The sequence below is a fragment of the Phascolarctos cinereus genome, unplaced genomic scaffold (assembly GCF_003287225.1).
Source record: "Phascolarctos cinereus isolate Bilbo 61053 unplaced genomic scaffold, phaCin_HiC Scaffold_726;HRSCAF=1367, whole genome shotgun sequence".
Classification (NCBI taxonomy): domain Eukaryota; kingdom Metazoa; phylum Chordata; class Mammalia; order Diprotodontia; family Phascolarctidae; genus Phascolarctos; species Phascolarctos cinereus.
Window position 1 is genome coordinate 96,271,542 of NW_027556098.1, and position 72,089 is coordinate 96,343,630.

The window sequence follows — 72,089 nt, forward strand, 5'->3', positions numbered from 1 at the left end:
GAATCTAGGGGTGTCAGCAAAGGCCTGGTAGAGGAAACAGAGTTTGTGTGAGCTTTGAAGGAACCTGGGGTTCCTGTTACTTAGTATAAAAAAAAAGTATTTTTCTACAATAACTCACTTTATTCCATATTTCTGAGAAAATAAATATTAGTAATAATTCCCAACACTTCCCTTACCAATTGAATTTATTGATGTGTTAATTATTGTTCTCATACAAAGAAAAGAATGTCAAAGAAGTTCTTAATGATCCTCACCACCGTTGCCTTTCCCCATTGAGTTTGTCATTTAAAAGGAAGTATTACTGAGTTGCTAAAGCCATGATACTGCGTACTGGCTCCAGCTTGACCATTAGCATTCTGGGTCATCTTGGGCAGTTATTTAATTTTTCTGTGTCTCATTTCCTTTATGTGTGAAATGGAGATAACAGGGCTCAGCACTTACCTCATAAGAGTGTAACAGGGATTAATGAAAGAGTGTTGGGTCAAGCACATTATTCCTTTGATGAAATACACACAGAATATCATTAATATAATTTTTAATATTTTCTGGGGGACTGGACTTGTTACTTCATTGTTATAGGGAACTCCCAGGTAGAAAAGTCCCTCTACCAGTGCAAGTCAGCAATTGCCCTGTAACTTAAAGAGTAAGAGAGTTACCTGTGCCACTCACTGAGAAGTGAAGGGACTTGCCCAGGCTCAGTCAGTTTGTATGCAAGGTAGGACTGAACCTAGTTATTCCTGACTCCACAGTTAGCTTTCTCTCTGTTACAACATACCGTCTAATTTTTAATTTCATCAATTAAAATAGACACTGTGATTTTTTAAAACATTTTTATTTTACTTTTTAAAAATTGTAAGTAAAGCATCACATTTCCAAATACATTTTTTAAAGAATTGTTTTAAAATTTTAATGTAAAAACAAAACAATAAAACTTAAAAGAAAATGAAAAAATAACATACTTTTCTCTTTACATCTCCCACTTCAACCCTAATTTTACAGATGAAAAGAAAATCCAAGGAAATAGTCAACAATGGTCAATAAACATGTATTAAGCACCTACTAGGTGCCAGGCTAAGTTGAGAAATAAAATAATTTAAAAGTGATTTTATGTAATCATAATGAAAAGTTTTACTTAACTCTTAAGATTTGTCATTTGTTTTAGATATACATTTAGGCCATGAATTCATGCTACAACTTCAGTTTCTAAACTGTTTGGCATTAAAAAACAGTTCACTGAATCTCTAGATGTGGAAGAAACCAAAAATGATCATCTCTTCTAATCACCTCATTTTAAAGATGAGGGAAAGATATAACACTCATACAGGTTAAGTGACTTGACCAAGGTTATTAGTAGTAGGGACAAGACTAGGTAGACCCAAGTCTCCTGCCTCTCATTTCAGTCCTCTTTCTACTAAACTAGGTGACTATTTCATATGTACCTGTCAGTTTCAATTTGCCAAAGATAATTCTCCCCTCTTACCCAACTAACAAGTAGCCTAGAAAGAATTTATCTCTGGCATTTTTTTTTGGATAGATTGTGCCATCAAGGAGGCCAGCATTTATAAAGTCTAAAGAGCATTCAGGTGGTTAGCATCATTAATAAGTAAACTCAATTAAAAATCAATTTTAAAAATCATTAAAAGCAAATAATCATAAGAAAGGAAGAATCTCCAGAAAAAATAAAACAATTTCATCATCTACACAAATAACAAATCATAAATGAGATGTATGAAGGATATATAATGCATGCACTGGACTGACACTGACCTTTTAGGAAAGTTCAATAACCCAACTTCTAAATGACTTTCTCTACCTTGCACCTCTGTGTAGGCAAGCATACAGGGTTGTCTTAGCTGTCCAGACTGCTAGCTTTTATAGTGTATGACTATTCTAGTAAAAAGCATATCTTTATTGTTTCCTGTTTTTTAAATTGATTTTTAAGTGAAGGTACTTACTAATGAGGTACTAACAACCTGAATGCTCTGTGTTCTTTATAAACTTATTTTGCAACAATCTGGCCTCTTTGGTGGCACAAGTCATCCCCCCCAGCAAAAAAAAAAAAGGCTAAATGACAAATCCTTTCTTAGCTACTTGTTGGCTGGGTCATAGGGAGAAATCATAGCCTAATGCAGCCCCTCTTCAATGGGGCACTTCAGAGTAGTAATAAACCCCTCCACTTCCATATCCAGTGGAGTTGTATGTAGTTTATTACCATAGCCCTCCCAAGTCAAATGGACACCAGTTTCCAGCCTTGCAACTAGTGCAGCTGGGGTTTCCTCTGCTCCAACCCACTTGGCTGTGTCTTTCTACCTGTCCTTTCCCTGCTGTCTACAGGTCCTGAATGTTATAAAATAGAAAATGTGATGATCTTTGTGTAAGAGTGTGTGTCTGTGTAAAATGTGTGTATGTGTGCGTGTTTGGGTGTAACGGGCCCTCTGTATGGTTGGTTAGACTGTCCCTCAATGTCTTGGCCAATGGCAGGCTGCCTTATATAAAATTAGTGTTTTCAGTCTCTCCGGGTTGCATGTACTGTATGTGGAACAGTGTACAGTGAAAACGGAGGCAGAGCGGCTCTGAGAGCTCCTCTCTTCACTTTCCCATAGAGAAACACTGACTGGCCACTGAGAGAGACACACACACACATTTAACACACACAGGGAAAGAGGTAAGTGCCCACCATCCCCAGCCTCTCCTTTGCGAAACGAGCGAGAGAGGTCCCTTTCCCGACACTTTCTTTTTTTAATACTCACTTGAAAACAGCCGGGCTGCAGCCCCAAGGACTCTTCCAGCAGTAGCAGCAGCAGAAGCAGCAACAGAAGAAGGAGCAGCAGCAGCCGGTAGGGTAGGGTGGACTTGAGGAAGACCGAGGGGGAGAGAGGGAGAGAGAGAGAGAGAGAGGGAGAGAGAGAACGTTAACAAGTCCCGTGCTGCTGCTACCCCGGCCACAATTCCTAATCACTTTCCCCCCCCTACACGAAAACTTTGGATTGGGAGAGGTTCGGGGGAGATGTTCGCCTCTCTTCTGTTCCCCTTGGGGCAGGAGGGGGAGAGGTGAATGCAATGCAATGCATGGGGAGGGAGGGGGGGAATAGTAGGCCAGCCAGTGCCAGGCTGCGTTTGAAACCAGCACCTCTCACCACACAGGCAGCAGCAGTGGAGAGAGGGGCAAAGAGGGAGACCGAAGCAGACCCGGGAGGAGGAGGAGAGGGAGGAGGAAGAGGAGGAGGAGGACTAGGAGTAGGAGGACGAGGAGGAGGAGGACTAGGAGGAGGAGGAGGAAGAGGAGGAGGAAAAACAACAACAGAACCACCACACTGACTGGCAAATTGTGACGGCCGATGAAGCCCCCAAACTTCATTACGGGGGAAAGTGCGTTTATCTGAAGGTTGGTTCATGGCTTGGGAGGGGAGGGAACGGGAAGAGGAGGAAGGAGGGGGAGGGGGAGAGAGGGGTCAGAGGGAATTAGAAGAAGGTATTATTAACATGGGGGTGCCCCCCCCAGTTTATTTATTTATTTTTCTTGGTTTGGTGACCAGGAAAAAGCAGCTCAGTTGTTCGTTCATCTTGAGAGTTGGGGATTTGGGTTTTCCGGCTCCGCAGATCTAATGCCCTCTCACCCTCCACCCTTAAGCAAACGTGCAGTTAGTAGAGAAAGTGGTGTTTCAGTGCGAGAACAGCCGGGAGGAAGGAAAGAGGGAGAGAGAGAGAAGAGGGAGAGAGGAGGGGGGAAGAGGAGGAGAGAGGCTGTGTCAGGATTTTGCATGAATGTGGGATTATGTTGTGTCAATAAGTTTAAGGTGGAGAGAGCGAGGCTGGGGGTGGGGGTGGGGGGGAGGAGGAGGAAGGCCTTCGCTGTTTAAAGTCTTATTTCTGAAGGTAAGTTATGACATTGCATGGTCGCGATGACAGAAAACTTGGAGATCATTTACCCAGGGATGGGGCTGATGCCTTTAGCAAGGGTTTCTCAGCTCTCAGAGGCCACATTCGTGTTACACTGTTATTTGCTGTGATCCGGGTCGCTAGTAAATTACAGAAATCAGACTCGAGCTTTCTTTTCCTTATCCACCTCGTCTCCCTCGCTCGCTCTCAAAAAAAATGTTTTGGGGGGTTATTGTATGAAACTTACATGACTGAGAAAACCCAAGTCTTGTAATTTACAAAGATCATTAATTCGGGGATATGTGACACTTTTATGTGTGAAATATCTGTAATCGTTTTAGCTAAATGAGGAAGGTAAAAATGAAACGATGCAAAAAAAGCTAAGACACAACATGTACGACAGAGGAGGGGGGGTGGAGAGAGAGACGGAGAGAGAAGCTATTTTTTGCTTTCCTTTCTGTAGAAAAGGGAAAAAAATAAAGCGTGCATTCTCCTTCCCTCGCAGTGTGCAGGGTCTAGTCAATATTTTAAGTGTCTGAGGACAAATTAGTCCAGGCGGATCTAGTTTAAAAGTTTCGAGAGGTGGGGTGGAGGTTGGGTTGGGGGGGAGAGAAGTGAGGGAAGGTGGGTGGAGGGTGTGGGGGATGGGGACGAAACAAGCTTTGCTCCTGCTGATGGTCACTGGCCTGGGGCTTTGAAACCATTGCCTGTCCTACTAATGACACGTTCAGTTCACTTCTCCCAGATCCACACACGGGGTTACCTACCTTCCCCGATCTGAGCTAACGTAGACAAGGGTACTTCCCCCATCTGGATAATCGCACGGGGAGAGGCGTTTTCCCCTTCCCTTTAGATTAACCGAGTCTGGGAGTGGGGGGGAAGGAGGGAACTTGTCCTCCTCCTCCTCCCTCCACCAACAGCGCACCACTACCACCGCCTTCCCTGTCCCTACTTTTATGATAACCTCCCCAGGAGCATTCCTCCTGGTCTTTTAATTCTCACCAGTGAACAGCACCGCGCCCGCACACCCCACCCCCGCACTGTGGGGGCACTCCTCCCCCAGCCCCACATTATCACATGCGCTGTATAGGGATGGTCCAAGCAGGGAATGGTATCGCTCATGTGGTTCTAGCAGCAGCACCACCTCCCCGGTGGCAGTAGAGGCAGCAGCAGCAGCAGCAGCAGCAGCAGCGGGTGGCGGCGGGATCATCGCCGGGGCCCGCGGGGAGGAGGAGGAGGAGGAGGAGAAGGAGGAGGAAGAGGAGGAGGAGTAGTAGGAGGAGGTGTTTTCTGCCCAGATCACCGCCAGTTTGATTCCCGACATGTCGTTTGAGAAGGCGGAGAGAAGGGGGAGACCCCACTCGTTGCCTCTTCCTCATTGAAAGGTGTTTTGCAGACTTTTACGCCGGGAGTGAGATTTGCACTTCATTTTTTTCCTCTTCCCCAAAGCAAGATGGACTCTGTTCTGTTTCTCTTTCTGTCTCTGTCTTTGCCTCTGTCTTGTCAGCCTTTAAGATCGACATTTTGTACTAAGATGCAAACTTGATGGTGACCAGCAACAAAGCCTGGGTTAGATCTCTCTCCATTTTAATACTTCCCCTCAATCCCAACCTAGCAGACCCCGATGGCCCTGCACTTGCCACGATTTTGGCGAATGTGTTTTCCTTGCTCGATTCAGATCTCTAATCCGTGGATTGCGATGGGGGTGGGGGGGGAGAGTTGGCGTTTTGACGACTGTTGTAGCTGCTCAGGTCTGCTGGCAGTCGTTACCTGGAACAACTGTGAGGCACAACGTTGCAACCTACAGCTTCTGTGGACGGCGCAGTCTTGGGGCTAGCTATTGATTGCTATGATTTTGTTTCTAGTTTATTTATCCTCGGTGGTGGTGGTCACTTGGGCAAGTTGATGAATGATCGCGGGGAGGTTTTGCGTTGGCAAAATGGATCAACTTTCTGCTTTGTACATATGGGAAGTAGAGGAGTGGAGAGAAAGGGGGAGGGGAATAAGGGTGGTGGAAACCAGCTAGATACCAACAAACGATTGTTGGTCTTACACAGCCCCTGTGCCCTTTGGAGACGTTAGTGCATCTTTTCCCTTGCTGCCTATGATTTCTTTTTCCTGGAAAAGGAAGGTCGCTTGCTCTTTAATAAGAACTTCCTTTAAAAAGCAAGTCTTGAGTTTTGGGGGCTCCTTCATTGTTGATATTGTATCGATTTGGAAATATTGCAAAATGATGGTATACTGATGATCTGCCTTTATTTGATACTTTATAGGTCACTATCACATGACAAAGGCTTCGAGACAGCTTCTTCTTCCCCTGCCTGTAATTTCCATTTGCCTTCCTAGGTAAGTATGTAAACTGTTCATACAGGAAGAGAGAGTGATTATTAATAATAAAATGAGGGTTCTTATAGTTTCTTGTAGGAAGATGCTTTGTCAGATTTTAACATCCCCAAGAGGCATGTCTGTCCTACGTTCCCCCAGTGGATGTTAATTTATGATGCTTAAGGTTCAGCACTTTGGGGGTGGGATTTTTTAAAGATGGTGACTTTCAATGTTATGTTTTATTCTCCCCTCCCCGGAGCAAGTTTAAGAAAAAAATAAACACCTACTGAAACCTTGATTATATGCAAATAAGCAATTTAATTGAGATTGAACTTTTAGCACAGTAGGTGAATGAGTAGGCTATGGAAAGAACCCATCTTAAATTAAGTTCTTAAATTCAGAGAATACTTCTGAGAGACAGGAGTCTATCAGTTGAAACTGTTGGTAAAATTTATATTTGATGATTCTCCAGAACTCCCCCAAAACTCAAGTAATTTGTACAGGAACTCTGTTACTGTAGTGATTGACATTTGCACAGTGCATCATCCATCTCATCCCTCTTTCTAAGTAATCTATGTCATTTGTGAAAGTAACTATATTTATGAAGAATAGTTCATCTAGAGAGAACAGTGTATTGAAAAGCAAATGCAGATGACCATATTATTGGAACTTACCTCACATACTATGTGTTTGGAGAAGTTTCAAACTTTGGGCAATGTGTTAAAAAAACATTTCAACTTTGAGGTTATATGTATTTTTGAAGATCTGCCATCCCTGCTTTCTCACCAAAGAGAAGCAGTAGGTGGTTGGCTGCAAGTTTCTAGTGGCTGAATTACAGAAGTACAAGGTGAAAATTAAGGATTCATTGAATATTGTAAGTTAATATAGTCATCCCAGTTGCTAAAGAACTTGCTTATAAATCTATTCCTCCTCCAACTCATCCTAAATAATAGCACAGGAGACTATATTATCTTTAAGTTGTGGTTAAATGGAGATAAGTAGTTCCTCAAAACTGTAAGACAGAGGTTGGTAGTTTATAACCCCCTAGAGTGGAGAAAGAGGTGAGATTTTGTGAATCAAAAGGAGATTTTGAACTCAGTTCTTCAGGAAGGAAAAATCTGTGGCCTGTCTTTCTTCATTACTTAGCTTTCAGAACTTTGTATATGCCAGTGAAACTTTGTGTCTTAATGTTAAGAAAAATTGTTTTCAAAGATTGGGTTTTATCTAACAGCAAAATAATGGTGACATTATTGCCATTTTTTGTAGGTCATAAGGTCTGTGCAATGCAAACCCATGTTCACAATACAGTGAAATATTGTGGAATGACAAATGGTGAATTATTTAATATAATCAGTGGTGAAAGTTGGTTAAAAAATAAAACCCTAAAATGATGGTTTCTGCATCCTTGATTTTTAAAAGCCTATTTCAGAAGGCGGCAACTTTTGAACATAGGACAGAAGTATTGAGAGTGTATTCCTGGTTACTAAAAGACATCATATTTGTATATGTGAGACTTAGAATTTTTTTTTTCACTTTAGCTAACTTTTAATGTGAGCTCTTTTCTCAATAGAAGTATATTTGACCAACTCAGACGTGAATATGCAGATCATTAATTTGTAGAATAAAAACTATCTGGATGAAATATTCCATTTCTCTGGAATATCAAATAAGTAGCTCATCAGAAAAGATTTTAAAAGAACAATTATGGGCTTTGAATTCAGAAAAGCAGCACTTCTGATGAGATATAACAATGATCTAAAAAGGACTCAATGAATTATAGACTCAGAGAATCCAAGAACTGGAAGGAACCTATGAGGCCAACTAATCTAGTTTCATATATGAATAAGGATCCCCTCTATAGCATATACAAGTCATTCAGCTTTTTCTTGAAGACATGCAGTGAAAAGCAACCCAATAGCTCCTGAAGATACTTGTTCCACTTACTAGATAGCTCCAATTAGTAGGAAATTTTTCTTTACATTAAGGAAAAATCTGCCTCTATAATCTCTACCCATGTCACCTATTGGATATTGTTCCCTAAGTCTTCTCTTTTCCAGGTTTAAAATTGCTAGTTCCTTCAATTTCACTTCTTATGGCATGAACTTAAGGCCCTCTTCATTATGTTGATTGTATCTAAAATGCACTTATCCCAGTAATGATGAACCAATTTTAGTCTTTAGTAGAAGTTTAGTAAAGAAATTTTTGTTTAATTGCTTCTGCATAATGAAGAATTTTCCAAATTAATGACTGAACGATTGGTCAGAAAATATTCTGCATCTCTGTATTGATTACTAAAAGTATGATCTTTATATACATCTTAAGTTTAATTTTAATTTATGAAAAAAAAGATTTTGTATCTGATATCTCTTTGTGCAGTGTTTTTAAAGGTGTTCTGGCAATGTTAGAGAACCTTTCACCCAAGACTTCATTGCTATTTTTTTTAAATGATCAGATACTCTCCCTATATCATTAGTTTAGGGCCCTTTAAAAAAATTTTTTTAAAAATTTTTCTCTGTATAGTTGGCCCCTGTATAGCCTATAGGTAGTCTTCTTTCCTAAGATGACTTTCCATCTACTTGATATGTATTTTGTAAGTTCTAATTTATTTATGTGTTGTCTTCTAGATTCGTATATAAGCTCCTGGGATGGGGTGGGGGTGGGGGGAGGAATTGTTTTTGCCCTTTTTCTCTTCAGTATTTAGCACAGGGCCAGGTAAATCACCAGTACTTAGTAAATTTTTATTTGTTGATTGATTGCAGTTGGGGTGGGGGGAAAAACTCAAGTGAAAAGTATACGGATTCCAAAATATATCCTGGCTTTCACTCATGATTTAAAAAGTTACTTAGTACTTTTAATCTTGCTACCTTTCATCATTATTCAGAATTTTACCAAGATAGACGAGAGATTTCCTTAGATGTTGAAGTCAAAACTTGGGCTATATGAGAACTATCTTGTTAAAGTAATTTGGGGGGGGGGGAGTGTCATAAGTAACTATGTAATTGATTGTGTTTTCTAAAAAGAGTAACAAATAAAGGAAAACAACTTGAAATAGTGTTTCACAGTTTATAAAAACTTACCTGGCATCTAGAGTATTAATAAATGTTATTTATATAGAATTTGAAAATTAATTGCCAATGCCAATCACTAACCTAAGTCTTCTTAAAGTAGACTTTGTTCTTACACATGTTAGGGTGCTGATATCATGTTTTACAGTGGGTTAAATTATGAGCAGTAATTTCTGTCATGTTAGTCACTACAGTAGAATTTTAAAAGCTTCTAATCATTATCTCCATTAAAACATTCAGAAAATAAACTTCTCCCAAATATGAATATTCCTTAAAATATAAAAGAAGTCCCTTTCATGATGTTTGCTTCTAAAAGGAAGGAAAATGTAAGAGAATGTTGAAATTCTTAAATAACCGAAATCCATCAGCTTCATTTGGGCATTTACATTGCCATTCATGAGGAATAGCTACCTTTAAAGTTTTAAAATTACCTTCTTAACTTCAATAGATCCTGAACTTATGAAGTAGATTCTTTTTTTCTTGTATTGTAATGTTAATGACAAAACCATTCTTTGGCACTTCATTATTTAATATTTACTTTTAAAAGTCCTTGTTGAAGTTCACATGGCCTATAAGTACTTTCCAAATGTCTTAGCTAAAATCTTTCCTCTCATTTTCATTACCTTTCACTCCAAGCAAGGAGTTAGAGTCAGGTTCACTGTGTTTAAAAATAAACAAAAGGAAACCTGCTCCTAAAAAAATACCATTTTTTCCTCTGTTTTGTCAGTGAATGTTCATGTGTACTTCTTCATAAGTGTTGGACTTTTGAGGGTATCACTAAAAATTCCAGTGCAAAAATATATTCAGGAAAACTCCATGCATATACAGTAGTATATTTTCATTTGAATTTGAAGAAAAAAGCATCATAAGTACTGAAATAATAGCTATGAAGAAATATAAACAAATGCCTCTAGCAAAGAATTATATACATTCTTAACATGTTCATCAACAGAAGAAAAATTGGAGGGAAAGAATCAACATTGGCAATGAAACATATATATATACCTACATATGCAGATGATTCTTAGATATAAAATCACCATAAACAAATAAGCTATTAAAAAGTAAGAAAGATGAAATTTTTAAGTAGTTACATAGTATCAGCAAGTGAAAACTATATGGAAAGCCAAATGAAAATCTGAAAGTAAAAAGTGTAATCTTGTGAACATTTTATAAAACAAGAAACTTGGGAGCATATGTCAAATAATTTGTCAGGCAATCAAATGAGTAATTAAATACAGTAGTAACACATAGACCTAAAGTGAAGCTGTTAATAAGAGAATCAAAACAAAGAATTAAATGCATTTATTTTATCAGGCACATAGAAAAAACCACATTTTTCTTTTTTTGTATTGAGTATGAGATGCCTACAAATCATTTTGATATCTTGTAACTCTTGAATGTATTTTCATATAATTTTATATATTAAAGTTGTTGATTTTTGTCCCCTAAATAGACTGTAAAGCCCAATGATGGGAGATATTGTATCTTATTTTTTTATTCATTCATTCATTCGGCAATCATTAACTGTCTACCATGTATAATAAACTGTGCTAGGCGCTAGAACATAGAAACAAACACATGTGGCTTCCCTCAAGGAGCTTACATTTTACTGAGGAGAAAAAGTACATCCACAGATGGGTCAATACAAAAATACACAAAGTAAATACAAAATGATTTTAGGTGGTAAAATGAAATGATGGATCAGGAAGGCCTATGGTAGGAGACTATGCTTGAACTAAACATTGAAGAAAGCTAGACTTTCTAGGAGGCAAAGAAAGTGCATAAGAGGCATGGGTGAGGACTGTGCTCTACAGGAATGGAGGTAGGACATGGGATGCCAGGTACAGGGAGGAGTAAGTAAGCCAATTTGATTAACATGTAAACTTCATGAGGGGTAGTTGGAAAGATAGGTTGGAGTTAAGTGCATTCCATGTGCCATGTACACTGTGTTAAGTACTGGAGATTGAAAGAAAGGCAAACATGTGGTTTCCACCTTTCAAGAAGTCACATTCTAATGGAGGTGACCAGGTACATGTATACGTACAGTGTAAATGGAAGTTACTCTCAGTGGGAAATACGAGTGGAGGGGAGGTGGAAGAAAGTAGAACCAGGAAAGGTCTCTTGTAGAAACAGTAGGAACTTGAGTTAATTCTATAAGGAAGCCAGGGAAGCTAGGAGGGAGAGCATGCCAGGCATATGGGACAACCAGTGAAAAGCCATAGCACTGAGATGAAGTGTTGTGTGTGAGGAATGGCAGGTAGGCCCTCATCATGTGAAGAAAGCATGAGAATACTGGAAATTTAGGGAAGGACAAGGGTAGGGAGGGCTTTAAATGCCAAATAGAGGTGTTTCTATTTTATTCAGGAGACAGTAGTAGAGAACTGTCATGGTATGCCTTAGGTGTTAGTAATTTCAGGTTAGAAGTTGAATGGAGAAAGTTTGAAGGCGAGGAGATCAATTAGCAGACTATTTCAACATTAAAGGCAAGAGGTGATAAAAGTCTAGAATTAGGGTGGTAGCCTTGTGACTGGACAGAGGTGAATGGTTGTTAATATTCTAAAGGTATATTTGAAAAGACTTGGTAAGAGATGGAGTAATGCAGAGAGTTGAGGATGAGTGTAAGGTTGCAAACCTGAACAGGAAAGATGCTGGGACCCTTGACTAAAATAGGTTAGTTTGGAAGAAGGGTAGGTTTGGGGGGAAAGTTAAAAAATTTTGTTTTATATATTCAATGGTAGATATTCAGTAGGCAATTGGTAATGCAGAAGTACATTAGGGCAGCTAGGTGGTGCAGTGGATAGAGTGCTGGACCTGGAGTTAGGAAGACCTCAGTTCAAATGTGGCCTCGGAAACTTACTAGCTGTGTGACCCTGGGCAAGTCACTTATACCCGTTTGTCTCAGTTTCCTCATCTATAAAATGAGCTGGAGAAGGAAATGGCAAACCACTCCAGTATCTTAGCCAAGAAAAACCCAAATGGGGTGACAAAGAGTTGGACATGACTGAAATATCTCAACAACAACAAAAAACAACAACAAATGCAGAAATGAACTTCAGGAAAGGCAGAGACTAGGGCTGGGTGTATGGATTGGTATGGTGCGTAGAGATCAGAGGTGAACCCTTGGGAACTGATGAGATCACCAAGAAGGATGAGAGGGAGCCCAGAGTTAGGAGGTGGGACGTCAGTGATTATACAACAGCAATAGCAGCAGCAGCTGCAAGAGTAGCCAGTCAGCCAGCGGAAAAGAACCAAAAGAGAGGCGTGAATTCAGAGGATCTGTGACCTGTGTTCAAATCCTGGGTCTTACGGTCTTTCTGGGCTTCATTTTCCCTATATATAAAATGAGAGAGTTGGACTGAATGGCTTTCTGTCTTCACGTGCCCTTTTATATCCATGTGGAACCCAAAAAGGTGAGAATGTTTCCAGGAGGGCAAGAGGGGTCATGTTAAATGTTGCATAGCATGAAAGAAGTCTGATGGATTTGGCAATCTGAGTTTGTTGGTCATCTTGCAGAGAGCAGTTCAGTGAGTGATGAGTCCTGAAGCTAAGCTGGAATGGGTTCAGAAATAATACAAGAGGAAGGGAATAGAGGCAGTAAGTATATATGGCTTTTTTCCCCAAGGAGTTTGGCTGTAAGGCAGGGGGTGTTGATATAATAAATAATAATAATAAATATTTAGGTAGTACTTGAAGGTTTGCAAAGCATTTTAAAAACACCACATTTTATCCACATAACAACCCTGAGTGCTGTTATTATCCCTATTTTACAGATGAGGAAACTGAGGCAAACAGGTTAAATGACTTGCTCAAGGTCCTATATCCAGTAAGTGTCTGAGGCCAGATTTGACCTCAGGTCTTCTTAAATCCAACTCTTGTGCTCTATTCACAGTGCCACCTCTTTGTGTAGTATTTTGTGTCTTTCCTAGGATAGCAGGTGCTTAATAAGTGTTTGTTGGATAAAATGAATGAAGTAGAGAGGAAAGAAAGGAAGATGTGTGAGAGCTTAATCCTCAACAGGATATACAAGACTTGATTTAAAAAACAAACAAAAACAACAAACCCAAAACAGACAAACCTTAAGAATTGTAGATAATACCAGAGGACATGTAATTCATAAAGGAAATAAAAAGATCATATAGATGAAGTGAGGCAGTCAAGAGGGATAAGCTGGGTTTGAACACAATCCTATTTTTTCCCATTGTAGCAGTACATACTATCTTGTGTTACAGTTATTTGTTAATATTATATCATCCCTACTTATCCTACAAACTCCTTGAGGCCTGGGATTATAGCATATTCAGTCAACTCATCAAGCACTAATTAACTTCCTACCCTGCAAGGCATTGTGCTAGGCGCTAGAGATACCATGACAAAAATGGAAGCAATCCCTGCCCTCAAGTAATTTATATTTTACTACATCTCCCTTATTAATTAGCAAAAAGCCTTGATTAGAATGGGAACTCAATAAATTTTGGATATTATAATGACTAAAAAGGTAGATCCGGAGGTAAGATTCGGTTAAATTCAATTCAATTCTACATTTATTTACTATGTAGCTATTGAATTTAAGTAGAGTGGAATATGAAGAATGCTGAACAGATTATGAAGGATAGAAGAAGAAAAGCTAAAAGATGTCTTACGTGGAAAAGTAGAAAGCTTAAAAAGGCAAGGAATCCCAAAGTTAGGGTTCTTAATAGCACTGTCATAACTGTTCAAATAATGTTATCCAGTGCATCTGAATATTTCTCCTATTCCATCAGGAAATTAAGTATAAAAAATCACTCCAGCGGGCAGCTAGGTGGCTTGTGAATGGAGTACCGGCCCTGGAGTATGGAGGACCTGAGTTCAAATGCAGCCTCAGATACATAACACTTACTAGCTGTGTGACCGTGGGCAAGTCACTTAACCCCATTTGCCTCATCAAAAAACCAAAAAAAGTCACTCTATCTATAGGAACATCAGTATAGATTTAGTGTCTTTCTAGTTCATACTTTTTGGCTTTAATAATGTTTTCTCTGAAGGTTCTCATCACTTTTCTCTTTAAGAAAGTCATGTTGAATTGTCTGCTTAGAACTTCCCCTTTTGCCTTAATTCCTCAAAAGAAAATAGAAAAGAAGAATAAGTATGAATAAAAGAAAAAATAATTATATAGAAAATTTTAAAAAATTATAGATGATGTAAATTATGTTGCATATGGAATTTATTGAGATAGAATTATAGATGAGTATCTGGGCATTGTTATATTAAGAATTGATTCAAACTAGTTAATAGAGGGCAATTGTTAGATTATAGTTGAGCCGGTATGCAAAATTATTTCCTTTTCATTTCTGGTCAATGGGACTGTCTTTCAAAAACTTTAACACCTTTGATTGAGATTCTAATAGTACATTGAGTAGGTCATCAACTCTCATGTTAGCAGTATGGTTTCTTATGGCATTTTCAAAATGCTGAATCATTTCTAAATTTTCTTCCCATCTTCCAAAGCTATCTGCATGTGGATGAAATTCCTATTGACAACAAAGGGCACTTGGGAAATGAAACAAAATGAGAAAATAATTCTCCCTATCCAGTTGTCAAGCAAGCTTTGGTTGCTCTTGGAATTGTCTGCATAGTGAGCTAGTGATATACATCTAGGTTCACATGCATCCATATAAAATCTCTTGTTGTCTTGATGAATTTGCTCTTTTTATATGCCCTGTAAAAATTTGTGAGTGTTGCTATTTGTAGTTTACCTTTTCAATCTTAATTGATTTTTAGGAATAGATATATAGGTAACAACTAAAACATAAACTTAAATTCCAAAACATAACTTAGATGCTAAAATTGTTTTAATGTGAATTTGATTCTTGCAGAATTCATAGCAAGTGTGTTTTGCAGCTGGGATTTTAAGGCCAGAATGACTAAAGATGCCAGTAATCTTTATGAATTTTCCTGAATGGACTAAGATAAAAGCAGTATTTGTATAGTTTTGTTATTAGGATGATGGAAAGATTGAAAAATTTCTTAGGAGTTGTATCTAATGTGATTTGTTTAAAAATCTCCAAATAGAATTTCATGTTGAGAGTGTGTCTCTCCATACTTTTTAGGGAGGTCTGACAAAACACTCTTTTAGTGTTTTGGCTTTCTATACCAATAGATATTTCTCCAAATAATTCTCTCTCTTTTTTTTTTTTGGTAATAGAGATCCTTCTCATTTTGATATTGGGAATTTTACCAGAAAGAATTAATGGAGCTAGAAAGCTGGTAACATCCAGACCCTTTTCTAAGGAAAGTAATAGAGAAATTCTCCCATTAGTAAGACTTTCTTTTTTTGTTTGTTTGGTTTTTTTTAGTGAGGCAATGGGGGTTAAGTGACGTGCCCAAGGTCACATAGCTAGCATGGGTCAGGTGCTTGGTCTGAGGCCGGATTTGAACTCAGGTCCTCCTGACTTCAGGGCTGGTGCTCTATCCACTAGCTGCCCCTATTAGTAAGAATTTCTAAAGCCCCTTTTCTGTGGGTTATGAACTGAATTAGGTACCAAGTAGCAAGTGAGGTGCCCAACTCATCCTAGTTAGTACTATTAGATAGAAACGTCTCAATAATAATATATGGTCTTAACATTTATTGATTACACTGGCACACTATTATAAAAGAACCATTTTTTTTTGTGGAGTTATTTCCTAGCTAATGTTCTGTCATCTGTGTATGATAAAATTGATGAGCATGATTATCTGAGACTAGAATAATTGAACGATACGTGAATGTTGCTATAAAATAAATTTCTGCCGTACTTATTTGTAAAAGTAGTAAGTTATTGGAAATAAGAGAATATTAAGCTAATTTTTTTTTTTACTTCTCATTAGCTGTATATGTTCAAGCCAAAAGTTCATCAGTGCTGAAAATGGTTCGCAGGGATTTCTAAATCACTACATAGATGACATTCTCTACAACTATGTTTGGTAGATAATATTTTATGAAGTGTATTTTTGGACACAAGTACATAAATCATTTTAATAATACAAAGTAGCATGCCACTGTTTTGTACTGTTACTGAGGCCCCTAGTCAACCAAAATTAAATTTATTTTGTCTTTTCTGATTTGTCATCATGAGAATCAAGTGCAGATTTGGGAGACAAAAAAGTCCGTCTTCCTTGTGTATGATTTTTTTTTTCTTAATGCACTTTATTTCCCCCTTTCCTTCTTGCTGATTCATGGAAGAAGATACAGTTTTCCTTTACCTATTTTTGGAAAGTAGTTTTTATGAATGATGATTCTAAAATGAACATACTTTCAGAGCGATGCCATTGGACAAATAAAGATGTTTTGCAAAGATTAGTTCAGGATTGGGAGCTTAATTAGATTTGTGAGTATTTACCCCTCCCCCACTTTTACTTCATATTGTTCTCAGATAGTTTGAGACATTGAAACTCTTAACCTTTCTAATATATTCAAATTTCATCCTGCTCCATGGGTCACACGATGTGGAGAATATGCACTCTAATAAGTACTTCTGTAAATGTTGTTGAGGCGTAGAAATGCGTATAAGCTTTATTACATGGAATGTGGTCTGCTCTAGCTCTGGATTTACCCTGACTGCCACTGCACGGATCTCTAGGAAAGAGTTGGTCTGGACAATGGGATGATTTTGTTTTAAAAGTAGGCGTCTGTTCCTAACTTTATTTTTATTTAAACACTAGTGGCTGCCTGGTGGCTCTGTTTGACTTAGGGGATATATATGTGTGTGTGTGTGTGTGTATACATATATATATATGTGTGTGTGTGTGTGTGTGTATACATATATATGTATATATATATGTGTGTGTGTGTATACATATATGTGTGTATATATATGTGTGTGTGTATACATATATATGTGTATATATGTATGTATATGTATATATGTGTGTGTATACATATATATGTGTATATATATGTGTGTGTGTATACATATATATGTGTGTGTGTGTGTCTGTGTATATATATGTGTGTGTGTGTATACATATATATATGTATATATATATGTATATATGTGTGTGTATATATATGTGTGTGTGTATATATATATGTATATATATAGGTGTGTGTGTATACATATATATGTGTGTATATATATATATGTGTGTGTGTGTATACATATATATAGGTGTATGTGTATACATATATATGTATATGTGTGTGTGTATACATATATATGTATATATATGTGTGTGTGTGTATACGTGTATATGTGTATATATATGTGTGTGTGCATACATATATATGTATATATGTGTGTCTGTGTGTATACATATATATGTATATATATATGTGTGTGTATACATATATATGTATATATGTGTGTGTATACATATATATGTATATATATAATGTGTGTATACATATATATGTATATATATGTGTGTGTATACATATATATGTATATATATGCATATAAGTATTCTGTGCTATTTTCTGCTAGGATTTTAACAAAATTTTACAAGCATTTGTAAATGCTTTGCATAAAATTAGTTCTATCAACATGTGTGGCTTAATTTACATTTATTGTCACAAAAAGTCACACTTTACCTTGGTAATATGAATAAAGATGAAGAAAAAGTATTTTATTGCAGTTCTTTAAAGTGGATAACAAATCTGCTAAATAATGTTAAAAATGTATTTATATGACACCTCTGAACCAAATATTTGGGCCTACTTATCATGTGCCTATAAAATGACATATAATGTCTATTTATCCTATCACCTATAGGAAATGTAGTATAGTTAATTTATATAATAGAGGACTATAAGGAGGGGAGCAAAGGTTCTCCTCCAGTTACTTGAAGTTAATCAGTCGGTCAGTCATCAAGCACTTATTAAGTGCTTTCTGTGTCCTAGACAGTTGTTAGGCGCTGGGGATATAACCAGAAAGAATCCCTACTCAAAAGAATTTTACATTCTAAGGAGAGAGAGAGACAGAGAGGGACAGAGAGAGAGAAAGAAAGAGAGAGAGAGAGAGAGAGAGAGAGAGAGAGAGAGAGAGAGAGAGAGAAGTCTATATTTAAACATATGGCAGAAAGATAAAATTAACAAATACAAATACATAGAAGGCAGTTAAATGCAAGGTCACTAGCAAAAGGGTTATTAACATTTGGGGGGGTCAAGAAAGGCTTCATACAGATGATGATGCTTGAGCTATCGCTTCATGGAAGAGGATTGGGACTCTGAGGGGGAAGAGGTAAAGAGGGAGTACATTCCAGGCATGTGAGACATCCTGTACAAAGAAATAGAATTGACACATGGAGTGTCATGTGGGGAACGGAGACAAGGCCAGTTAGCATTGGGAGGAGTAACGGCCCTGGAACAAGGCTGAGTTAGGGCTAAGTTGTGAAGAGCTTTAAAAGCTAAATGGAGTTTGTAATTTTATCTTGGAGGTAATAGGAAGGCCAGCTATGGGTTTTTACTCTTATTGATGCATTCTATTTTTACATTACAAACATTTCCAGAAGACCCCTACCCCATGTATACTGTCTTTTAACAAATTAAAGCTATTAAGCAAAATTAAGAGTACAGTGACCTCATCTGAAAATGAATGAAACATTCACACCTGTAGCCCTCTCTACTTTTTTTTATTTTTTTAAATTATATTTCATTTTTTTGACAGCAAAAATCTGCCTTCCCTCCAAATTAATAGTACTGTCATGAGCCAGGTAGTTGTTAACGGTAGATAGAACACTGAACCTGGAAGCAGGAAGATGTGAGTTCATACGCAGCTTAGACATTTACTAACTCTGTGACCCTGTACAAGCCACTTGTATCAGCCTTAATTTCCTTATCTTTAAAACAGGAACAATTGTATCTATCTCCTAAGGTTGTTATGAGGACAGAATGTTATAATATTTATAAAAAACATTTGCAAATCATAAGGCACTGTATAAATGTTAGCTACTGTCATCATCATCGTCATCATTATCATTACTGAAGTTCTTTCCATGTGATCCTCTGTACTTTTACTTGTCTGGGTGTGGCTGAATTGATTTCCCTTTACTCTGAAGTGTAGCTACTATGAGGACTTCTTTAAAGTCATGGCTAATATTTTTATGTTTGGGTTATTGTATCTTGACATTTGTGCATTTTCCCCCGATTTTATTTGTAGCTCTTTTTTTGGCTGGTTATATCTGGATGCTAGCCCAGTTTGGATTCAAACTTTGTTTTAAAAATATTGTGTTCAGTGTCCCAGATACTGAGCCAGGGGGAGCTTTAATAACAAACAAATACATTCATGAATCCAATCATAAAGAAGTGCCCAATCTGGGAAAATATTTCTCCAAAAGCTAACATCATCTATACTGACCCTTTCATTTACATCAAAGGGGGAGGAGATGGAGAAATAAATTGTGAAACCCCTCTTTACTTTGTCCTTCATTTGGGTCATTTAGCATCAAGGGGCAAAAAAAAAATTCAAATCTAAACTTTTGATCAGCTCCATGAGCTTTATGAAATTTAAGTTCAATTCACATGTATTTATTTTGCACCTGCTATGTACAGGCCATGTGTTAGGTGCTGACAGGGATACAGAGTTTTAATAAGACATGGTCCATTTCCTAAAGGGACAGTCATGGGGAGGGGGTACTTGGGAGTGGAGGCAGTTTTTAGAAACTTTTCCTATGGATATTTGTCCTTGTAATTTCTTTAAACGGACTTTTACTATTCTCATAGAATAATATGGAGCAATAATTTTTGTTTTAAAAATGGTAACACTAGTTACTTTATCATCTGTATCAACTCAGAGATAATGGAAAAGGATGGAATGGTTCTCTTCACAGCTAAAAACTTTGTTAAGAGTGGGCACAGACAGGCTTTGGCCATTTGGTCAGTGAGGCATAGATATAAGCATGTGGATACATGGAGTGCTAGTAATTAATGATATGACAAATTGTGAAGATTGAGCAGCATGTCAGAAATTCAGTTGGGCTTTATTGTACCTTCATTATACTGCTTTCATAGGTGGGTCACACGAAATGAGGACAGACATCGTGTCGTTTTCATCTTTGCATTTTCACTGCCTGAGAAGCAGTGTGGTATAGTAGAGAGAGTGTTGGCCTTAGAGGCAGGGAGAGCTTGGTTGGAATCCCTTCTAGGATGCCTGCTTTGTAACTATTGGCAAGTCACTTAACCTCTCTCTAAGATCATCAACTAAATTAGAAAAGGGTTGTAATCTATATCAGTGGGAGGAGTTCCCACCCGATTGATCTATTGAAGTGTTAATTTAGATACAAAACACCTTGCTAGGCACTGAGTATATGTCAATACACCATTGGTGCAGATTGCCACCAATACCTGCTTTCTCATGTAATGCACCTTTTGGTACCGTTCCCCCCATAAATCCTCCACAGGAAGTCCTCACGGTACAATGGGATCTGTCCTCTTACGTCTTTTGACACGATCAATGTGGCATGCTGTCACACCTCACTCGTGATACAGATACACTCTTGCTACTTTGCTTCTCCAGTCACGCATTTCTTTGATGATTTCTTTTATGCTGCTTTTTGTCCACATTTCATTGTTGGTATTAAGCTCTAGCCTACTTACACCCACCATGCATTTCTCCATTGCACTTTGGGTGACCTGTAGTTTTGATGCTTCAGAGATTTCAGTATTCCATGATTCACAGTTACATAGCATCACCACAAGATTATCGATGCTAAAAGTATAGATAGGTTGCTGTATTAGAGAGAAATCTGGGTTCCTTGAAAGCACTGATCAGTTTCCCAGATGAAGTCCCACCCACTTTTTTCCCCTCCTATTCAATTCTGTGCCCAGCTTATTTTCCATTTGAAGGTGTCTGGCCATGTTGTACTAGCTCTATGTCCTGTTCATCCGGCTGCGCATCATAGTCTGGACAACTTGGGCAGAATAGTGCTTCTGGATATCATTTAGAAGCAGTTTGTAGTGTTGCAGGGACTGGATGTAATCAACACAATGCCATCCTCCAACAGGAACATCTGTAATACTCACCATCCATTGGGAATCCCTCCTCCATATGGACTCTACCATGGACATCCGCTATGACAGTAGCAAAAACCTTTAGCAAGCATATGCTTTCCTGTTTTATTCCTCAATTGATGTAAATATTTAGAATATTGCCAAACAAAAAATAATTTCTCTTATGTTTATCAAGGAGTTTTTTATGATCTTAACATATGCATGGGAGACCCATATGCCTACTTTCCTATCTCTGTAAAATTCCTATAAGAATCATTTGAACACGTCATGGGCATTTTAAATGAATATAGAAGGGAACAGGCAAGTTTCTCCACATCATCTTCTGCAATGGACTACATAATTATAGTCGCACAGTTGCCCAAAAGGTGAGGTGCATATAAGCTCCCAGTGTTATTTTAAGGTTCTCTTCCAACAAGATGCCTTGCACATAAAAGGTGTTTAATAATGTTTGTCAAAGTGAATCTAATAGATTTAATATGTGTGATTAGCAAGATGTCTGAGTGGTTAGACATCTTGAATTAGGAAAACACTGATTCAGATCTGGGCACAGACACTTACTAGTTATGTGAGTTTGGGCTGTCTCAGTTTCCTTATCTGTAAAATAAAGATAATCATAGAACCTACCTCCCAAGGTTGTTGTGAGGATTAAGTGAGATAACATTTGTAAAGTGCTTTTCAAACCTTAAAGCTCTGTATAAATGCTAATATTATTATTACCTATGGTAATAGATGGCAGCTAAGTGGTGCAGTGAATAGAGTACCAGGTATAGAGTCAAGAATATCTGGGTTCAAATCCAGCCTCAGATACTTACTAGCTGTGTGACTTTGGGCAAGTCACTTAACCACTATTAGCCTCAGTTCCTCATCCGTAAAGTGGGGACCCACAGGAGAAGGAAATGACAAACCATTTCAGTTTCTTTGTCAAGAAAACCCCATGGGCAGGTCCATGGGTTCACAAAGAGTTAGACATGCCTAAATAACCACTAGATAGTTGAAATGTCAATGCTAATATTATTAGCTACTGTTAGCTACTATGGCAGCTAGTCTGAATGGTGGGCTTCAGAAATGGGGATAATCAATGCAGTTATACCTTTCTTCATGCGATTGATTTATTCCTGAAAAATTATTTAGAATTTAAATTTTTAAAATTGAATCATATTTCTTATTGACATATTTTAGAATGTTTTATATCCTTTTCTAATTGATCTTTAGTTGTTAATGGCCTGTAACCCTTTAAATTCTTCCCTTTCCAATCATTTGCTGTCAGAAATGAATGTATAGTGGGGCTACTAATATAAGGAATCTAGTAGTTATTTTTCTGTGAAATGAAGACTTTTTTAAATGCTGATTTCTTCTGTAAGTTAACTATTTAGTAAGTCTAGATTTTCATAAATTATGCTTTATTAAATGGGGGTTCGTTTGTACAGAGATTTACAGTGGCATACTTCAGTGTTCAGAGAATAGGTAGATTGTGCCAATATAGTATAATTGAGTCAGACTGGGCTTGTGTTAGCTTCATGCTTTTATTATGCACAAATTTGATGAATGATCTAATTTATCAAGTAACGCTGTACTTTGAGTCTTACTGCTTCAGGTACTAGGTTTGGGGTAGTAAGAATGATGATTATTATGATAATAACTCCTTTGTATAGCACTTTAAAGTTTACAAACTATTTTCCTCATGAGACCCCAGTAAGGTTTATATTACAAATTTACAATTCCCTTTCTAGAAATGAGAAAACTGGTACAAAGAGAGATGAAATAGATTTCCCAGGGCCAAAGAGCCAGTTAATGTTGGATGAGGGATTTGAACTCAAGTTATTCTGACTCTTTCCATTATGCCATACTGCCTCTCATAGGACAAGACTGGATAGGACCAAGCACCCATCTAAGTAGGAGGGGGCATGGTAATTGCTGTAAGGTGAGGCAAGCAAGGGCAGCTAGGTGGCAAAGTGGCTAGAGCACCAGGAGACTTAGCTTTCTGAGTTCAAATCTGGCCTCTGACACTTAGTAATTGTGTGACCCTGGGCAGGTCACTTAACCCTGTTTGTCTCAGTTTCTTCATCTGTAAAATGAGCTGGAGAAGAAAATAGCAAACCACTCTGGTATCTTTGCCAAGAAAATCCCAGATGGGGTCACAAAGAGTCAGACACAACTGAGCAACAAGAAGCCAGGGCCAGAAATGGCGGGATGAGCATCCATCTAATAATTCAGGAAGCATTTATTAAACATCTATTATGTGTCAGACACTGTGCTAGATTCTGTACAAAGAAAAATAAAACTAACTCCTTCCCTCAAGGAGTTTACATTCTACTGGTACAGGCAGGTGCCATGAATCCAGGCAGGCAAGCAAAATGCTGAGTCCAGGAGATTAGAGATTATTAGCATTAGTGACATTGTTGGTAACTTCTGTTGGGGGGAGTGTCATTAATTGTTGTTCAGTCGTGTCTGACTCTTTGTGACCCCATTTGAGGCTTCTTTGGCATAGATACTGGAGTAGTTTGCCATTTCCTTCTCTAGTTTACAGTTGAGGAAACTGAGACAAACAGGGTTATGTGACTTGCCCAAGGTCATACAGCTAGTTAAGTGTCTGAGGCCAGATTTAAATTCGGGGAGATGAGTCTTCCTGATTCTAGGCCCGGCACTCTATCTGCTGTTGCAACTAGCTGTCCTCGGTGTCATTTGTCTTCTGCCTCATTTTGTGCTACATTTTGGGGGTGGGTAGTTCCAAGCACATAGCTATCGGTGATAGGTCTGAAGGAGTTAGGAGGTCTTACAGGTGAGTCTGAACCTGGCTGAACAGAGATGCTAGAATTGCTTCTTAGAAGTGGTTTGAAGACTCAGCAGTGTTTCAATAGGTTCTCTTGGTGAACCACTACAGCAAAATTAGTTAGATACTTATTTCCATGGAGCTTTATCAGGTGTCTTTTATTAGCATTATATAGGCAATCAATAAAAGGTGTCTGCAGTGGCCTTGTTTGATCTCTTTCCTGATCACACTTGCCTTCTCCATCTCAGTCTTTCCTGCCTTGTACTATGAGTATCATTAGAGTCAGAATTCAAGTTACAAAGAATAAAAGGTAATTTGTCTTTTATCTTTACTTTTTGGTATTTCTTCCTTTAGCCTTCCTCTTTTAAAAGCAGAGGGAATGTCTCATTCTGTCCTCAGAAAACAAATGTGTCAGTCATTACTGAATGACCGAATGAGGATTTAATATTTACTGAGAATGATGCCATTATTTTTCAGCCCTTATTTTCAGACATTAGTCAAATAAGTGTCTCCTGAGACTCTGGCAAACATAGTCAGGTAACTTCCCCTCCTCTTCCCCAAATTCCTAAAGATTAGCTTCACTTGCTTATTTAATGCATTTACTAAAACCAAGGACACCATTTGCATCTCTGCATCTCTGATGCGTCGAAATGAACATAAGAAAGTCCCCCTTTATCCCTGTAAGTCACAGATGTTTTTGGCATTGAAGGGTTTTTAAAAAAGATTCAGAAGTCTCTGCTGGCTCTTCAGGCCTGTTGATTTCCAAATGAGGGTTAGAACCGTGTTTGTTCTCAGCCTGTCTAGGTAAGTCACTAAGTTATCAAATTTGTTTTTAGGATTGTCACATTTAGAGAGGCAGTAAAAATGTTAATACTTCGTACTTACAGAGCATTCTCTATCTTTTAAAGAGCTTTCCAATACATTATTGTATTTGGTCCTCTAACATCTCCATAAAGGCAAGCAAGGTCAGTGTTATTTATCCCCATTTTATAGTTGAGGAGACTTGAGGGTCAGAGAGATGAAGTGGTTTGTGCAGGGTTAAGTGGCTTGTGAGGGATGGTATCTAGATTACAATTTAGTTCTTCCAACTGAGGCTAGTGCTCTGCCCACAGAATGAGTCAGGAATGACTTTTTACCCAAGTTCTCATTGCCTTTTTCCCTTTCAGAGATATGATAAATATGCAGAACAACAGAACTGTTGGAGTTGCTTAAACATTTAAGCCACATGGAGTTAATGAGAATGGAAAGTAGCCCTGTAGTTCTTCTTAAAATATATTTGTTCAGTTATCTGAGTTTGCCAGGATTGTATGGGGCATCCATTTGATAAACTTTACATGAAGAATCAGAATTTTAGAGCTTAAGGGGCCAGTAATAATAATACTTTATATCCGTATACACTATCAGGATCATAGATTTAGAGGTGTAAATGATCTTAGAGACCATTGGGTCCAACCACCTCATTTTACAGATGAGGAAACTGAGGCACAGAGAGGTTAAATGACGTGCTAAGTATCACACAGCTAGTAAGAATTTGAACCTAGATCTTCCTAACTCAAGGCTCAGTGCCCTTATCTACTACATCATAACACTGTATATTTTTAAACGTTATTTATTCTAGTCCCTTCGTTTTCTAGATAATGCAGTGAGTTCAGAATGATTAAATGATTTGCCTAAAGTCACCCAGATGGTTAATGTCAAAAACAGGCCTAGGAAAGAAAATTGCCTCCTATTCCTAGGCCCTTTCCCTTATATACTTTTCTATAAATTACATACCATATCTTCATAAGCTGGGATTTAGAGGCAGAATAAACAACAATAAGAATAGCTAATATTTATATAGCACTTACTATTGGTCAAGTGTTATGCTAAGTGCTTTACAATTCTTCTCTATTTTGATCCTCACAACAACCATGGGAGGGAGAGAGGTGCTGTTATTATCCTTATTTTATAGATGAAGAAACTGAGACTAGCACAGGAAAAGTGACTTGCCTAGAGTCACACGGCTAGCAAGTGTCTGGATTTGAGCTGAAGTGTGCTCAGGCTGGGCCCAGCACTCTATCCATTGTGCCACCTAACTGCCCTCAATCTAAGAGAGGCTTTCAGGAATTAAATTCCTCCTTTGAGATTTAGAAATAGTCACACTAGTGTCTACATTCCTTTATTGAGAGACCTCTCCTTCCCAAATGTCCATACAGAGTATTTGTGTCCACCTGTGTTACAGTTCGAGCTTGTATTGGTTTGATCAGTCACAGTCAGACATTTACCCCAACATCATGATGTCATTTTAGTCCTCTTTGATTACAAGGACAACATTATGTTTCAGGATCAGATTTTTTTCTGCCAAACACATCTCTGAAAAAATAACAGAAGTCTATATGAAAATATACTTTTCTTCACAAATACTTGCTAAACATTTAGCTCTTTAATGAACACCATGGATATTCAAGATGATAAAAAGTTTTGCTCAAATAACTTAATTTTCTCCTATTTACATTAAAATTTTTATTTGGCAACCTGCAGAAAGGGAGATCTTTAACCTGGCTTAATATTTATTCATTCATTTATTTATTTATTTGTTTGTTTGTTTGTTTGTTTGTTTTTGGTGAGGCAGTTGGGGTTAAGTGACTTGCTGGAAGTCACACAGCTAGTGAGTGTTATATGTCTGAGGCCAGATTTGAGCTTGGGTCCTTCTGATTCCAGGGCCCTGTCCACTGCACTTGACTTAATATTTAAATGTCAGAACATCTCAGCTATATCTGTATATCTACATCTGTATCTCAAAGAAAGTACCTCTTTCTCAGAAAAAAAAAAAGTATCATGATGGATTTTCAATAAAAACTGCTATATGGTAGAGGACCTTATTTTTTGAACTCTTACCTCAAAACCCCTAAGCAAAGAAGCCTATTATTTATTTTATTTTTGGTGATTGATAATGTCTTTAAAGGAATTTTAACAGACTAGAATGAAACAGAATTTTAGAGGTAGAAGGTATATTAGAAATGATCAGATACAGCTCTAGCGCTTCACAGGTGGGGAAATGAGGGCCAAAGGTCCCACAGCTAGTGGCAGAGCTGATATTGGGATTTAGGTTTGGTAGAGTGCAGGAGCTGATTGGTCTTTCCTCTATACTCTGTTACCTGATTCCAAAATACCAGCAGCAAAAACATTAGGTGGCTCTGATTTTATGGATGGATATGATAGAAAACTTAAAATATCAAGCATTGAATTTTAATTAAATGTAAATAAACTGCACCTAATAACTTGAAATTTATTTTGTTGTTTACTAGAGAATTACCTTACTAGTTGATTACCAATTTGTTGGTATTATAGAACTAATTGCAACTGCAAGTTAATGATAAGTTCCAACATGGCTTCAGGTTTTGTTTTAGCATTTGACTTAGGATTTGTATGATAATTCTGAATCTTATTCTCAATGAATTTGGCTTAAGGAGGGAATAACATACACACTCAATACGGTATGGAAATCTGTCTTTCCCTACAGGAAAATAGGGGGGAAAGGGTGTAAGAGACCAGGGGGATTAGAGAGGGGAGGGTAGATTGGGGGGGGTAATCAGAAGCAAGCACTTTTGAGGAGGGACAGTGTCAACGGAGAGAATAGAATAAATGGGTATGGGATAGCATGAAGGGAAATGAAACAGAATTTTAGAGGTAGAAGGTATATTAGAAATGATCCAGTACAACTCTAGCACTTCACAGCTGGGAAAATGAGGGCCAAAGGTCCACAGCTAGTGGCAGAGCTGAGATTGGGATTTTTTTACGACATGGCTATTATGGAATTGTTTTGCATGACTACACATGTATAACCTGTATCAAGTTACTTGCCTTCTCAATGAGGGTGGGTGGGTTAGGGAGAGAATTTGAAATACAAAGTTTTAAAAACAAATGTTAAAAATTGTTTTTACAAGCAACTGGGAAGTAAGACGTACAGGCAATGGGGTATAGAAATCTATCCTGCCCTACTGGAAAATAGAAGGAGGATGGGATAAGAGAAAGGGTTTTGGGGGGGAGGGGGAGATAGAAAGGAAGGGGTATTCAGAATGCATGCAGTCTTCGGGTTGGGGGAGAGGAAAGATGGGGAGAAAATTTGGAACTCAAGATCTTGTGGAAGTGGGTGTTGAAAACTAAAAATAACTTAAGAAAGATAATTCTGAGACATTAAATAGCATTGCTATGTTATAATGCATTATAGGCTTATTAAGAAAGTCTGATTTTTGGAAAAGGTAGGGAAACCTAGGAGTGGCTCGATATTTGAAGAAGACCCAGACAATTCAAGGTCTGTAAAACTTTAGGGAATCAGCTATGAGGGAAGGATTATCTCTCCATCTCCCAGTTTAAGGAAGAGCAGCTGTGATGATTTGCACTGGTCATATCTTTCTATTCTGACCTATTTTACTCACTGATGTGGAGTGGAGCAGGGCATAGATCAAAACTAAATTCTTAAATTCCTCAACTGGGTTTCCAGATGATATTTTCAAAGTTTATATTCTTGTAAATGACTTTTTTTTTTTTGCTGCACCTGTGATTTCACCAGTGTAGGGAATTCCCTGGGGAGGAAACTCCCTTGAACAATGCAGAACAGCAACTGTCTGCAACTTCCTGGGGGCAGTCAGAGGTTGAGTGAGTTACCTAGGTTCCCAGGACAAGTAGATTAGATGCAAACCCTGAACCCAGGTCTTCTTGACTGATATGCCCATTTTCTAGTGGCTGTGCCCTAACTCTCTTTGGTATTTGTTGGTTCTGGAAGATAGAGAGGAAGCATAGGATGCCTGATGAGACATTCAGTTCTGCTTATGAGGAAGAGGCTTCATGGCTAAATGGATAGATCAGATTTGAGAAAGAACACTTTGGGGATGAATATGGTCATACACTTTATAGCTACCTCACTCTGGGACTTCACTTAACAAGTCAACCTCAGTTTCCTCATCTGTAAAATGGAAATCATAAAGCACTCACTTCATAGGGTTGTTGCTCTCAATGAGATGTTTGCAAAAGCACACTGTAGGCCTTAGTTATTATTATCATCATAAAGAGATGTCACCAGAAGTGCTGCTCTGTAGTCCAGCTTTGTAGTTTTCCTGGGGTGACATCCAAATAGCTACTCATTAAGGGATTATGTTCTTAAACTTCAGAAATCGAACTCTTTACAGATATAACTGTATCTCAAAAATGAAAGGCAAGGTATTTATAAGGTGCTATATGGAAATAAATTACATGAAAGTAATAGACGCTAAATTAAGAAAGTATATACTGGGAAATATTTATTTACCTTGTTGTGCTCATAAAAGATATATCCTTTTTATAAATCTCCTGACCCACCAGTTTTCTTTACTTTGAGCTAGCCTGCGTTTTAGGATTTTAATTGAAATTTAAAATCTGTTTTTGTAGAGGGGCATCTCTTATTAGATCAGTATAGTTATTAAATGCAAAGTTATCATTAAGTACCTACCTTTGTTGTCTTATCAGGTAATTGGAAGTTGATGGCATTTCTAATTGATAAGATAATTGGATAGTGGATAATTTGAAGTTGATGGCATTTCTAATTTATAAGATAAACTTATAGCAGGTAATAAAGAAAACACAGCATGCTATATGACTTTATTAAGAAAATAGAAGAAAATTAACATTTTATAAATCTTATGTGGCAGCTGAGTGACAGAAATTTTAAGTTTTGTGAGAATATGATAGCAGATAAATGCCTTATAAGAATAATAGCTAGCATTTATTTAACATTTTAGGGTTTTCAAAGTGCTTAACAAATATTATCCTCTCAGCAACCTGGGAAGTGGCAACTGTTATTATTTACGTTTTACAAATGAGAAAACTGAAGCAGATGGCTAGGGGCAGCTAGGTGAGTCATATCTGGCCTCAGACACTTACTAGTTGTGTGACCCTGGGCAAGTCACTTAATTCTTTTTGCCTCAGTTTCCTCATCTGTAAAATGAGCTGCAGAAGAAAATGACAAACCACTCCAGTATCTTTGCCAAGAAAACCCCAAATGGGATCACAAAGAGTCTGACACGACTGAACAATGACAACAGCGACACAGCTAGTAAATGTCTGAGGCCGAATTTGAACTCAGGTCTTTCAGATCCCAGTTCCTGTGCTTTATTCTCTGAAACCACTTGTCTTATGATTCGTTTGGAGCTAAATTTTTCAGAATTCTACCCACTTGACTGTAGACCCTAATAGGATATCACTTCAGTTTTGTTGATTTTTTCATCACCTAGGAATTTGGGGAGAGATAATTTTATATTCTCTTGATGCTATATGGAATTATTTATCAGAAGCAGTAAATTGCTCTTCTTTTAGGAAGTACAATTGGTAGCGTATTCAGCAGGAAATTCAGGCTCACTGTAGTTTGGCTAGCTGGGTCTGCATTCTTCACAGTTCCTTTGCCCTTTTTTTTTTGTCAGATTTGGTAAGGATGCATTTACTAGTCAGAATCTTAGTTCTGATGGCTTTTACCTTTCAGTTCAGTAGCTTAAGAGTAAAAAAAAAATCTAACACTCCAAATCAAAGGTATGGAATGTTCTTTCACCATTTCATCCACTGCTGAAACCCGTTTGTATAAAACAGCTCTTCTGTTGACTATAGTTAACCAAGGTGCTAATTGTTTCTAATGATAATATTAAACCTTTGCTAAGTGTCTCAATGAGCCTTATATCCCCCCTGCTTTCTCTCTTTGAAATGTCTTAACCCTTTTCTGTCCTTTTATTCTGTTTTCTACTCTGTTGCAATATTCCCACCTCTCTTCTCTGTCATGCCTCTGAGAGTGGAGACTCTTTCATGATAGCTTAAACTTATGTTTACATATTGCAGTTACAAAGATTTTTCTCTTGAACACTTCCTTTAATCACTTAGGAAGTGGTAACTACCTGTTTTAAAATTGTGCCACCTGTGTAGTTGTGTCATCTTAAATTTTTGGTGCGAAGACACCTATTCACCATCTTAGGTTGGGTTCAGGAATTGTAGCGATCAAGGATCTACTGTCATCATCATTTTAGGATTGAGTACTTAAAGAGTATAGCTTTAAAATTCCTTTGACAGATTACTGGAATTCATTTCTTTTGGCAAAACCTAGAACAAATTTGTTATATTTTGTGGCAGGCAAGAAACACTTAATTGAACAAGCCTTCACCACTGGTGAAAAAAGGGCAGCATTTCTTCAGGCAAGAATCTTCTCTGAATCTCACTGGCTACCTTGACAATTTTTAAGGGCAGAATTACTCATAACATATTTCAGGCGATTTTCTGTTGCTTGTATATCAGGTTAGGAAAGGTAGGCTGTTGTTTCTTTCTATTGAGGGAAAAATAGACTGGCTTTAGTGGAACTTTGTAAAAACTCAGACTTGGTGGTCTCATTCATACATTCCAATAAGATTTGATAGTTGTGACAAAAGAGGACATTTTATATTTCAAGGTGCTTTCTTATTGAGTTGTAGTGGATTCACAAACACTTGGGTTTGAGTACTACCTCTGAAATAGTACAAACTATGTGTCTGTCAGTAAGCCACTTATTTGAGTGTCCCAGGTAACTCTCTAAGACTCTAAGTTATAGGAATTATGAATCTTCATCAGGAGAGGGAGATCCCTACATTAATGAAATCAAGTCAGGATCAAATAAAAATAACAATGATAATGATAATAATCACTTCACTAGGTTATGAAACTCAAGATTTTAAAAATGAACTTCCATTAGTAGAATATAAGATGATTATATAAACTTAACATTATATGAAAGTAAAAATCTGAATTGCTCATTCATATAAATAAGCAATTTCTCAAGGCCCAAAGTAACACACTCTTAGTGAGTAAATTTTTTTTCTGATGTAACAATAATTTATTATGTCTTTTCCAAATAGCCTCTTACCTCAGCTAAAGTTTAGTGACAGTCTGTTTACATCTTCTTTGATCTGGAGATAATTATTTCTATATTCTAAGGTATCTGTGATCTAACAGATATGGGCAACCTCTTTTCTGGTACAGATATCAATCAGCCTTGCTACACTTTCTCATCCTATATCAGATGACCATGGCTTCTTGTAGATCCTCCATGGAGGATCCATACAGAAGGCTTTCCCATTAACACAAAATTATGAATACTAGGAAATTAGTTGGGCTTTCTAAACTAACTAAAAAATAAAAAAAATTATAAAAACTAACTAAAAAACAAAACAGACTAAAAAAATTAGTTGTTATCCTTCAGTCTTACTCTGTGATAGTTCTGCTTCTCATTCCAGTCATAGATGCCATTGATGTGTCTGTGGTACTGCATTTGGTACGCATATTCTATAATAATAGCAACAATAATAACAGTAACAATAATTAGTATTTATATAATGCTTTAAGTTTTGAATTAGGGCTTTACAGATATCTCACTTTATGCTCATAACCACCATGGGAGGCAGAGGCTATTATTAATAGTAACTAACATTTATGTAGTGCTTACTATATACCAGGCACTGTGTTAAGCACTTTACAGTTATTATCTCCATTTTACAGTAAGCTGTAGTTTCCTCATACCCACTTTATATCTCTCCATTGCCCATTTTTTTACCTCCAATTTTTATTCCTTTGTGATCATAGTATTCTATAATTCACAGCCATATAGTATCACCGGGGAAATATAGGTGTTAAAAAGAGATTTTTGTGCTGTCAAGTAGTCTGGATCATTAAAAATACTGCCCAGTTTTCCAAATGCAATCCCACGTTATATCTTTCTCTATTCTACAGTGCCTGTCTAAAATCCTGGTGGGCTAACTCAGTGATCAGACCATCCAACTTGACGTCATAATCTGGGCAGTGTGTGTCCTCTCAGCCAGTTTTTGGTGGTGGAGTGTAGCCAATTAAGTTGCTGTGTATCTGATGCCAATAAATTTCATTGAGGAAGTTTTATAGATTTGGGGGGCTCAGTGTAATAGTTGGTGCCAACAAATAAGAGTATTAGGAGAACCTCACTTTATGTAGAGAATTGCTTTTCCATATGAATTGTGTTCAAGACATCAAGACACAATACAGGTGGGCAGTTTAGTTGAGTTTATATCTCTGTTTAAAGTTTTACTTGATATTAACAAACCATTGAACAAAGTGATCTCTTTGGATACATCTGTGTTCAAATCTTGTGTAATTTCATTATTTACATAGGAAGCAGAAATGTCTTTTTCATGCTATACCTCAGTTCATTGTGTGACTGAAGAGATACAGCCTGATATAGAAAGTCATCTGTCAAAATCTCTCTAGCTCCTTGTCTTGTTTTCATCAGTATATACTTATAAAAGATTTTTATAGAGATGGAAAAGTAGATGTAGAAGTTGAGATTATCTTCTTAGTTGTCTGTTTATTTGGGGAAATGGTGCCTGTAATCATTTCAGTCTTTTTGATATCTTAAAAATTGATTCCTGGCCTTGAAAGAACCATGTTGCTTCCAGCACAGATTTCTTCTTGAATGCATTTAGATTGAGCAGGTTTTCCCATCCATATTCTTCCACAAAAACTCATCTTATTCCTATGCTTCACTGTAGCACAGAAAGGACTCTAAGTGATGATTTCTTCTTTAATGACAGCCTGGGAAATGTTAATAAAACAAAATATCAGGGGACCTCAGAAAGCATCTAGCTTGACCCATTATTCATTGTAATAAACTCCTATATAACAAGGAGATAGGTATTCTTTCCTGCTCAGTTCCTTTATTGGGAATGTCATCCCTTCTCATGTTGAATATCTACCATTCCTTTAAGTTCCACCTCTTCTGTGAAGCCTTCCTTGACTCTCTTAGTGAGTAATGGTCTTTCCTCTTCTTCCTCCACCTCCCTCAGATTCATGTTTGTTTTTGTTTGGTTGTTTTTTCAGTCTTGGCCAACTCTTTGTGACCCTATTTTGGCTTTTCTTGGCAAAGATACTGGAGTGGTTTGCCATTTCCTTCTTCAGATCATTTTACAGATAAGAAAACCAAGGCAAACAGGGCTAAATGACTGGCCAAGATCACACAGCTAGTAAGTATGAGCTCATATTTGAACTCAGATCTTCCTGGCTCTCGGACCGGTACTGTATTCACTGAGCCACCTACCCACCCCATGTAGCACTTAATTTTCCCCTTTCTAATGTATATTTTGTGTACTATTTGGTTTTTCAGTTATCTGTGTGTCTCATCTCTTTACCAGACTGTGAGGTTTGTGAAGAAAGGGCTCTGTCTCCCCCAGCCTACTATAGTGCTATGCAGTATTTCATAAGTGTTTGTTGAATTGCATCGAAATATTCACTAATGAGTAATAAAGAATAAATAAACAGGTAACTAGGTGGCCTGGTGGATAGAGAACAGGATCTGGAGTCATCAAGAACTGAGTTCAAATCCTGCCTCAGACATTTATTAGCTGTGTGACCCAAGACAAATCACTTAACCCATTTATGCCTCAAATGTAAAATGGGAATAATACTAGCACCAACCTCCCGGGGTTGTTGTGAAGATAGAATGAGATAACATACGTGAAGTGTTTTGTAAACCTTAAAGTACCATATAAGTTCCAGTTATTATTTATATAAATATATTTGAGATGTACAGACAACATGAAAGAATAATTGGTGTTTATGTCCATTGCTAGATGGCTTTTAAAATTTGTAACTGAGTCACTCCTGAAAAAATTAACCACAAAAGTTGTTTTCCTCTTCTGTAATGCTTGAAAAATATTTGCTTTGACAACATGAAACACTATTGCTGGAAAACCGCAGGAGTTATTTGTTGCAGGAACCTGTAACTTAACTATAGCTGGGAGAGTAATAAGAAATTTTCTTGTTATGCTATAAATTGTAAAGGTAATTATGAAAAATGTGTTAATCTTCAAAATCTCTTTAATATAATAAGAATACCCAGTGGATAGTCTACAAGTTCTTGTTCACTGACAAAATGTTTGTTAAAATTTTCCTTGTAAAAGGTTAGCCATACTAATTTGCTTAGTGATATAGCTAGATAGATAGATGTAGATTTTTTTTTAGGGAGAAGTAGGGGAACTGGACCCGTGATTTACCTGTATCAGTACTTTGTGGTGAGGATCTTGCTCTACTAATGAAGGTCAGCACCTTCTTTATAACTTTATAGTCTTAGAGAGTGGTCTGTGTGGTCCCTGAGAGGTATTATCATTTGCCTAGAAACAAAAACAACATGAGGAAGTAGTAGAACTTGACCTCTGATCTTCTTCACTTCAAGGCCAGCTTGGTGGCTCAGTGGACAGAGTGCTGGGCCCAGAGTCAGGAAGACCTGAGTTCAAATCTAACCTCAGACATATACCAGCTGCATGATCTTGGGCAAGTCATTAAACCCTGTTTGCCTCAGGTTCCTCATCTGTAAAATGGGCTGGAGAAGGAAATGGCAAACTACTCCAATATCTTTGCAAGAAAAAACCACGTGGTATCACAGAGAGTCAAACACAACTGAACAACGACTAAACAATAAGAAAGGTTACTTTCATTGTTTTCATGGGGACAGATCTATACCCTCCCTTTTTCTATATGTAGTACCTGAAATACCTTCTGTGTTCCCATGGCTAGGCTGCTTCTCTCTCACTATTCAAAGTTGAGTTCTGGACCCATCTACCTCTCTGAAACTCTTTTCTGATGAAGAGTTAATGGCTGGGCTTTTTTCTTCTTTTTAACTTGTCATGGACATGTGTTTAATTAAGCTCCTCACTATATATTTATAGATACAAACACAAAAGTTAATCTGGAATATAATCATTTGAGTGCCTCCTCTGTGCCGGGCACTGTGCTAAATGATTTTTATAAATATTATCTCATTTGATCCTCACACCAATCCTGGCACACATATAGGTGCTATTATTATCCCCATTTTACAGTTGAGGAAACTGAGGCAGACAGGTTAAGTGACTGTCCAGGGTCATATAGCTAATAAGTATCAGAGCCTTGATTTGAATTGATGTCTTCCTCACTCTAGGTCCTGCACTTTATCCACAGAACTACACAGCTGCTTAATCTTTGTGATTAAAGCTCATACATCTTATCTTTAATCATAATCATAATTATGATCATAATGTAGCTAGCATTTATATATCACTGAAGAGTTTTACACATTAATTCAATTGAATTAGGCCCTTGAGAAAAAAGAGGCAAGTTGTTCTGTTGCATGAGCTATCCCACTGCACTTAGAATAATGTCATATACTGGAGAATGCCATGGGGGGTGGGGTGTGTGTGTGTGTGTGTGTGTGTGTGTGTGTGTGTGTGTGTGTGTGTGTGTGTGTGGTTTTTTTTCATTGCCTACATTTTCCCTATGACTTTCTTCTCTTCCCCCCCAGCCATCCCTAATAAATTAAAAATAAATAAATAAGCAACTAAATAAATAAATAAATGGATGAGTGAATGAATCAATTCATACCATGAGGAAGAAAAAGGAAAAAAATTTCAGCAATGCCAATCCATATATCAGAACAATCTAAAGTTATATGTGGTATTTTCCATTTGTATATATGAGCTCTTCAGAGGAGCTGGAGGGAAGTGTCTACTCATTTATTCTTTGGGGCCAAGCTCATTCTTTATAATACCACAATTCTTATATTAAATTTTTTTGTGGTGGTGATTACTTCCATTTACATTATTGCAGTCATCACATACATTGTTTAATTGGCTTTTTGCTTGAAATATTTCACTTTGTGCTAGTTCTCATGAAACTTTCTGGGCTTTATTATATTCATCAAGTTCAGTATTTTTTTTTGCCATAAGTATTAGGTAAATTCAAGGATGCATCTTAGAGTAAAGATGGCATACCTCCAAGCCTAGAAGAAAGACACTTAACCTTTTACTGCTTTGGGCAGGTCTCTAAGACTACTGGCAGAGAAGGTACTGACCTGCTTCAGGATAGCAGGTATATACACACATCTTCACAGGGATAAACAAATGAAATCACAGGTCTGGTTCTGATTTGAGAGTAACGTTTAACCTTTAGTAAGTGGGCATTGGACACCACCCAAATATTCAGTAATTTGAAAATCTACTTAAGGATGATAAACTTTTATCATGAGGAGGCATTACAGGAAATACAGGGTATATAATTTATAGGTATAACTAAAATAACTTTTTGGTTAAATTGAAAACCCGTGTTTCACTTTTGAACAACATAATGTTATAATCATCCAGAGGGACATGGTACACAGAGAATACTCTTGTGAAACTTGCCCATTTTGAAATAAAATTGGAGAATTTATAGTCAACAGTGCAATAGACTGCTAAAAGGTATAGTGTATAGAGTAGTGGTTTAGAGTCAGGAAGATCTGAATTCAAATCCTACCTCTGATACTTACTCATTGTGTGATTCTGGGGAAATCACTTAACCACTCTGTGCCTCCATTTCCTTATCTGTAAATGATAGGCCCACATATAAATTTATGATCTTCTAATGATGTTAAAAAGAAAAAAAAAGACAGTGCAGCCTTCAAATTCATTCATAGAAGTATAGTGTTCAGAAAAAAGAGAGGTCATAGTTTATTTCTCATGGTACATGAGACCACACCTGGAGTACTGTGTTCAGTTTTGGATATCACATGTAAGTGAGACATTAACAGATCTCTAGATGAGGGCACACAGTATGGTGAAGAGGCTTAAAATTGTGTCATGACTTTGGTTGGAATATTTAGTCTGAGCAAAGAAAACTTGGTGTGGGAGCACAAGAAAATTGTTTTTGAAATACTATCATATTCAGGGTGGCTAGGTGGCACAGTGGATAGAAGTCAGGAGCTAGTCACTTACCAGCTGTGTGACGCTGGGCAAGTCACTTAACCCCAGTTGCCTTCCCCAAAAAAAAAAGAAAGAAAAAAAACCTACCATATGGAAATGGAATTATTAGATTGGAGACTGGGTTTTTAATACAGAATCTACCACTGTCTGTGTGACCTTGGGATCATTTTTAGAAGGAACTTAAGCAGTCATTTAACCTCTCTGGGGCCTCAGTTTCTTCCTCTGCAAAATGAGGGAATGAATAGATGATCTGTATTTCCACTCTAAGCCTCTGATTCTGCTATTATTCCTGTAGCCCCAGAGGGCAGAAGGAGGACCAGTGTGTGGAATTTAGGGGGAGGTATATTTTTGGCTCATTATAAGGAAGAACTTTCTAACAAATAGAGCTATCTAAAAATAGAGTGGGCTGCCTCGTTAGGCAATGAGTTCCTCTTACTGAAAGCATTCAAGGGCAGGCTGAACAAACCTGTGTGGTTAGGGATGCTCTAGAAGGGATTCCTACATTTGATGGAAGGCAGGACTAGATGACCTCTGGGGATCATTTCAGTTCAGAGATGCTGTGATTCTAGATGTACGCTAGGCTAATAACCGATAGCTGAGCTAAGTAATCGAACATCTGGGTAAGTCGACTTAAGTATTTTTGAAGTAAAGATAAGCTCTATTTCATGCCACAATTTCTCTGTTCCATTCATTCAAAGCTGCCCAATTAATACTGTTTTCAATAGGAAAGGCAATTTACCCCTTAGAAAACTGAATCATCCATTGTTTCCTTCTCCTGATATACATTTACAAGGCTCATGGCACACATAAATAAATATTAAGTACCTGACTATGCCTTCATGCCATATACATCCTACAGAACCACAGAAGGAAGAGAATTGAACAAAAATTGGCAAAACTTAACATTTTTAGATCAAAATCACATAGTATTCTTTTTTGGTTCCTATTCTGTGCCTTTTTTAGAAAAAAAGGACAATGGGCAAAATGTCTTGTAGAGACAAGGCATTGACCTTTTTAAAGTATACTTCCAGGTACTTAGTAGTAGGTATCTGATGCTTACCGAATGACGGATGGATTGATTTTAATTGTAATAGACATCTGTATATGAGAGCTAAGGGATTTCTACTAGGACTTATACAAATGATGGTTTTCAACGATAATTTGATATATAGTTTGCCCTTTACAGTATAGAAATAGAAATGAACTCTTTTTTTGTGAATGGCAAAAAAAAAAAAATTCCATTTAAATCTATAGGGTTTATTCCAGGTAATTTGTGACCAATTTTTAAAAATTCTAGGGATTTTGACACTGTCAAAAAGTCATTTAGGAAGCATTGCCAGATTCTTTAACAAATCAGCCTTAGTGATTGATTTGTCAAGTTTATACAGCTTAAAGGTTAAGTGTGTTTAAAAAAACAAATCATGTATAAGATATGAGGAAACATTATAAAAATCTAACAATGAAAAGATGGAGTCAGTAATTTTCTGTTATCTCCCTCTGGCTGGGCCTCTGTCTAACAGTGAAAATTAAAAATATGACACATGCTTTGTTCTCAGAAATCCAGTGATATACCAAAACCCAGATAGAAGCATAGTATGTGCATGGGTGTACTTTCACAAATGACGTAGTTTACAGATTTCTAGTTGAACAGAAAACATTTATATAGTTAAGTATGTTCTGGATAAAAATTTCCCAAATATAATTCTCAGAGATAATAAAGCCACCAAAAGCTACTAAGCAGATGCCTAAGAAAGCAAGGGAACTCATCCCAGTGCCATAAAATCCATCCTTCTAGGCCTCTTTGGAACTAAGATGGGTAATGAATTATAGTCCTGTGGATCTTCAGATCATCAGTGTTCAGTTAAGAGAGTTCAGTTCTGAAGACTAGAAAAGGTCCAGCTGGTCTGAACAACTATGATAAAAGTACTGGAGATATGTACTCTCTAGGGAAACTGGGGCTGAGCTATGTAGGGGTTTAAAGATCAAAGCCAATTTCAGTCATTTTTTGCTGAGGTAGCAACCTGTTTTTAACAACTCCAGTCTCATTTTACTTCATAAGAGGATAACTGAATTTCCAAGTCTTATTCTAGAGCAGAAGGGAATCACTCTATATTATGATAGGTTTATTTATTTGAAATTGTTAAATTTGAAGGGGCCAGATGTTTTGTAACTTAATCAATTACTCTGTCAACAAGTATTTCTTAAGCATCTTCTGTACACCACACACTGTAAGTAGTGTCTGACAAGATACCAAGACAAAATCAGAAAGCCTGTTAAAATGTTTGTTAAGTTATTGAAACATATTTTGCCCTCTATAGTGATGTATTGATCATGGATTTTTGGTTATGTATTATGTGGATTCAGGAACTCTTTCTTTTTAAGTTGATTCTTTTTTTTGTTGTTGTTGTTGCTGTAATCTGGAGTGGATAGAACACTAAAGTTAGTTTGCCTCACACACTCATTAGCTGTGTGACTCTGAGCAATTCTCATAACTTCTCTTAGCCTCAGTTTTCTCATCTGTAAAATGGAGACCATATTAGCACTTGCCTTCTAGGGTTGTTGTAAGGATCAAAGGAGATGGTATTTTTTAAAGTGCTGTATAAATGCTAACTGTTATTATCTAGTGGCAGCTGGGTGGCATTATGATGATTATTATTCCTATCCCTCATTTCAATCAGTAAAATGGAAATATTGATTACTCATCTACCTTCCAGGCATTTTTTTTAAGTAGCCTGTCACTTCACTTATTTGAAGAAATGTATACTAGACACATGGTACTTATTTACCTCTTTGAAATTAAACAGATTTTTTTAATTAACTACTTTTTCATTCTTATTTGTTATGTTCTATTCTATTCAATTCTTAACTTAATTTGAGTTCCCTTGCTCTCTTTGTCTCTTACGCTAAGATGACAGTAGATTGTATTCCCATTTTCAATATATGGTGGTCATTTTATTTTGTTCTTTAATTGTTTCTGTGCTCAAGAGAAATAGCTAATGTGTTGTGAGCTTCTGAAGGTGTCATATCTTAAGGTTCAAAAATAATTTTAACTAGTTGATACTAATATCTGTTCTCTAATGACTGTAGAGGTAAGACTGTGAAGCATGAAAACTAGTCTTTTAGAGAATCTAGAATGAATGTTAGGTCTGCTAAGACAGTTATCTTGAGGAATTTTATTTCTGTAATGAATATTATGGCCTTATTCTTTGCCTCTTCTCTATGGTTTGAAGTTCTTTGTGCACAATTAAAAACACATTTTTGGCAGGAAGTACACCAGGGCACATGGTTGTGGGTGGCATTATCTTAACATGGTAACCAATTTGATCCTTTTTTTCTTTACCTTTGTTTCCACTTGTTTCAGAGTATTTGTTGCTGCTAGACCAAAGCATGTCAAGTAGCTAAGATTCCCAAGCTGCCAGTCTTTGCCCTCTCTTATTCACACCCTCTCAGTTTGAAAGGTAGAAGAAGAAAATGAGATGATGTCAACCTAACTGTACAGTATGATTTGTAAATAATTTTTCATAGCTCTAGCCTTAAAAAGTGCAAAACATTAACTCATGAAGGAGTTCTTACAGATCTAATGAAGCTTTCTCAAATGTAAGGCAATATACAAGAGAATAATAATCTACAGTCACCTAGTAAGATGAGTGACTAGGGCCAGGGTGGGGAACCTGTGTCCTTGAGGCTACATGTAGCCTTTTGGGTCCTTGGTGTGACTTTTTGACTGAGTCCAAGTTTTACAGAACAGATCCTTTTATTAATAGGATTTGTTCTGTGAAGATTGGATTCAGTCAGAGGGTGGCACTTGAGGACCTAGAGGGCTATTTATGGCCTAGAGGCTGCAGGTTTCCCACCCCTGGACCAGGGAAAGGGACCCAGTAGACACGGTAGTTGTATCCGGGGTACTGCCTTGGAATGTCATAAAAAAGCTCTTCATCTTGGAGGTGAGAACTGGAAAGCAGATCAAAGGAATCATCCCATACTCGGATGCCCCAAACCTCAAAACTTTTCTTCCTGTGATAATCTTGTCTCTCGGGGTTGTTGCATCTTAGAAGAAAACGTAGCCAAGTAGGAAGAAATACAGGAGAGGGTGGCTAAGATGATTTTGGGAATGGCTCAACTGCTATAAGAGAACAGAGTGAAAAATTTAGAATGCTTGAGCCTGGAAGATTGAAAGCTGAAAGGAAATATTAAAGTCTCTAAAATCCCAGATGGGAGTGAAAATGGATTTATTCACCAAGCATGAGGGAGTGAGTTGCTGGGGATAGGGCTGTGGAATTGTGGTCAAGAAGATCTAGTTTCAGATCTTGGCTCAGGCATTTATTTACTAGCTATGTGACTCCAGTAACTAAGCTAACTTCTTTTTTTTCCTTTTTTTCTAGAGGCAATCAGGGTTAAGTGACTTGCCTAAGGTCGTAGAGCTAATAAGTATCTGAGGCAGGATTTGTCCTCCTGACTCTAGGGCCAGTGCTGTATCCACTGAGCCACCTAGGTGCCCCTCAGTTAACTTTTCTGAGCCTTACTTAATTTCTTTATCTGTAAAACAGAGATAAACATAGTAACTTGTTTCAGGATTATTGTGAGGGAATTATCAAGTGACAGGATTATTCACTTTGCAAGCTTTAAAGCATCATATATATGTGAGCTATTACTATTGTGAACTAGGGAATACTTGAGTCCTGTCCACTCTCATTCCTGCCTCCCTCTGGCTTGAAGGAGCTTGCAAAAAATCAAGGGAAACAGTTTTGCTAGGTGGTACAATGGATCGAGCTTTTGGCTTGGAGTAATGAAGACCTGAGTTCAGATTCAGTCTGGAACACTTAATAGATGTGCAGCCCTGGTCAAGTCACTTAATCTGTGTCTGCCAGTTTCCTCACTTGTAAAATGGGGATAATAATATTGTCTGTCTGCCAGGGTTATTATGAGGATCAAATGAGAGAATGTTTGTAAAGAGCTTAGCACATAGTAGGCACTCTATAAATGGTAGATATTATCACAGTAGCTAGTGAATATATAAATAGTTACTCTATGGAGTGACTGCTGGCTGAAAATTGTTTACATATATTCATGAGTGATGGATAAACAATGGGCCATTAAGGTTAAGTAGTAGAATTTGTAGTACAGGTATATCTTGGAGATATTGTGGGTTCTGTTCTAGACTATTGGATTAAAAGAAATTTCATAATAAAGTGAGTCATGTGATCTTTCTGGGTTTCTTAGTGAATATAAAAGCTATGTTTACACTATACTATAGTTTGTTAAGTATGTAATAGTATTATGTCTAAAAAAACAATGTACGAACCTTAATTTAAAAAAAAGCCTTATTGCTAAGGAATGCTAACCATTGTATGAATCTTCAGTGAGTCACTATCTTTTTGCTGGTGGAGGGTCTTGCCTTGTCGATGTTGATGGCTGCTTATCGATCCAGGTAGTGGTTGCTGAAGTTTGGGATGTCTGTGGCAATTTTTAAAAATAAGACATCAATGAAGTTTGTTGCTTTGATTGACTCTTCCTTTCACTTGAACACTTAGAGGCCATTGTAGGGTTATTAATTGGCCTAATGTCAATATTGTTATGTTCCAGGGAATAGTGAGGCCCCGAGGAAAGGGAGAGAGATGGGAATGACAGATCAGAATCACATCATGTTTATTAAGTTTTTCATTTTATATGTGCATAGTTAATGGTGCCCCAAAACAATTACAGTGGTAACATCGAAGGTCACCATAAAAGATATAATAATAATGAAAAAGTTTGGAATATCGTGAGAATTACAAAAATGTGACATAGAGGCATGACGTGAGCACATGCTATTAGAAAAATGGCGCTGACAGACTAAGGTAGGCACACACAGAAAAGGAGATGGCTTAATGTTACAAACCTTCAATTTGTAAAAAAGACAGTATCTGCAAAGTAAAATAAAATGAGGTATACTTGTATAACCATGTAGAAGGGAGCATCTACTACAGTCCCTTGGTTATATAGGGGTACAGTCAGAATCCAGGGCTGGGTGTTTTTTATTCTCTGATATAAAATTATTTTCTTTTATTCTGCCAAGCATTTTGTTTTGTGACTCTTGTCATTCATTTCTCATATGATATGAATTATATTTAAATGTGCTTTAGTTCCTTAATCTCCCTTCTAATTTGTAAACTCCTTGAGGCAGGGAAGGTGTCTAAGTTTAATTTTGTATTTTCTCAGTACAGAATTACATTGTATTTGCTTAAGAAATGTTGATTATATTTTACTATCATATGGTAGTACGATTTACATTTTGTAGAATCATTGGTTAATAGAATGGGGAATTATTGTTTCCCTTTGGCAATTCATAGAGTATTTATTATATGTTTTTGGGCTATGAAATTGTGATTTTAATTTCTAGAATTAGAGCCTATTTACTTATTGGCATTAAGCCACATCTGCACACCTTCAGAACCCTTTGTCGTCTCAGCTCCCTGCAGAGGAGTATTGTATGTAAATACTGTGATTTATGGAATCTTAACAGGCATGTAGTAGGTTTCTCCACATATCTCTTTAGTTAACAGAATCAGCGGGCTCTTTAGGGCTATTATGGATTCTTAGAGCATCCTATGGAGGTGATGATGTGACCACTCTTCTCAAGGCTCCACGGCTAACAAAGAGTTGATAGAACATTTCATTTACATAAAATAACCACCTTAAGCACAAAAGTTTCAGGATCCAAACAATTTCTGCAGGGCTTTGAGGTCCCCAGAGTAGGACCAGGAAGTCACAGGACTTTAGCCTGTGGTTCTTCTTAGTCAACAGAGGACAATTGAATAGTTATCAAAGACCTCTAAGTGTTGTGCTGTGGCTATTGCCCTGAGTTAGCCTGAGGGACCAGCTAATTTTCACTGTTTACCAAACACTGTAAAATATTGCTGCTTGGGATAGGAGCAGCTTAATTTATTTAGTCAAACACGAAAGCTATAATGGTAGAAAAATTTACACTGCACTTTGGCCATTTTCTGATGAATGAGTTTACCTTAAGTTCTTATTTTTAGCTTTGTCCTACCTTATTTTATTAATTCCTTTTTCTGATGTGGACAAAAATAGAGGGCTATCTAGGTAAAATTTTGTTTTATTCAATTTCTTAAGCTTGAAACATTGCCTCTTAAGGAAAGTTACTGGTATCTTTCTTCCCCTGGGATCCTCCAGAGGGCAAAAGAGAAAGTCTTAGAGCCTCTCGATGTCCCTCACCACTTAAAGACAGTCATTTCCTGTTGAGGGCAGTTGGGAGCCATCCAGCTGTAGCTAATTAAGGGAAACTGGCAGGCAGGGCCTTAAAAATGTATATGTCTAAAAAGAAACTGAGGGCCGCAAATGGTGTAAAACTCCAGATAGAGCTCGAACTGTCTCTGATTTTCTGGTACCAAGTCCCTTAATTGGATCATCGCCTCAGTGCAAATCTTTCAGCTCAGTCCTTGGACTTGATTCCTGATTGTTCCACTTTTCCTTCATTCTGCCATTTGTGATCTCTGGTCCTTTAGAGTAGCCCCCTGCCCTCCCAGTACCTAACTCAAGCTTGGAAGAGTCAGTCTGGCTCTTCTTGGGGAATTTTCTAGCAATGGCCCTTTTTCACCCACCCACCCTCTTGTGCCGAGGAGATGCCGGCTGTACCAAGGAAGGCTGTAAGATTCAGTCTGTCGCTTCTGTCTAGGGGAAGTGCTACAAGGAACAATACAAGAGAAGACTTAGATACTACACAAGGAAGAGTTCAATGACTAGCTCACTGTCTTCCTCTCTATATCACATCTAGCTCTTACACCTGAGGACTTCGACATTTATACCTTGTCTGGACTTACTGCTTAATATTTAGCATCCTCCCACATCCTTATACTACCCCTATCCCAGTGTTTATGAGCCCTTGGCTTTTTTATGTACAAACTCTGTTTCCTGTCCCCAACCAATTGCTGCCTTCCACTTTTATCCTACCCACCCCCTCTTTCTCTATTCCAGATCTGCCTTCTGCTTTGCTCTCAGGTGTGCCTGCTCCGTAATGAACAAATTTCCTTTCATCTTCTTTCTTCTTATTCCTTCCATCTTATGGTATTTACTGAGACAAGACTCTTTTATGATGATACTGTTTCCCTAATTATCCTATTACTGGCTTTACATGTACGTTCTTTCATTACCCCTTCCCCATGGGTCTCAGTGAGGGAATCAGAACACTCCTTGTTCTCGGTTGCCATTTCCAGAATCTCCCTCCACCATCATCATTCAGCAACCTCTTCTCCTTTGAGCTTCGTGCTATGTCAATTTATTACCTAATCCAGATCCCATTATATGTCAACCCCTAGTACATTCTCCTTTCCTCAGTTAGCTCAGTGCCTGGTTTAAAGTCTCCTGCCTTCATCACTATGGGATTTCAACATATAAAATGACACTCCCCCAAGCAACTTAACTCTGATTCCTCAACTTACTGTTTTCACATGGCATCCTCCAGATGATCCTCCTCAGGTACATATAGAGATGGTCATACCTTTGATTTTGCCATTACCCATAGTTTTCCCCATCCATAATCAAGAACTATGAAATTCCCTTCCCCGATGACAATTTCCTATCATTCCATCTCTCCCTATGCCTTAGTCTTCCTAAACCTGTTCTTTGTTCCTACCATGACCTCCAATCCATACACCACTTAGTACTTTCCCAGTCCATTATGCTTGCCTGGTTATACCCTCTTGCTTTCCTAATCTTGTCCTCTTAGTGAACCTGCTCTCTGCTCTTGAATCCTTTGCTGTCTTGTGCTATTACTGCTCATGGCCTGCTAAATGCCAAGAGTGGATTATTTTTATCACTTGCTTTCTTCATTGCTATTTATCATCCTCCTGAATGGAGCTTGAGGAAGTCACACAACTATGGTCACTGTTATCTAGTATCAGCTGAATTAGTACTGCAGGAAGTAATCCTCTTACTCCACAAATGCAATTTGTCACAGCAGTCATCCTAAATCTTTTTTCCTGTCCTCAAACCTCCCATGGCATCCCCTGACCCAGCCCTCTCAGCTAATGGCATCACCTCATACTTTACTGAGAAAATCAAGGCCGTTTTCTGTGAGCTACCCTTTTCCTCATTATATATTCCTTTGGCATCCTTCCCCCAGAATTTCCTACTTTATTTCAGTTTCATGAAGAGGTAGCCCTTCTACTGGACAAGACCACTATGTACCTTTGATCTTATCCTTTCTGTCTTCAGCAGATTGTCCCAACTCTAATCTACTCTCTTTTTTCTCTCTAATTTTTGATCTCTTCCTCTCTATTGATTTGTTCTCTACTGAATACAAATATACCCAAATCTCCCCCATTCTTAAAAAAACACCACTCACTAGATCCTACCATCTCTGCTAGTTATTATTCTATATCCCTTTTCCCTTTCTCAACCAAAATCCTCCAAAAATCTGATTCCTCCTTCTGCTCAACTCAGTCTCTTCTAAAACTTCTACATTCTGGTTTATGGACATATCACTCAACTGAAACTGCTCTCCCTACACTTACCAAATGATCTGCTAATTTCCATACCTTTTCTCATCCTTCATCTTTCTCTACTTTCTCTGCAACATTTTATACTGTTGACCACCCTCTCCTCCCAGATACAGTCTGTCTGGATTTTCATGACACTGTTCTTTATTGGTTTTCCTCTTACTTCCTTTGCAGGATCAAGATCATCGAGCAAATAACTATAGATGTACTCCCAAGCCTTCGTGTTGGATCCTCTTTTCTTTTGCCTCTCTATTTTCACTTGCTGATTATCATCAGCTCCTATGGTTTAAATTATCTTTATGTGGATGAATTCCAGATCTACACATCCAGTGGCCAACTGTTGTCTTCTGGGTATTTCAAATAGGATGTCCTATAAACATCCCAAATTCAATATGCCCTAAACAATTCTGTTCTCTAAAACTTACCCCTCTTCCTGAACTTCTCTTTTATTGCTGAGAATATCACCATCCTTCCAGTTACCTAGGCTTGCAAATTTGATGTCATTCTTGACTCCTCACTTTAATTCATTCATATCTAATCAATTGCCAAATCTTGTTTATTTCTACAATATTTCCCATATCTGTACCCTTCTCTTCATTCACACAACCATTTTTCTAATTCAGACCTCCCTACTTATTGCCTGGAATAATGCAACAATGTTCTGATTGGTCTTCTGTCTTGAAATCTTTCCCTGTTCTAATTTATTTTCCATTCTATTGCCATAGTGATTTTTGCCAAATAACATTTCTTCTGTCTACTCAGTAAATTCCAGTGATTGCCTATTACTTCTAGGATCTATTGTAAACTCCTCTGTCATTTAGATTTCTTGAGAATCTTTTACTTTTCTTAACTTTCCATCTTCCTTACACATCACTCCCTTTCATGTACTCTATGGTCCAACTGACCTTCCTGCTGCTTCTCATACATAACACTCCCAACCCCTGTCTCCATGCCTTTACATTGGCTTCCCTCGTGCCTAGAATCCTTTACCTCTGTCTCTTAGAATTCCTAGGGTTTTTTTTTTTCCAAAACTTGATTTATGGTCCTCCCCCCCCATTACTAATGCCCTTTCCTCCAATGTCACTTTGTATCTGCTTTGTATATGTTTCATATATACCTTTGTATGTGCATGTTGTTTGCCTGTTAAAATGTAAACTCTTTAATTTCAGTGACTACTTTTCCTTTGTATCCCTAATGCCTAAAATAACAGCTGGGCATAATAGGCACATGATAAATATGTGATTGATTGATTGATTGAAGAAAGATACAAGGCCAGGAATTATGTAGATTCTTGCCTCTACATTCAGGGGAGCTTGTTGAGAACTGTTAGAAGAAAAATCTTACTATTCTGTTGTTGGTTCATTATTTATGATGACCCTTGGGAAAGCATCCAGTGTAAGTAATGAGGAGAGAATTACTATATATTGATCATATATCTTTAGACAGCCTTTCTTAAACTAATGTTAAGGATTAACCATCACATAGTAACCATTAATCTGTTATTGAACATTAGGTCTAAAATATCATGGTGAACAGGGAAAGAACGAGACTTGAATTCCAATTCTGGTTCTGCCTCTAATTAGTTATGTGACCTTGGACAAGTCATTTGTTGTCCTTGAGCTTTGGTGTTTCCTCAAATATCAGAGGAGGATATAAGTACATGTACTACCCATCACATAGTGTTGTTAGGGAAAATATGACATGTAACATGAGTTAGCATGAGTAATTCTGAGGTAGCCAGATTGCACAGTAGTACATTTTATCTGAATTTGAAATTAGGAAGGCCTTGAGTTGAAATCTAACCTCAAACTCTTATTCACCATATGATGCTAGGCAAGTCACTTACCTTCTGTCTGCCTCAGTTTCCTCATTTGTAAAATAAGAATAATAGCACCTACCTTCCAATGCTTTATAAATGCTAGTTATTATTTTTATCCATAATGTCATTACTTTATTCACTAAGAATCATGATATAGAACTTTTCATTAGTTAGGACCTGATTGTTCTTTTACTTGAATTGTCATCAGAAATTAATCTCTAATTTCCAGAATGATTCCAATAAATGAAATCCATTTGAAAATATCAGTATGTCTCATTAGTTCTCTATTACTGTGCCACTGGGGAGGGAAGGGGAAGCATGGAGTATTATGTGATATAAAACAATGAATAATCAAAAAATAATTTGTGTTTTGAATTACATGTATATATGCATGTGGGTGTGCCTCCTAGTGAATAGGGGGGCGGTCCTTAGAGTCAGAGGCTTGGGTTGAAGTTGTTAACCTGGGTGTGTTATCTAAATCACGGTGCCCCAAGCAACTGTCTTTAAACATTTTATCCGTGAAGGGAGTTTGCACTCTAAGAGTTCCCTTAAGACACAGGACGCAGCTCCAGAACATTCCCCTTCCTCATCCGAACCCCCAGACTGGGTATTTCTGGTATTCTTGGGTATTCACAAATACTTCAAAAATAAGAAAGAAGACACATTTTGAAAATGTGTGTCAGGAATGAATTTAACTTTTCCATCTGATTTCTATTCTATGTTGGGGATGAATTGTTTTGTTTATTTTTTTTTTGACTGATAAAAATACTAGCGTAAATTGAGATGGTCTCTTTTTCTCAATTTTCTCTCCATTTGGTTACATTTTCTCTAGGGGTAGGAGATGTAATTAAGTGTCTCAGTTCTAAACCCTATCCTTCTAGCATTTGCTAGGTTGAAGACTACATAGGGAAATAAGTTAAATGGTGATAATGTCAGCAGAAGAGTTAAGTAAGCTGATTAGGTCATAATGTTAACAGAGTTGAAAGACAAATTTACTTCTCTAAAGATAAGCCAAATGTCTGAAAGTTAATCAAATTTTCCTCTTTAATGATATGTGGTTTCAGTTTGCATATATATGGGGGGAGAGAGAGAGAGAAAGAGATAGAGAGAGAGAGAGAGAGAGAGAGAGAGAGAGAGAGAGAGAAGAGAGAGAGAGAGGAGGGGGGGAGAGAGGGAGAGAGAGAGAGAGAGAGAGAGAGAGAGAGAGAGAGAGAGAGAGAGAGAGGGAGAGAGAGAGGGAGAGAGAGAGAGAGAGAGAGAGAGAGAGGGAGAGAGAGAGAGAGAGAGAGAGAGAGAGAGAGAGAGAGAGAGAGAGAGAGAGAGAGAGAGAGAGTGTCCTCAAAGCCTGAGATTTAGTCTTGTCCTTTTGGGACACTCAATATTGCAGATATAAATACAACAGTATGTACAGCTGAGTAAAAAGAATGTTAAGCAATAACTTACCCAAAATATTATGTTCTACTGCTTCTTTTCTTTGCTCTGAGTTCAAATGTTTAGTGTTTTGCTGATAACACTAAGCTGTTGGTGTCAGAAAGCACTTGTGTTTGAAGTAGGTGCTATTATTTTTTGAAGAGTAATTTTGGAGGCTAAGATTTATTGTGTCTGTTCTTGGTCAAGAGGTAAAAACATTCATGTGTATTACCATGTTGGAGATTTTCTTTTAACCTTTTTAGGAGCTGATGTTGGGGTAAACTGAGGTTTGGTAACAGGTACATTACATGACCTTTAAAAACTCTAGATTTCCTCTTCAGTGACATACTGAAGAAAGCTAATATAGGTTATCAGGGATAAGTGCTCTGATTTATTCATTTTCACGAAGTAATCTAGGGTTCTATGGTTCATTCTTGCAAAAACATGTGTATATGGATTCTCACACATTGAAATAAGTACAGCTGTGTTTATTTCAGTGAAATTACATTCAAATAAACACACATGTGATTCCTTATGAGCATGATCCCATGAAACACTTGTTGATTTGGATCTGAAATTGTATGTTCAAATAAACATTTGTTTTAAGGAAGTTTTGCTTTACCCAGATTCCCATGCTTTGAACATGTGTTTGCTAGTGGACAGCTGTGGAGAAAAAAGTGACTTGCTCCATTCTCCAGTTTACCGACCTTATAAATTTATGTTTTCATATTTAATGGTTTTAAAATTGGGGAAAGATGAAAACATGGAAATTTTGCTAGGTAAACATAGTAGTATTAATTACATTTATATTTTTTACTGGAACTATTGTCATTGGGCAATCTGAAATTAAGTTATTTCACTAAATGATCCAATCACTTAAAATATTTTGTCCAAATAATATTTTAGCTTTATTTCAGAGTACTGAATAAGTAATTATCTATAATTTCCTTTTTGTTGCTATGTGAACAGGAGGCAAAAGTTGTCACAGGTCTATTTTTTTTATTTTTCAAAAAGTAGAAAGAATTTATATGTAATACAGTATAAATATTTAAGTAAGAATGAACTAAATCTTGAGTTGATAGGTTGGTCGAAGGATTTTCTTAAATGACATATTTTTCCCATTCTTTATCCCAGCTTCCATTTGGAATTCTTGGGTTGAGAAATCTACATGAAAAATATAATATGACTTTTATGTTTTTCCCAAAACAATTTTATTCTTTCTTGATCTTCAGGAAAAGATACCTAATAAAGTCACTTTTTTTCAAGGAAAGATAAGTTGATTTGTCTTTTAAAAAAAATTGGAGGGGACTCAAAACTGTGAGATAAAAAATTTATGCGTGTTTGGGATATTATGTAATTTATAGTTTGTTACATGTTTACTTAAATTACTATTGTGTTGTTATAGACACAAATTTCGGTAGCCTTCAAGAAGATTTTGGATTAGAGTGGATAACTGTGCTATAAAATTATTAAAAGTTAACTTACAGTGACCATTCAAGTTACTTTCTTGAGACCAAACCCTAGTGTACCCAGGTATTTATTCATAGATTACTCTCTGTTTCTCTGTATACATATGTGTATATGTGTAAATATGTGTGTATCTATGTGTATATATATGTATATGCATTTTATACATGTGTGTCACTATATATATATATAGATCGATAGAAGATTTGTATCTCTGAGTGTGTATGTACACATACATGTGCCATGTGTTTAGAGAGAAGGGGATAAATGCATTATATATCATAGAGGAACTAATAAGTTTTTGCCAATTGATTGCATATGTGGAGTGAATGGGAGTGAGGAATTGAGGGTAACACTGAGGTTACAGACCCAGGTGACTGGAAAGGTGTTGGTGCATTTGACAGAAATAGGGAAGATTGGAAGAGAGGGGTAGGTTTTTGGGGTAAGCTAACGAGTTCTATTTTGGACATGTTGAGTTTGAGATACCTATGAAATATGCAGTTTGATATATAAAAGGCTGGTGGTGATGTGGGACTGGAGCTCTAGAGAGATTGAGATTGTATATATAGATCTGGGAGTCATTTTCATAGAGATGATAATTAAGCCCATGGCAGCCAGTGAGGAGAAGAGAGTGTAGAGAGAGATGAGGGCCCAGGAAAGAGGCTTGCATTCAACCTACAGTCAGGGGATACAGAGAAGGAAACTAAGGAGTAGTCAATTGGGAGGAGAACCTAGAGAGAGCAAGGTTAAAAAGATATGGGGAGAGGATGGTCAACTGTTGTAAATATGGTAGAGAGTGTAAGATTGAAAGTTTGGAAAAAGGCCATTGGATTTGGAAATTATGGGATCTTGTTAACTTTGGGGAGAGAGAGAGAGAGAGAGAGAGAGAGAGAGAGAGAGAGAGAGAGAGAGGCAGACAGTCTTTTCATAGTGATGAGGTTAGAAGTCATGTTGTAGAGGGTTTGGAAAAAGGTAAGAGGAAAGAAGATGGGCGCAAGATGTATAGAAACAATTTAGCTGAAAAAAAAGGAAGGAGAGATGTAGAATAATAGCTTGAGGGGATGGCAGGGATAAGCTTTGCAGATAGAGATGATCTGGTTATGTTTATTGGCAACAGGAAAGGATCTACTGCATAAAGAGAGGTGGGAAATTAAAGGGTGGAGGCAACTGGGTGGCGCAGTGGATGGAGCACCAGCCCTGGATTCAGGAGGATTTGAGTTCAAATCTGGCCTTAGACACGGAACACTTATTAGCTGTGTGACCCTGGGCAAGTCACTTAACCCCATCGCCTAACCCAAAACAAACAAACAAACAAATAAATAAAAACCAAAAAAAACCCCAGAAAAGTAAAGGGTGAATATTACCAAAGAGGGGAAGCTCTGAGAGAAGATCATGAGCATAAGTAGAAGGATTGGCTTTGGCAAGGAAAAAAACTACTTTTTCCTCAAAACCTGGAGCAAATTGGGGAGAATTGGTGATGGTATAGAGCTGTTGATGTTGACCTGTAGAATTGGGAAAAATAGGGGGTTTATGATCTAAAGCCTTCACTTTCTCTGAAAGTTCTCAGCTAAACGGGACATAGTGGGGATGGAAGCTGTACAAATGGTTTGGGGACAGGTGAGAAGGCTTGCTATAGATGCTGTGATGAGTAGGATAATCAGGAAAGAGATGGACAATTCGGCAAGAGTAAAAATGTATGTATGTATCCATAAAGGTTCAATTGATGTTATAGTGTATAAATTTGTAGTGGGCCCTGTTAGCAAGGCTGTCTGAACTTTCCTTAGTTCCTGTTCAGCAGCATATGCGTAGGAAGGAAGAAGAGGGGTGGAGGAAGTAATCTAACATTGAGGTATGGGAAAGTAGGGGTAACTATAGGACAGTGGGATCAGAGATTTTCAAATAGTGGACAGCATAACTGAGAAGACAGTATAAACTGGCTAACTGTAGGGTCAAGATTGTGAAGGGGGGGGGAGAGGAACATTGAGGCCAGAGCAGTGGTGATGAATTGGGAGAGCAGGAAGGAATAGAGTTTGGAAATCACTATGAAGATAAAGGATAGTTTTAGAAAGAGTTAGGAGAGAATAATAGGTGATGAGAAGAACTTCTAAGTTCAACATACACAAACATGTACATTGAAGTCTCTATCGAGTCATAATGACAGTGGTAAAGGTAGAGAAGACTGTGAATCAGGTGTCTGAGAAAGAAGGAAGAATGACGTGGTTGTTGGTTATTAACAGCAGGCAGCATTCGCATAAGGTGATGAATCTGGATTGAGAGGTAGTCATAGGAGGAAGGATCACTCACTGCATGATGGTGGAAGAGGGAGAACCTGGAGTTGGCAGGGAATATGTATTTGCTCTTCTCCCTGGCCCAGCGGGTGAGAGGAATGAGAGAAGGGACATCATTTATTGGAGAAGGTGGCCAGGAATATAATGCCTTCGGAGAGGAACCAGGTTTCTATGAATGTAAGAAGCTGGAAGAAATGTATGAGGAAGATGTGTAATATGAGGGCAGATTGTTGACAATAGAACAAGTTTCCAAAAGGCGCAATGGAGGGAGAGGACTGAAGTGGTTGGATATAAGTGAGCAGTGGGAGGAAAGTTTTTGCCTAGGAAGCCTTTGACTGTGAATCTTTTATGTAATGCGGATAGTCTATTGAAAATATAATTTTAGAGTACAAGGATGATTGAGTACAGATTATTAAATGGCTTTATTCAAAATCTAAAACCACAATCATTGTCCCACCAAAGGACAGAACGTAGTCAATTAACTTTTCTGTCTTAACAAGAGTTATGATCATCTGGTTTACTCTATCACTTTTTTCCCCCCTTTTGGTCTAGATTGAAATCTTCTAAAAGGTGGAGACCATGTCTGAGTTGTCGTTTAGTTGTTTCAGTGATGTCTGACTCTTCATGATCTGGTTTGGGGTTTTCTTGGCAAAGATACCGGAACTGTTTTATTTCTTTCTCAAGCTCATTTTACAGATGAGGAAACTGAGGCAAACAGGGTTAAGTGACTTGCCCAGGGTCACACAGCTAGTGAGTGTCAAAGGCCAGATTTGAACTCTGGAAGATAAGTCTTCCTGACTCTATCTACTGTGCCACCTAGCTGCCCACCATGTCTTAGTTAATTCTCATTATATATCACCTGGACCTCTGTCATATGAATTCTAGTGTTAAAACATTTTGTATTTTCCTTTTTGTTCTTTTTTGCTGCTGCTCCAACTGCTGCTGATTTTCTACTTTCTCCAAAGTCTAGAGAATGACTTTCATTGGTATGACTTTCATGTGAAGAAATTCCCTCTTATAAATACAGGTCAGCATCTAATAGTCTTAGAGAGTTGCTTCAATCACTGAAAAGTTAAGTGACTTGCCCAGAGTCACAATGAGTACCTGTCAGAGGGAGGACTTGAATGTCTTCCTGACTTCAAGGCCAGCTTTCTCTATCTCTTATACCACACCACTTTTCTCTGCATGAAGTTACTGTGGTTTTTTTCCCATTTTGAGCTTTAGAATGTGTACTTACTAATTTTTCTGACTCTGCATCTATGCAACATTAAAAAATAGAAATAATCAAAATTCAATGACAGTTTTGCTGTGATAATATCAAATACGTGCTTTGTGAGTTTTCACTGAAATGACTAATAAGAATACCATGCATTTGTGTAGTGCTCTGCAGTTTTCAGATACATACCTTATCTTATTGTCCTGGGAGGTGGACAGAGAAGGGATTATTTTTCTAACTTTTTTTGGATAAGGAAACTGGCTGTAGAATCGACTTGACCCAAGGTTACGTGACTAGTAAGTATGGGGCTGGGATTAGAATCTAGGTCTCCAGACTTCTACTGAGTATTTTACTCACTGGTGAATACATGCTGCCTCTATAAAATATCTGAATCAACTGGTTTGGCCCTGGTGTAGGGCAGGAGGCGGTAATTAATTGAACATGTGCCAAAGGTTGCATACAGGCTGGTTTTCCAACATTCAAAAATGTTAAGCAATTTTCCCCAAAGTAAAACAGAGAATTAAAAAAAAGAATTCTTAACCCTATATATTATTTTTTTTTTTGGTTACAAAGCTGGGTAGTTCTTTCATGTAATAGTAATAATAATCGTTAGCATTTCTATAAGGTTTGCGTAGCATTTTACAGGTATCTCAGTCGATCCTCACAATAGTCTTGTAAGGTAGGTGCTTTTGATATCCCCATTTTACAGATGGGGAAACAGGCTGAAAGAGGTTAGACTTGCCCAGAGCCACATAGTTAAGTATGTGTTTGAGGCAGAATTTGAACTCAGACCTTTTTGATTTTTGTACCACCTAGAATACCTGACATCAGTAGAGATTATGGCAGTTTGGGAGTACTTCCACGTAGTCTTATTGGATACTCACGACAATTTTGTGAGTTGGAAAAAGAGAGATTCGTTTTTTCTTCCGATGAAGAAACAGAAACTCTTCAAGGTCAAGTGACTTGCCCAGGGTTATAAAGCTAGTAACTCTCAAAAGCAGAACTAAAATCTAGGTCTGACTCCTTGGCTAATAATCTTTCTTGTATCACTTGTGCTGCCATTTATCTAATGTATCTGTCGCGGGGAGAGGGTGGGACATGGATTAACATTTAGTCCCCCTCACTAACAAGGGTAGTTGTTGAAGGATTCTCCTTCCCTCTTCGCCCCAATATTGCTTTAGAGAGTGTCTTGTATCCTCCAGTGCCAACATAGGAGACGCCGGCTGACTGTTATTTGAAATAACAAAATGAACAAACTCATACAGTATTAAGCAATGAGAGGATTGTTGTTGTTCAGTCTCACAGTCGAGTCCAACTCTCCATGACCCCATTTGGGGTTTTCTTGGAAAGATATGAGAGTGGTTTGCCATTTCCTTCTTCAGCTCATTTTATAGATGAGGAACTGAGCCAAACAGGGTAAAGTGACTTGCCCAGGGTCACACAGCTAGTGTCTGAGGCCTGATTTGAACTCAGGAAGATAGTCTTCCTAATTCTGAGCCCAGTGCTCTATCCACTGCACCACCTAGCTGCCCTCAGTGCATTTAGAAAGTATGAAACACCCACGTTTATTGCTTTCCAAATTTGCTTCACATGATGCTTTATTTTGATAATTATTATCTAAATTCTCCCTTTTGTGGGTGGTAGGGCAGCAGCAATGTCTTCTTCATGGTACATAGCGCCAAAAGAAATGTCTTTTTTTCCTTTAGAGCCTTAGTGGAAGGTGAAACAAGTTGGAATAAATTTGGGTATTCAGTTGTACAAGCATCTAAAAATCACCTCCATTATACTCCATGAATTTTTTCAAGAACTCGTGTATTTGAAGAATATCATGAGACACAGGAAAGCACAGGATTGCATAATATTCTAATCTTAGATGGTTTGCAGTCTAGGATAGGTTGGAATTGGAAATTGTTACAGAGATTTCAAAATTATTTAGGGAAGTATTATTCATTTTCAGTAAGTCTCTGGCATGATATATATCCCTGGGTCCATACATTTTACAAGTTGATAACTGGATTGTTTCCAAAAATTACTACTCCTATCGCACATTAGTAGAAATGGGTATATATCCATACACTTCTTCTCAAGGGAATCAGTGGGAAGGAGAGAAATTCTTCTCTTACACCGAAAAAATAAATTCCCATAAAATCAGATCATTTACTCGTTTCTTGTTTTGCAGACTGTCTCTATGCCTACCTTCATTTTCGTTTTTTCCTTTTAAAAAAAGCATTTTTGTAACATTAATTAGGCAATTGATTATTTTAATCTAATGTATCAAAAGAGGTTTCAGTAACTTCTTTTCCCTAACTTTCTAAGAATTTAAAAAACAACTGAAATAAAAATAGCAACAACCCACATTTATAAAATGTGCTAAGATTTATAAAATTCTTAACTCACAACAATTCCATAAGATAGGTGCCATTCCCATTTTATCTATCTATCTATCTATCTGTCTGTCTGTCTATCTATCTATTTATTTATTTTTAATGCCCATTTTAAGATGAGTAATCTGAGGCTCACAGAGACTGAGCGACTTTCCAGAAATACACAGTTGGGAAGTATTGGAACTGGGACTGTAATATAATTTTTCTTATTCTAAGACTTGTATATTTAACACAAGAACTATTAGCGTATTCATGTCTTCTTAGTAGTTATTTATTTGTTTGAATGTGACTATAGCTGTTTTTCATGTTTAATAGCAACTGCTGAAGTTCACTTATTATATATGACTTTGGTGTTTGGCTTTTTTCTTATGCAGCTAGGTGGTGCAGGCGCTATGGATATAGAACTGGGCCTGGGGTTCAAATGTAATCTCAGACACTTACTAGCTATGTGACCCTGGCCAAGTCATTTTGATGGCGTGATGGGACCTGGCATTTTGTCAACTGTATCAATTTAACCTTTATTTGCCTCGGTTTCCTCAGCTGTAAAATGGCGATAACAACAGCAGTTACCTCAGAGGGTTGTTGCGAGAATCAAAGGGGATAGTACTTGTAAAGCATTTAGCACAGTGCGTGGCACGTAGTTGGCATGATATAAGTGCTTATTCCCTTCTTTTCTTTCAAGAGTTCACCAAACTTTGTTTAGCAAAAATGTTTATCGCAAGTGTACTCTTGTATTCTTTCCTATTTTAATGAGTGCCTCTGGAAAGGAAATTTGATTAGCCGTTGTGATTGTTTCATTGTTATTGTTCAGTCCTTTCACTTATGTCCGACTCTTCATGACCCCATTTGGGGTTTTCTCAGCACAGACACTGCGTGCTTTGCCATTTCCTTCTCCAGCTCATTTTATAGATGAGGAAACTGAGGCAAACAGAGTGAAGTGACTTGCTCAGGATCACACAGCTGGCACGTGTCTGAGTCTGGATTTGAACTCAGGAAGATGAATCTTCCTGACTTCATGCCTAGCTCTCCATTTACTGTGCCACCTAGCTGTCCAGTTATTCCGTTACTTTTCTAGAATTCACTTCGTACTACCACATTAGTCAAGTAAGGGCATCACCCCCATCAGATATTCTTGATGTCAAGTTCTTTGTAAGTTCACAACATCATTGATCTTCTGACCTCCTTTCGCTTAGCACTGACCTTGTCTAGGTCACTTAGTCTTTTTGAAACTACAATGTACTTAACTGTGTGAGATAACTAATTAGCAAGGCAACATCTGAACAATTAAGTTTAAGAGAGGACATGCTAGGCCAGGAGGCCAGAATTATTACCCAGAAGGTTCAATACCAGTTTCAGAGTACTCCAGATCAGATAGCTTTTATGAGTTCAAACTTCAATTTGAACAGAAACCCTTAGTAATTCCAAATATCTTTAATAACACTGTATTTATTTAACGTGTGGCAAACAAAAAAAAGAACTATTTTTTATTCTTGAGAATTTTATGACAGGTTTTGAGATGAATGAATGGTGACATGAAACCATGTAATGAAGAAAAATTGGAGGTGAAAATTATTATAGGGTTTTTTTTTCCCTTTAAAGAAAATGGAGAGGCCTGGGTTTAAATCCCACTTTGTACCTGTGTGACCTTGGACAAGTTACTTTATCTCTCAAAATTTCAGTTTACTTATTTGATGGTTTCTAGGTTCAAATCCACCTCAAAATCTATGATCTTATTCTGTCTGTGTCTGTTTGAAATGATGCACATACATTTAAGAGCAGTTGTGCAGAACAGGGTAGTCCTTACAGCCAAAGTCACTTATTCATTCACTCATTCAACAAATATCACTGAACTCCCACTGTTTCTTCCTGTCTTGGCAGCCCTGTCATGCTTAGTGTGTTTGTGAGTACTTCTGTACAAAGGTTCAAATTAAAGCCAATGCAGTATAATCGTTTCTGTATTTGGGATACATACTTGTGAGCATTGAACTAAAAATAGCCTGTCATCTAAATGATCAATTGCTAAAATAGTGAACGCTAAAAAAAGTAGAAGTAAAAAAGCCAGTCTTTTCTGAAGACGATCTGCCCATATGCTAAGATTACATTACTGGCCCATTCTAAAGAGGCCTGATTTAAAGGTGTACTTTGTTAACTGCTGTTGCTTTTAAGTAAGTCACCCATAAATAATGTGTGTGTGTGTGTGTGTGTGTGTGTGTGTGTGTGTGTGTGTGTGTGATTATGAAGTAGACACTACTTTCCGAGGTTAATACTGAGGTACCAGTAAATGGCATCTTCTAGTTTATTTGGAGATTTGCATGTGTTTTGATTTGAGCTGCCATTTATGTGCTGATCTTTGATGCTACCCAAATTAAGAATTAACAGTTTAATCAAGAGGCAGATCATTAGATCTCATCCCATCTTTGGGTACATTTAGCTATATTATGATGATTGGAGTAAAAAAATAGATCTTTTATTGTTGATCTTTTAAAAAACAAAAACATTTTTATTGCTTCTCAAAGATTCCCCTCATTGGATGGACCCTCATAACAAAGTAGTACAGTCAACAAAATAAACCAGCACGTTGACCATATCTGACAATAAAGGCTCTGTTTGACACCTATAGTCTACTGCTTCCCTCTGAGAGGAGGGCAGCATGCTTCCCTTATCAGTGACAGGAGTAAGTTTACAATTCCCATTATGGAAATACAGTTCTTTGTACAAAATTTGGGCTTTGATTCTTAGTGTTTATACTCTCTTCCCCCTCCTCTTTAAAAAAGAAAATCAGGTCTGTGATTTCATTGGTTTAAGGAAACTTCTGAGATGAATCTCCTGTTAAAAAAGAGCGGCATCTGCCCTGCAAATCTTACAGCTGCACGATACACAGAGGTTAAAATGACTGGTTCAGGATCACATAGACAGCATGTCAGGGATTTAACTTCATGGCTCTGAAGCTTGGTGCCCTATCAACGATGCCATGCCACCTTCATAAGTGTGCTTCATAATTGGTATTTTAGAAACAACCCGAAAAAAACCCACTGAAATTTTTTTGGGTAGTTTTCATGCAGATAGATGAAAAACATCCCTCTTCATCCTAGCATCTAGCCAGAATATTTATAAACTCTCAGGTCACAAATCAAATATTTCCTGATAGATATTTTACTATCACAATTTTACCCTTTCCATGCAAACCTTTTGAAGGAGAAATAAAATATAATTTAAAAGTAGGTAACACTAAGCTGTGTGTCTTACCACTTATACAGTCTGTTAAAGAGAGAAGATTATAGCTTTGGGTGCAGAATTCAGCAGCTCTGCTGTAGAAAGTGGTATCATGTTACACTTTGAGAAATGTAAGTTCAGCAACACGTAAGGTTCTTTCACTAGCCTGTGTTGGAGTTTAGGTGTCTCTGGAGACCTGAAAATAGTTCCACTTTGGTAAAGGAAATTTCCCAGTAGGGAAGTGATGCATAAAATGGCACCAGCCATAGCCAAAGAAATGCAGTCAGGTCAGAAATTTCACCTTTTAGGCCATTAGCTTCAATGTGACTCAAAGGTGAGGCCCAGTCTAAAGGCATGTCTTTGAACCGCTCAGTGTTCTTCCCCCGACACAGTCAGCCGTCCATATTGAGAGTTACAGATTCGTTCTGAAGGAAAAACCAGAAAAGGCTGTAGAGGGCAGTGTAAGCCAACTCGATCCTTCAGTTTTAGCAGTCGGGCTAGCTGATCCTGTACACTGCAGTTGTCCTACTAGCCAGTTAAAATGCTGGCATCTCTGCTTTCTTGACTTTTACCTAGCCTAGCCCCAGAAACAGAAATAATAATTTGAAGGGTATATTAAGACCAAGGAATAGCACAGGCAAGAAAGCTAGAAAGCACCAACTAAACTCAATTTATGTTCTCCTTCATAAAGTGAAAATTTGTGCATTAAAGTGAAAAATGCGGATAGGTGTTGGAGCCCTGTGATCTCTGCCGCTTGGGAGGCTGTGAAGGTGGCAACTCAATTGACTTCAGGGGTTCAGAGCCTCAGCAGATCTCAAGTCCTGCCACGAGGAGGGGAGAGACTCTAGGCTGATTAAGGAGGGGCAAACTAGTCCAGAACAGGTTATGGCTTCCATGTCAATCTGTACGGGGAGTGGTGCTCGTGAGTGGCAGATACACTTCCAGCCTGGGCAAAGATAGGGAAACCCAGTCTTTAAAAAAAAAAAAAAGACCATATGAATAATACAAGAGTAGGAGCATTTTTTATTATTTTTTGTTAAAATTTATACTTTATTAATTACTTCAGTAAAGTTTTCTTTTTAAGTAATTTAGAAAATTGCTTCACTTCTCTCTTTTTTTGCTGTTGTTAGATTCAACTGAAGCAAAAGAGAGACACCCCGCCCCCACTCCCACCTACTGTAGCTTTCTTTACAAAGAAAGATGGGGTTCTTAACCGAAGGTCTGGAAACATATTTAAAATATTTTGATAATTGTATTTTAATGTAGTTGCATATAATGATATGTAATGATATATAATTTCCATATACTTGATTTTCTTTGTAATCCTATTATTTTATTAATTTAAAAACATTCTTGAGAAGGGTCCATAGGCTGTACCAGATTGCCAGAGGTGTCCATCTCTCTCTCTCTCTCTCTGTCTCTCTCTCTGTCTTCTCTCTCTGTCTCTCTCTCTCTCTGTCTCTCTCTCTCTCACACACACACACACACACACACACACACACACACACACATGTTAAGGACCCTGCCCTAAGCCATTCTACTTTTTAATCAAAACCTGTTGCTTCTCTCAAAAATTGAAAAACATTCCAGATAATGTTTGGTATAAAATAAGCTTCACATGCTTTGTACAACTCTCCAGGCTGTTCATGCATAGTTAATAGAAAATAATGTTTTATCCTCCAACACATACATTTCTATGAATTTTCTAATTAGGCTGGTGTCTCTTGACTGTATTTGCATTATGAAGCAAAGCTATACAATTTTTCAAAAATAGACCACACATATTTTAGCAGCTACCGAAACTTCAACTTGCTTTACCCACATTGGCCATCTCATGGCAGTTAACATGCATCAGTTAAGAAAGTAGTGAACAGCCTGTGATGGGTCACAATTTCAGTTTTATTGAAATATTAAATTATGCACAGCCTCAGTTCAGTTAGGGTCTGCTCATCAGTGCATGCCAGTTTGCATGGCCAAGACTCAGTATAAGTTAGGTCCATTTCTTTGAACATAGCCCATGGAAAGGCAGATATCTAGAGATCTGAAAAATTATCCTTTAAATTCCTAGTTGTATAATGGTCTTAGATACACTGGCATTATCTTCTCTGGTTACCTGCTAAGGTGGTACTGTGGATAGAGCCGTAGTAAGTCTGTGTGCCTCAGTTTCCTCTTGTATAAAATGGAGATAATAACAGCACTTACCTATCAGGGTTGTTATGAAGATCAAATGAGATAATATTTGTAAAGCACTTAGTATACTACTTAGCATGTAGGTACTTGATAAATAATTGTTTCCTTTCCTCATCTATAAAATATGGGTAATAATACCTCCACTACCTACCCTTAAAAGGCTATTGTGAGAATCAAATGATAATATATATTTGCAAGTGTTTTAAATCATAAAGCACTGTATAAATAATAAACATGCATAGTAACATTCTCAGAGCATATAATAAAAATTTTAAAAATTGTACTTAAGAACATTTTATTTTTTCCAATTACATGTAAAGATAGTTTTCAGAATTCATTTTTATAAGATTTCGAGTTCCAGATTTTTCTTCTTTCATCCCTTCCCTCCTCCCTTTCCAAGACAGCAAGCAATCTATTGATATAGGCTGATATAGGTTATGCATGACAGTCGTGTTAAACACATTTACATATTAGTCATGTTGTGAAAGAATAATCAGACTAAAAGGGGAAAACCATGAGAAAGAAAAAAGCAAAAAACAAAAGTGAAAATAGTATGCTTCCATCTGCATTCAGACTCCACAGTTCTTTCTGTGGATGTGGATAGCATTTTCCGTCATGAGTCTTTTGGAATTGTCTTGGATCCTTATATTGCTGAGAAGAGCCAAGTCTATCATGGTTGATCATTGCACAGTGTTGCTGTTACTGTTTCCAGTGCTCTGTTCTGCTTACTTCACTCAGCATCAGTTCATGTAAGTCTTCAGGTTAAATATTTTTTTTAAGAGAACACATCACTGCCCAAAGTAGTAGAAGAAACTGGCAGTGGTTAGGTGCCACTAGATTGGCTGTGTGTTACTGAAAGTGGCTTCCCTCCAGAGAGAGTTTATCAAAATGACCAAGATGCCAGAGTAGATGGAAAGACCCTCTAGGGGCAACAGCTACAGGAGCTCCACACTAAATGTGTTGATGACAGAAAATTGAACCAATGGCTGAATCACGGGGATTTGTTTACAGAAACAAAGGGGTTTACGACAGTGATTCTGGACCAGGTCATCATCACCAGAAATTATAGAAAGGTTTTATCCTTAAGGAAGAATGACTTACTGATCAATGCAGATTATGTAAGGAAACAGTAGAACTTGGGCAGTGTATCGCTGCAGATTGCAGAAATTTAGTGCCTACTTAGCAAGACCTGGTGGCCAGAGTAATTCTGCAGAGTTCATTGTCTTTCACAAACTAAGCTAATGGAGCACACATTCCTGTATTACAAATAGAGACTTCATAATATCCTTGAGAAATCAATAAATGAACTGTATTAGAACCAAGGCATTATCAGATTCTACATTGATCCAGAAAAATTAAAGAATGCAGTTTTAAAAATAGATAACCTCATGCCAAATACTTAAAATCTTTAAACTGTAAGGCAGGAAAAACTTTAAAAATATAGAAATCTAATGGAAAAAGTCAAAACTACATGGAAATAGGCAAAGTACATCCTATTCTATCTTGTGACTAGAGTTGACTTGAAGATGCTTTCAGTGATCCTACTAAAGATGAGCTTCTGTCTTGATACATTTATTCAATTACAAAAGCAGTGATTTTTATCTACCTAGGCAGTGATAGGAAGAATATTGAATATAAAATTAATAGCAGGATAGTGACCTGTTCCAGGACAATTTCCATTTGAACTTTATTGAATTAAAATAATAAGAATGAAATATTGCTGTGATTATGATTATCTGAAATTTACATAGTGCTTTAAGCACTACAGAGTAATTTCTTTTATAGTTCTCATCTCATTGAATGATGACATATATTTGATATTTAAAATAAAGGGCATAGAACAACCTGAGAACCATAAAAAAATTTTTTTAAATAAATATTTAAAAAAAGTTTTTCTGAATGAAAACACATAGAATTTTAAGGACAGAAACAATGTGAAGAGGAGAGGGGTGCTGTGATGAGGCCAGATACTTGATCTCCTTTATATGATTCCTGTCCAAGTACAGAGAGAACTTGGAGGACTGAAAAACAAAAGGACTAAAAAGTTCAGGATCTAAGGTCCTGTTACATCCAGCTCTCACTTAAATCCTGATAACAAAGGCAGTGTTATACTAAACAAGTAGTCCTATGATCTGACCATTTATTAAAGCACAAATAAGTGTTTTTATTATATAAGAAATGAAACTGATCGCTTTATTTTCATATTTTAAAAATAATCACTAGCATTTTAAATGAAAACTTTTATGAGCAACTAACATATTAAATATGGTTTAGACTTTTTTAGTTTGCGTCTTAGTTTTGCCGTCTATAAAAATCTTTTTGAGGCTACTTCTGATTTTTAATTCCATTATTTTCATTAAAGTATTATTAAGACTTGTTTACTTTACTGTTTCAAAGATGCATAGTTTCCTGTCACAGGAACAATTCCTCAACCTGTGTAGGTCTCATACCTTAGAATGAGGCAGCTAGGTGGTACAGTAGATAGTGTGCTTGGCCTTGAGTCAGGAAGAGAAGTCCAAATCCAGCCTCAGACATCTAACTAGCTGAGTGACCCTGGGCGAGTTACTTAACCTCAGTTTCCTCAACTATAAAATGAGGATAATAATGACACTTACTTCACGGGGTGATTGTGCTTGATCAAATGAGGTAATATTTATAATACACTTAGCATAGTGCCTGGTACATAGTAGGCACTTAATAAATGCACGTTTCCTTTCTTAGTAGAAGTTGTTCATGAGTTGCTAGGTCTGAAAAAGTACATCATCTCTTTGGATGCTATCTGTGTCTACTTGTTGTCCTTAGATAACAGAAATACAACCTGTTGCTGGCTTCAACTCAAAGTCTTTTTGTCTTGGTAGGACCTAGTTTAATTAGTACATGAGGAAATCCTAGGATGGGCAATGCAGTGAAAAGTGATGAGAGCTCTCCTCAACATACTGCATTTTGTGGCAGTGGAAAAGTGTTAGGGCCTGTCCCTATGCTAAGCCAGGTTTTGTGGTGGTTTTTTTTTTTAAAGGAAATAAGCGTTCTTGCAACCTGATAACCATCTAAGAAGTTACCAGAGCATTAAATGATAGGTTAGTGCTGAAATACTAGGTGGCACAGTGGATAGAGCATTGGATATGGAATCAGGAAGACTCATCTTCCTGAGTTCAAATCTGACCTCAGAGAATTACTAGCTGTGTGACCTTGGGCAAGTCATTTAACTCTGTTTGCCTCAGTTTTCTTATCTGTAAAATGAGCAGGAGAAGGAAATGGTATACCACTCTAGTTTCTTTGTCAAGAAAACCCCATGTGGAGTCATGAAGAGTCAGATAGACTGAACAATAACCATACTTTTATCTTACTTCTTATGTGACTTTTCAAACAGATTACTAGGCAAATTGAAGCGGCTTTGGGGAGGGAGGAAGAGAATAATTGATGAATTTCTTCAAGTCATTTTTGTTTTAAACTTGTTTTAGAGATAAAGAGGGCTTTGGATTTGTAGTCAAGGGACCTCAGTTCAAATTCCATCTCTGACATTCACTACCTGTATAACTGGGGTCATGTCCCTTAAGCCCTCCCAAGGTGAGTCACCTCACCTGCACACTGAGGGTGATGGATTTGACAGTCTTAACATCACGTTGTTTAGTGTCCTTAGTTTTTGTAAAGCTTTGTGGTGAAATGAATTTATTCTGACTTTCAGTTCTAAGGAGAAGAGCATCACATTTTCACCATCTGGTTGTGTGGTTATGAAAGCTCTGTATCACAGTTCTAAGTATCATGTAAAACAACCAGACTTTCTAGTAAGAAGAAGAAAGAGAAGGAAAGCTGATGTTTATATCGAGCTTTGAGATTTGTGAAACACTTTATACCATCTTGATCCCTACAGCAGCTCTGTGGGGCATACTTTACAGGTGTTTTGGGCAGTCCTATAGGATTCTGCATTGATGTTTTTTGTTTTGTTTTGTTTTTTTGGCGAGGCAGTGGGGTGAAGTGACTTGCCCAGGGTCACACAGCTAGTAAGTGTCAAGCGTTTGGTCTGAGGCCAGATTTGAACTCGGGTCCTCCTGACTTCAGGGCTGGTACTCTATCCACTGCACCACCTAGCTGCCCCTATAGGATTCTACTGTAGGAATCATAGGGTCAGTTCAAAGGGGAGAGACATGCAGATGGGAAGATGTTCCTGTCCTCCTCTGGAATTAGAAAGGTGCTATCTGAGGGGAATACAAAATGGCTTTTAAAGTCAATAAGAGGGGCAGCTAGGTGGCGCAGTGGATAGAGCTTCAGCCTTGAAGTCAGGAGGACCTGAGTTCAAATGTGACCTCAGACACATGCCACTTACTAGCTGTGTGACCCTGGGCAAGTCACTTAACCCCAATTGCCTCACCAAAAAAAGGCAAAAAAAAAATAAAGTCAATAAGACAGGGCATTTTGCCATCTTGTATTCTGTCCAGATGGATAGCCCAGTTTGATCCCAGAAACTGGATTTCCATGTCTAATTAGAAGCATAAGATATACATAGGATCATAGGTCTACAGTTGCAAGAGACCTTAAAGGCCATCTTGTCTAACCTCCAGATTTTACAGGTGGAGAAACTGAGGCCCAGAGAGATTAAGTCACCTGTCCCAGGTCACACAGGTAGTTAAGTGGAAGATCTAGAACTCAAACCTAGATACTATGATTTTTAAGACTGGCACATATTATACTATACTTTTCCCCATCCCTTAGTTGCAAGAGACCTTTTATTATTCTCTTAGTGGTGTAGTTTAGTGCTATATGTTTTTATTTTTTAATTTGTTTTGGCTAGGCAGTGGAGTTAAGTGACTTGCCCAGGGTCGGTCACACAGCTAGTAAGTGTCAAGTGTCTGAGGCTGGATTTGAGCTCAGGTCCTCCTGACTCCAGGACCAATGCTCTATCCACCGCATCACCTAGCTGCCCCAGTATTATACATTTGATAGCCAACTTTAGTATTATTATTATTATTATTGTTTGAGCATAGGAGCATCTGCGTTTCTTGTTCTTCTCATCCAGAAACCTAGGACTTTATTCTACAGCATTCTCTCCTCTCACTAGTTGGTGACTGTACAAAAAGGAAGAGAGCTCAGAGGATATTTTTAGGGAAAACCTTTTTACTCCTCATCTTGACACCACTTGTAGGGAAGAGGGAGAAGGTCAGCAACTTCTTGGAGAAGTATAATACTTCCCTTCTTCTCTCCTGTAGCAAAAGCAGAGAATGTGATTGAGGAACCTCAGGGGGAAATGACCTGAGTAGAGCAAGTGAAGCCACAGATACTGGATTGTCTTCTGTTTGTACTCCCTGTGTTTATGCACAGAAGTGCAACTGAGTCAAAGATTTTTAAGCACAAAGGAAGGACTTTGCAGATGGCACCTACACAGTAAGGGTCAGTAATGAAGCTTTTGGCATAGAGGAGTGTTAGTGACTTCATGTAGTTTAAATGTCAGGTCCCCCCAAGTCAGGTTTTGCAAAAGCTATTCCCTGCTGTCCCCTCTCTCTTCCCCTCCCCCAGTACACTGTTATCAAAGCAATAATTAATAATACTACATGCTCTCTGATCATCCTCTCTGACCATCATGAAGCTTACAAACTCTTGGAGGGGCAACTTGAGTGGTCTCAAACATTTAGGGTAGGTGATTTCTAAAGAGAAAAGAGCCTGTGGGGAATAGGGGAATGCATTGAATGTTTACTTGTGTTTTTCTCAGTTTCTCAGTTTTATATATAATTCCTTAGAGATACCAGATACCTTACTCTTTCTCTTGGATCTAATTTTTTTTTATTGTTTTAATTAAAATTGAGCTAATCAGTTTTCTCAAGAATGTAAGTCACGTGATAAGGCTTATAAAGGGGGGGGCAGATACACATGGTGCACTGGGGTTTATCCTCTGAGCAGTCCTAAGGGTGGAAAACAGGTGCTTTTGTTTACAAAGTCTAAATTGAATGGTTGGGCAGCTTCTGCACACCTGCAAAATACTTCACACTTAAACACACAGTGGGTTACCGTGTCTTGTAACTTAAGAAACAAATATTGGGAGGTATAAATATTCAGTATGTCAGATCTTTTAAAATCTTGTTGGATGTTTGCTCTACTTAAATTTAGCTCTGTCTCACAGACTTGTTTTAGTTTTTTTGTTTATTTTTTTTAAAAATGAACGCAATTCATATCATCATTGCTTCTTTGATTATTATAGGGAAGAAATTAGGAAATGTAATCTTTAATATTTATACAGTTTGTTCTTTTCCGACTCTGCTTGTAACGCACTTCTGGGCAGTTCTCACTTTTGTTTTTAGTCAGATATCTAACCACATTATTTTCTGAGAATGCCTGAATACTGTCAGAATGCTCAATGGGGAAATAGATATTCTAAGAAAATATACTGAATGGAAATCATATATTAGACAATATGCTTTTATTTTGACCACATTTTCTTTATGATGATTATTATTTTCTAAAATCTAGATTCTGGAATTCTAATAAAATGTGACAATTACTTTTTAAGCTGTGAATGAATTATGCAATTTGTCTTAGGAGAATTTAGTTAATTTAATGATTGGATAATAAGTTCATGGCAGTTTTTTTTTAACGTGATCTCCTTCATTGAACTATAGAATTCACTTAAAAAGGTGACTAATCTAAAAACAGAAAAGAAAGTCACAAAGAAGAAAATACTATTTTGTACGAGATTTGAGGTGTGTTTGATAAAAGAACTTGAAAAATTTTGCCCACTTTTGTCTCTTTTGTGAAAGATGTGTATTACAAAATTCTTAAGTTGTAAAAAAAAAATCCACAATTTATTCTAAATTTCCAGGAGTACCCAAATAAATTACCAACAGTGGATTTTGAGATATATGTGAAGGGGAGCAACAGATCCATTAAGGCAGATTTCACAGCAACAAAAGGAAGTTGGCAGAATTGTCACCAATTGTTTTTCCTGATATTTATACCATTTATGGGTTAACAAAGTGCTTTACATATGTTATCTCGATTGATCTTCGTAACAACCCTGTGGGGTAGGTGCTATTCCTTATCTCTGTTTTACAAATGAGGAAACTGAGCCTGAGCAAGGGTGAGCCTAGGGTCATATAACTGACAAATGCCTGAGGCTGGATTTGAACTCAGGCCTTCCTAACTCAAGTCCAGATCTATCCAATCATCCCTCTAGCAGCACATGATAACTGATGTTTAATATACATACAGTTTTTATGAAATATCTTCACAAGGTTATTGATCTTATTGTACAAACATGACCACTTGGATCAGAGCTATCAATGGATTTTCCAAAGATAAACAGCTTACGAGTAATCGGTAAGAGGTTATCCTAGGATACAGGATGCCCATACTGTGTTCGTGTGAGTTTTATCCTAAATTGCTCTCTTCAGAAATGATAATTTATTGTCATTATTCTTTAAAAATTTTAAGACTCTCTTGGATGACTTTAAACCATATTTTAAGGTGAGACATTGTTGAAGTGTAAATTGTATCATTTTGATTATTTTAAATTAAATTTTTGTGTATAAATAAAGCCTATGCAGCCAAGAATAGAAGGAATGCAGAAATTGAGGGGGGAAAAACTTTCATAGACAATCTCTCATATAAAATACGATTGGGTTGGGAGACTGCTGCGGTGCAGGAAATGATGATCTGGTTGATTTAGAAAAACACAGAAATACTTGGACTTACGAAGGTGCTATCCACCTTCAGAGAAACAGATGACAAGTAGAAATAAGCATGGTATGATCTTACATATATGTGTATGAGTGTATATGTGTATATATGTGTATGTTTATAGATATCTCTGTGTGTGTGTGATATATCCAAACTTAACTGTTGTCATCTTAGGGGGCGAGGGGGAAAAATAAAGTAAAAAGTGCACAGTGGAGACCCAAAAGAAAACAAACCTGAAAGTAGCAAAGGAAAGCTAGACAGCTTTGAAAGCAATGTATAGTAGTTATTGTATACGTTTTCTTGAAATGGAAATTTATTGCCTTATATTGAATCCTTTCATGTTCTGCTGTGTACGTGGCAACTTTTTTTTTTATTTCATATTTGTTTAAAATAAATTTAAAAACTTAAAAGACTCTATTGGAAGTATAAGATGTCTTGTATATTAATTCTTTCAGATTGTTAGCCACACTTGAGATGTAAATTTTAGTACTATTTTTGCCACTAACTGGGTTGTAGCTTTAGAGAAGACAACTTAACCTTTTACATCCTCAGTTTCATCATTTGTAAGATGAGATTTTCAGACTAAATGATTTCTTACTGCCAGTCTAGCTCTATATCCTATCATACCATGATTTCTTAGTGTAAATACATGTATACTGGCAGACTTTATCAGTAAACATTCATTAAGCAACTACTGTTGTGTGTACCAATACTACTTACCATCTGTGGTAGGTCCTGGGGACATAGAAAGGCAAGCAGAACAGCCCCTGTCATTGTTGTGAAGGAATCTCAGTTCTGATTAAGGAGACAACATGTTTTTATCTTTTTTTTTTTTAGGATAGGCAATGGGGTTAAGTGACTTGCCCAGGGTCACACAGCTAGTAAGTGTTATGTGTCTGAGGCTGGATTTGAACTCAGGTCCTCCTGAATCCAAGGCCGATGTTCTATCCACTGTGCCACCTAGCTGCCCCAACATGTTTTTATCTTACCAATAGCTGGAGGGACTGGGAAAAGTCTGATCTGGAAAGAAATCAGAAAGTCCTATTATCAATCAGCCTGTCAGTCAACAAGCATTTATTAAGTGCCTACTGTGTGGCAAGCACTGACTGTGCTAAACTCAGAGGCTCTTTGTTGTTCAGTAGTGTCCAATTCTTTGTGACCCCATTTAAGGTTTTC

General features: G+C 37.5%; 1 long non-coding RNA gene across 1 annotated transcript; it reads left to right on the forward strand.

Moving 5' to 3' along the window:
* The first annotated feature begins 2,530 nt into the window (after nt 1-2,530).
* LOC144454502 (uncharacterized) lies at nt 2,531-49,674 on the forward strand. Its single transcript, XR_013482938.1, has 4 exons — nt 2,531-2,665; nt 3,145-3,385; nt 6,153-6,225; nt 47,436-49,674. It is a non-coding gene; the product is annotated as an uncharacterized LOC144454502 (long non-coding RNA).
* Nucleotides 49,675-72,089: the final 22,415 nt, after the last annotated feature.